Source organism: Magnolia sinica, chromosome 6, assembly GCF_029962835.1.
Source record: "Magnolia sinica isolate HGM2019 chromosome 6, MsV1, whole genome shotgun sequence".
Lineage (NCBI taxonomy): Eukaryota > Viridiplantae > Streptophyta > Magnoliopsida > Magnoliales > Magnoliaceae > Magnolia > Magnolia sinica.
The window spans coordinates 9,624,920-9,681,032 of record NC_080578.1 but is presented as its reverse complement, the minus strand read 5'-3'; the positions used below and the strand labels follow the sequence as shown (position 1 = coordinate 9,681,032).

General features: G+C 40.2%; 4 protein-coding genes, 1 long non-coding RNA gene and 1 pseudogene across 5 annotated transcripts; 2 read left to right on the top strand and 4 right to left on the bottom strand.

The window, feature by feature from the left end:
* Nucleotides 1-2,317: 2,317 nt before the first annotated feature.
* Nucleotides 2,318-3,393, bottom strand: LOC131248210 (3-isopropylmalate dehydratase small subunit 1-like). Its single transcript, XM_058248350.1, has one exon. The coding sequence runs from the start codon at nucleotides 3,282-3,284 to the stop codon at nucleotides 2,496-2,498; it is 789 nt and encodes a 262-aa protein (XP_058104333.1). The 5' UTR covers nucleotides 3,285-3,393; the 3' UTR covers nucleotides 2,318-2,495.
* Nucleotides 3,394-9,076: 5,683 nt separating this feature from the next.
* Nucleotides 9,077-11,940, top strand: LOC131249856 (uncharacterized). Its single transcript, XR_009172876.1, has 3 exons — nucleotides 9,077-9,672; nucleotides 9,914-10,032; nucleotides 11,658-11,940. It is a non-coding gene; the product is annotated as an uncharacterized LOC131249856 (long non-coding RNA).
* Nucleotides 11,941-18,804: 6,864 nt separating this feature from the next.
* LOC131248209 (uncharacterized) lies at nucleotides 18,805-26,750 on the bottom strand. Its single transcript, XM_058248349.1, has 10 exons — nucleotides 26,686-26,750; nucleotides 24,760-24,907; nucleotides 24,461-24,545; nucleotides 24,294-24,389; nucleotides 21,932-22,174; nucleotides 21,667-21,768; nucleotides 20,103-21,164; nucleotides 19,846-20,011; nucleotides 19,020-19,108; nucleotides 18,805-18,881 (listed from the first exon to the last, which is right to left on the bottom strand). The coding sequence occupies exons 2-7, from the start codon at nucleotides 24,900-24,902 to the stop codon at nucleotides 21,006-21,008; spliced, it is 828 nt and encodes a 275-aa protein (XP_058104332.1). The 5' UTR covers nucleotides 24,903-24,907; nucleotides 26,686-26,750; the 3' UTR covers nucleotides 18,805-18,881; nucleotides 19,020-19,108; nucleotides 19,846-20,011; nucleotides 20,103-21,005.
* Nucleotides 26,751-29,292: 2,542 nt separating this feature from the next.
* LOC131249485 (3-isopropylmalate dehydratase small subunit 1-like) lies at nucleotides 29,293-32,901 on the bottom strand (annotated as a pseudogene).
* On the top strand, nucleotides 32,865-33,890 carry LOC131248208 (3-isopropylmalate dehydratase small subunit 1-like). The gene has a single exon (XM_058248348.1). The coding sequence runs from the start codon at nucleotides 32,976-32,978 to the stop codon at nucleotides 33,729-33,731; it is 756 nt and encodes a 251-aa protein (XP_058104331.1). The 5' UTR covers nucleotides 32,865-32,975; the 3' UTR covers nucleotides 33,732-33,890.
* Nucleotides 33,891-39,264: 5,374 nt separating this feature from the next.
* Nucleotides 39,265-55,859, bottom strand: LOC131248207 (plasma membrane ATPase 1-like). Its single transcript, XM_058248347.1, has 23 exons — nucleotides 55,572-55,859; nucleotides 55,274-55,455; nucleotides 54,204-54,307; nucleotides 51,060-51,179; nucleotides 50,868-50,966; nucleotides 50,582-50,719; nucleotides 50,333-50,467; nucleotides 48,549-48,728; nucleotides 48,071-48,277; nucleotides 47,718-47,837; nucleotides 46,468-46,587; nucleotides 45,809-45,931; nucleotides 44,835-44,939; nucleotides 44,565-44,709; nucleotides 43,473-43,637; nucleotides 43,156-43,394; nucleotides 42,631-42,663; nucleotides 42,370-42,451; nucleotides 42,053-42,213; nucleotides 41,430-41,636; nucleotides 40,393-40,575; nucleotides 40,040-40,218; nucleotides 39,265-39,935 (listed from the first exon to the last, which is right to left on the bottom strand). Exons 3-23 carry the CDS (start codon nucleotides 54,255-54,257, stop codon nucleotides 39,839-39,841), a joined length of 2,892 nt encoding a protein of 963 aa, XP_058104330.1. The 5' UTR covers nucleotides 54,258-54,307; nucleotides 55,274-55,455; nucleotides 55,572-55,859; the 3' UTR covers nucleotides 39,265-39,838.
* Between the last annotated feature and the right edge of the window lie 254 nt (nucleotides 55,860-56,113).

Below are 56,113 nucleotides of genomic sequence, written 5' to 3'. Positions count from 1 at the left end.
AAGAGGGAAGACCAAGGTATGAGAACAAGAAAGACCCTAACCCCTGCCCTGCAACCAAAGGCTTTAGCTAGGGCAGAATCCTCAGCCACAGAGAGATGGATTACGAGGATTTCACTTTTGTAAATGTTTGTTTGTTTGTTTTTTTTTTTTTTTTTTTTTTTAAAAATTTTACCAAAGACCCCTCCAAGCTCTGAAGAAACCAAAGTGGGAGCCATTAATAAGAATGGAGAATTTAATCAATCGAATACAGGCCTGGACTCATTTTCTCCACCGAGACACAAAACCCAAACCAGAGAAGCATATAACTAAGGAATTTCCAATCCACATAATCGCAAGCTTTCTCCAAGTCGAGCTTATAGATAATGCCTTTGGCACGAGCACAATGACAAGAATCGATACATTTGTGTGCTAACAACACACAATCTAGGATTTCCCTCCCCAATATGAAAGCACTTTGGAACAATGAGATAACCCTCGGAAGCACACTATGAACCCTATAGGCCAAAAAATTATCAATAATCTTATAGAGCTGCTAATGAGACTAATGGGTCTCAAATCTTTCGGATACCCAACCCCTTCAGCCTTCTGGATTATTACCAAGAAGGAATGCCTATCTTCGACGGCAAATGGCCAAACAAGAAATTTCAAAACAAATTTTAACAAATCATTTTCAACTAGATCACAAAAAACTTGGAAAAAAAACTAAAGGATATCGTCCATAAGGTCTCAGAGCTTTATGCCTGGCGAGGGCCTCTACTACTGCCTTAACCTCTTCTTCTGGAACAGGCCTCTCCAAATCCGCAAGCTCCATCTCCAAAATGCAATTGAACAGCAAGTTGTCCAAGTTCGATCAGGACCACTTATCATCTGATAAAAGCTCATAAAATAAACAACATCGCAAATTTGGGCCTTAACATCGATCCTCTTGCAATCCGCCAAAGAGAAGAAATTTTATTAGCTCAAAAACAAACACAAGCCATCACATGAAATAATTTTTATTGTTCTAATCCCCCTCCTTGAGCAAGGTGGCTCTCAAATGCTGACAGCATTTTATTTCCTCCTCCGTGAGACGATTGCAGTAAACGGAGGAGAAACGATCCTTCTCGACTTTATTAGCGTCCGTGAGCAAACATGCCTCTTCCTTCGCATCTAGGGATTGGATATCCCGAAAGATGAGCCCCATATCATTTTCTCATTATTCAAACACCTCTTAAGGATGAACTATGTGAAATGGCATTGTTCTAGTGGTAACAGGCAGATGTGATGTGTGAAACCAACTCAATCCATCCATCAGATGAGTTAGCTTAAGAGACCTACAAGGCCCAGAATGAAGCTCGATCCAAAACTCAGGTGGGCCACAGAACAGGTAACAAGGTGGGAGGAGACACACACCGTTGATTTACATGGAGATTGGAGGGCCCATCGCGTTATTTATGTGGAATCTAGGGGGTCCAACCCTTCCTCTGCTCTAGATGAAAGGTTACTTAGGACAAAAATCAGGAGGTTTGGCATCTTTAAGTGCATCCCTAGAAAAATCAAGGGTAGGCATCCCAAATCAACTAGTTCCCTATGTTATGGCCCACCTGAGTCCAACTTTTTCTTGGGTTATGGGGGTTCTCTCAGGTGACACATCTGATGGACGAGGTGGATGAACATAACATCACGTGGGCTAACTTTCGCCCAATACCACCATAAGCTTAAGGTGGTACGAGAACTATGGGCCTGCACCTCCATGAAATGACTCCAAATATATGCCATATCCAAGTTAGATAAAGAATAACAATGGATGCATCCATTTTCTATGAGAAGAGGCAAGCGGATGGGCTCTCTATTCTTCACTTGACACCCCATTTTTTAAGTTGGCCTTAATATAGGCTGAGTGCAAACACTTATGAAAATTTCTCAAAAAAATCAATCAACCCTTTATGATTTTGTGGTAAGCTTCCCATGCCATATACGACTGAGTAACAAGCAAATGCCAAGGGAATTCAATATCCCGAGAATTCGAGAACATCAACAAGCATTTTGATACAAAAACAATGAAGAAATAGAATCTCCATGTCATTGCAATCAATTCCCCTAAAAATCAAAGATAAAAGTGTTTTCTATCGGAAAACATCAACCGCTCTCTAACTACATGAGATAGAAAATATCGGAAAACTACTCTTCCCAACCCAAAGCATTAAAACTACAGGCAGAATACCTTCATCAAACTGTTATTTATTTCCATCAAAACACCCATGGAATTAGAGAGAAAAAAAACAACAAAAAACTACATGCACATTGATCAAGATTGATGAATAGCAATAATCTAACATACTACAAATACAAATTCCAAACAAAACATTGAACAAGGTAATTCAAAACCCATATAAGGTGCTAATTCAGGAACACTGATAAGAAGGAGAAGAAGAAGAAGAAGGCGATCCTAAATCATAATAGATTGAGAAAAAGAACATAAAAATTACCTAACCAAATCCCCCTTTTCCGGGACACTACTTCGACGCAATCATTCCCGTCTTCCTCGCATAAGCGAAAATCCCACCTGCCTCAATTACAGGCCCTGCATCCCCAATGGGCTTCAACCGATGCTCCTTGCCAGTCGTATGATTGATCAACCTACACTCTTCAAGCTCGATGGTGACAACATCCCCAGTCGTGCACTCATCACACAGTCGGGATTCCAATTCGAGTGGGTAGACCTCGCCAGTTGCGACGCAGTTCCTGAAGAAGATACGGGCGTAGGACTCGGCAACGACAGCACGAACGCCGGAGGCACCGAGGGCAACGGGGGCGTGCTCGCGGGAGGAGCCGCAGCCAAAGTTGTAGCCGCCAATGAGGATCGAGTACCGGGTCTGGGACTGGCCGGGTTCGATGAAGGGGATGGGGTAATAAGCAGAAGGGAGGCCGACGAGGGCGAAGGAGCCGAGCTTGCTGTATTCGTCGGGTTTGGAAGGGACGAGGGTGAGATGCTCAGCTGGGATGATCTGATCGGTGTCGATGTTGTCGCGGACAACGTAGCAGAGGCCGTGGAAAGTGTTTGTGGTTGGGGTGGGCGATGTAGCGGCTAAGGGGATGAGACGAATGGAGGAAGAGGAGTGTTTAAGAGAAAGTGGGAAAGATGAGGTGGGGAGTTTTAGGGATTTGGGGAAGGTGGTGGGGTTTGGAGAGAGAGGAGAGAGTGGGTGCTTCTGAGATGAGAGGAAGGTGGATTTTTGAGCTCGCGTTGCAATTTTTGCAGTTGCTGCTGTTGCTGTTGCTGCCGCTGCCATTGCCATTGCCATTGTGCCTTTTCTTCAAACACTTTCTGGTGAGCAAGACGAAATGAGGGTTTGGTTCTGATTTTCTTTCGCCACGGGAAGTTCCTGTGGTCGGAAGCTAGATGCTTGTGACAAATCCACTCCGCCCATCAGTTTCTGAAGGCCACGATGGTATGTAAATCGAAATATCAGGCAGATCCAAAACTCATCTGGGTCACATCACATGAAACGGCGGAGAGTGTACGCACACCATTGGAAACTTTGTGGGGGCCCCAGATGTTTCGTATCTAGATGAAATTTGTGACTATAGTTTATCTTTAGTGGTAATAGGTAATAACCGTATGAACTGTTTGGATGGCAGGTAGACATCGTCGTCGGCTCCAGAAAAGTTTCAACGCTTGACCTTTCTGTTCTCAGCGTTTCATTTCGTGTGGCCCACCTTAGTTTTGAATCTGACTTATTTTTGGACTTCTAATATATGAAAACTACAAATATTTACTTGATCGAAAATTTTAAAAACTCTTATGAGTTTTTAATAGTGGGCTGTCTCTTCACTGTTTTCTATGGTGGGGTCCACTCAAGGTTTGGATCCCACTCATTCTTTTGCTCATGCTTTAAAATGATCTCTCAAATGGATGGTTGCCATATGGATGCAAAATATACATTATGGTGGGACCACTTAACTAGGTTACATCACTTCAGCAGCGAGTATAGCTACTTAACCTGTCAGTAGCTAATCCCACATGATGTGTACCCACGTGACACGTGCTTGGTTGGGCTTTTCCTGCTCATGTTGCCACCTAATCCAAGGGAAGCAGATTGCGTACTCAGTAAACCCTTTTGGGGCCAACCGTTTGTCTTTATCCACGCGGTCCACCTATTTTACCAGGTAACTTTATTATATGAGTAAAATTGAAACATAGTTCAAGTGGACTACACCACATGAAACAAATGCCTACTATTGAAATCTGATCCTCGCCACAATAGTTTTAGATTAAACCAATGTTTGTGTTTTCCTTTTATCCATGTATGTATGGTCTTATTAACAGATTGGATAATAAATAAACATCATCGTGGCCATAAAAAGTTTCAACCATGGACATCATTGATCCCACTCTTTCCTATGGTGTAGACCATTTGAGCTTTAGATATGTTTCAACTTTGGCTCATGTCAAATGATCTGAAAAACCAGATGGACAGCGTGGATAAGACAAATACATCCATGGTGGGTCCTGTAGAGTTTACACAGTACACTTTAAGTATTACTCAGTGCACAATCCATTTCCTAAGCCAAAAAAACAAGACTTAAACTGCAGTGGTCCACACCACAGAAACAGTAAAAAAAAAAAATGAAAACGCTCCCCCCATTGAAACCTCACTTACACCACAGTGTTCGTATCCCATCCAACGCATTTATTAATTACTTCCACTGAATAAAAGGAAAATACTAACATCAGCTCAATTAAAATCTTTTAAGGCCTTGGTAAGATTTCAACGCTTCTCATTCTGTTTCTGCTTTTTTCTCGTGGCGTGGCCATTTAGGTTTTAGATCTTCCTTATTTTAATTTATTCGACCTAATATAACATACAACAGATAAAACAATCTTAATATTAGTACATTTATTTATACAGGTTCCTGTAAAAAGGCTTGTAGAAAATTTGGTGGTCTACCCAACATATGGGTCAGATGTAGCTTTGATTCGGCGTGCTAGAGAAAAACTTTAATACTCTATAGAGTGTGATGGATGATACACAGGTACTTGAGAAGTCACTCAAAAATTGCATATGTGATGTAAAAATTAATTCAGATCAAACTGTCCAAGTTGAGATGTACCATGAAGGGTCCCTGCCCATGGCTTAGTGGCAGCTCACAAGAGTTTCAACACTAAGGTCATGGGTTCCCGTACCCATTGTGGTGTGTGTGGGTGTGAGAGTGTGTAAATAAATAATAAGAGAGATGTATCATGAACCTAAAATTATGAGTATTGATTTATCTGATTATCAGATTGGTAAACATTTATTGGACAATTAAATATAAAACAGCATCAGGTGTCCATAGATCTGATTTTGGAGTTGTACTCGACCACAGTTTAGTCGTTGGGCTTGTGCATGCCACGTGTACAAATTTATGAGCACCTGCATGTCAAGTGTCGTACTCTACCATAGTATCAAATAACATATTTATCATGCAGTGATAAGTGGGGTGGGGTGGCCTGATATTTGAGATGGGGCTGAACAGGTTGGGCCCATCTACCGACTGGCTGGATCGCCTCTTCAGTCTCTCCCAAAGTATTACCACATCAAGGTTGTACAGTTGTCAATTACAAGAGGGTTCATGGTCCAATAATCCAAACCCTTGATACCTGTGTTCAGGACTGGTGGGCGTGTCACTACAATGTCGAGTTTGTTTGTAGTTTTGTACAGGCAATAGAAGAATCTGCAACCAAATGTATACACCATGAAGGAAGCTTTACAGACCCTGAGAAGGACCTTCCCAGTGCTCATAACGGATAGTGCATCACTATTTCCAATTCCTGTAACAAACTAGCCAAATGAACCAGAAATTTCTAATAATAAATCTGCAATGTCTTTGGAAACCATCTTGTTTTTCTTTTTTATTTTTTACCCCCTTTGAGAAGGTGACAATTTCACTAAAACCAAGAGCAAGAAACAAGAAAATGCAGAAGATGGTCTTCTCGTTGTTCCACTGCAGGAAAAAAAATAAATAAATAAATAAATAAATAAATAAATAAATAAAGAAAAAAGACAGCAGAAAGAAGAGGAACAAAAAGGAAAAACAAAAACAAAAACAATGAATCTGGTCTTTTTATTTCACATGCATGTTTTCACTTAAGAAGATGAAAAAATATGGTGTTTCTTCGTTCTTCTCCATCCCATGGATGAATTTATTTAAAAGGTTTGGTTTTGCTTATTTTCCTTAGTTGTTTTACCTGCAACGGTAAATCTTTGGGTCTTTTGGCTGGCTGCCTTTATTTTCTACATTCCACATGAATTACTTTGGCATCTGAGTGCTGAGGTTTGTATAGCTTTTCAACATTTTTATACATTTTATATGCTTTCTTTCTCTTTTCTGATTTTTTGCTTGTATGCTGATGAGATCTGTAGTATGTTATACGGTGTTTGTTTGTCAGTACCAGTTCCTGTGACATTATTCCAAATATGGATTGGGCTATATGATCAATCGGTTTGGATTTTATAGTACCTCAAACAGTAATATTAGTACTAGTAGAAATACTTCTGAAAACATTTAGCAATGTCTACAGGGACATCAATGTCTGCAGTTACCTAATCGTGGCTACTACTGACCATTTGAGGAGATTCATCAATAAAGATCCAGAGGGATTTGGTGAGATATATGCTATTTTGCTTTCATATTCTCACAGTACAAAATTTGGTTGTCATGCTTGTATGTATATTTTGTACATATAGAAGCATTCTTTGTGATGGGATATTTAATTTTTAATAGTTACTGTCACTTGGTAGTAGGTTTCGAGCAGTGAAGCTTTACCCCTGTTCTCCGCTGCTCTGTAGATAAGACTGGTGAACTAGGTTTTCTATAGCTGTCCCATAGCAGTTACATCCATGTGTATTGTTGGTGAAATGTACAGTCAAGAGTCAAGCAAGCAAGTTTGTACTTCATATCTGAAAAAAACAGAAACAAGGGTTTTGTATCTTTAAAAAAGAAGTATGGAGTGGCAAACAGTTCATGATCTTACCAAATAATCTGGAAACTAGAAGCTACCTTGGTATTAACCTGCTTACAGAAGTCATAAAAATGTTGGCTATTTCTGAGATATTGCTGGTTACCTTTCAAAAGAATCAGGTATGTGGTTGACATTCCTAAATTATTCCAGTCATATTCGGGAGCTATAGTGAATAGAATTAGCAACTATCTGTGAAAGCCATAAATCACGGGATCGTTTGATTGCTCTCTTGACCGTAATTGTTTTTCTCTAATTTGTTAGAACTGAAATTGCATCCATTGCATACACTGGATGTTTTGTTTCTTCATCCAGTGGCATTATGTCATCGAATGTAACACTCTTCCATAGCATTTCATCCTTGTTTTTTCTTAATAAAGTTTGTCATTCAAGGAATGATTAGAAGGAAAAAAAGAAAAAGGAAAAAGAAACAAAAAACACATTGCAATTCAAAGTAGCATTTATCTATGCTTGGGTTTCACTCCTCTTAACAGCATTTATCTTTTCATGAGTTAGAATTCCCTTTTGAATCTATTTTGCAAATGGTATGATGCTTGTACCTGTGTAAGCATTTCTCTAAAAGCATTTCCCATTTTCCTTTTATCAGTTCTGGGCAGTTACACACTGTTTGATTCCTTTGTTCCACTGGTAGTGAGCTATTTACTCCGCGGATGGATCACAAGCCTAAAGTCCCAAGGTTCTGTTGCATTTCCTCTCCTGTACAATCCCGAATCTGTTCAATATGGCACTTCCAAGGACTCGGAATTTGTCAAAGATGGATCAAGAAAATCAATGCGGGTATGGTTCTTTGGAGACAATTTCTCAGTTTGGGTACCTGATTTCCATTAGAACTTTAGAATATGTTAAAACATTACCATGTTGGCTAAAAGAAATATAAGATTATTCTAAAGTCCAATTTTCATGATTGCAATTATTTGATTTTCCAATTGTCAGAATCAATTTCTCATCTTGTGTTTTTTTATTTTTTTTTATTTTATAATTATCTTTCTCTGTTTGTTTCTTTCCCCTTGTTTCAGAAGTGGTTCTCTCACAATTACTTCTCACAAACAGTGGGAAACTTGATAATTCAGAAAATTAGGTTGCTTTCATTGATGAATCTGAGAGATCTTGTTCCTTCAAGTCAGAGTTTAGTCTGAGAGCTTGCACTTTTCATCTTCCTATACCAGAACATTGCCACACAAGAAAAGAAAATATGGATGCAACCAAACGCTGCCAATCTCCCAGAACAGTAGTCCGGCACTTACATAGGTCTTATTGTTTAGTAATCCACTATAAATATTTTTAAACATTTTATTTTTAGCAACATTTTAGTAATCCACTAATCTCAAAATTTTCACCCTAAACATTTCCTTCCTATCTCTATTTTCTTCATTTCACCACAAAATTTTATTTTGTATTTTCTGTTGCCAAATGTTTTTTTTTTCCTGTCTGGATCATGTGGAAGTTTTCAAAATGCTGGAAGTGGGAACATGTGGTTCCATTATGTTTCGTGATAACCAAAAATCAGATCCAACTTTACTGTGCATGGCTCATTCGGTTAGTTGTTTTTCTTTCTTTCTTTCAGATATAAATTCATGTGGAACTTTTTTTTACAAGTTTGTAATCACCTCTTACCATAAGATTGACATTTGGAGCATATGTATCTATGGAATAACCTGGAACAGTGGCTAATGGCTAAGATTTGTTTTGTAGGTTAGAACTGACCGGTAACCATTCTTTTCTCTATTGGAAGCTCCATACTTCCATAGGTACGGCCCACAGTAATGTTTATAACTGGTCATTTTGTTGGTGTGCAAGTAGTCACAAAGTGTGAAGGTAAGCAGGAACTGATTTGAGCATGGGAATGGAGAAGCTTCAGCTTCAAAATGTTAGCAAGTATAAACAGCTAGGAGGCAGGAGCAGGAGCACAAATCCAAAACACAATTCAAAGTGACAGTGGCACCTGGGTAGAAAATTTTACAGCCAAGGTTGTGCAGTTCTTATGTTGTTTTTTTTTTTGTGGGTCCAGCATGAACATGCATATCTGACATCTTTCATTAGTGGTTTTTTTTTAAATTAAAAAAAAAAAACCATGACCCTCCAACAGTTTTGTCTTATTGAAACTTCCATTTGGAAATACTACATCCAACAGCAAAATATTAGGGGGAAAAATCAACTATGTTTCCTTTTACTTCTCAAGTTAGGTAGAGGTTCAACCATTGAGATCAACGTTGTCACCCTTCTTCATCACCATCATCATCTAAGCTTTATCCCAATTAATTGGGGTCAGTTACAAGAATCCTATTCCGCCATTCCACTCTATCAAGGGCCATACCTTCAGCAACATTTTATTTTCCTAACTTAATCCCAATTGAAATTTCATGTATTTGAACTGTGAAAAAATCTGTCTCCATGAACTCTCTACCCTTCTCTCTTTTGGCTATAACTATTTTGTTAATGGCTGGTTAACCTTTGAACTTGTTGCAGATGAAGATGAGCTTTATATGATTTCACTAGATGGGCAACTATTCTGAAATCTTTAATATGGCGTTCATACTTCATAGTTTCTCTTGTCAAACTTGTTCAAGCAAATTGGTTAGGCGGATCATTAGTGGTTCCCTGGAAGCATTTGATGAGGAGTTGGCTTTCCCTTTCACCAATGGAATGTCTTCGAACCTGAATTTTCAAAGGTTTTCTCCAATTAAAAGATGATTTTACCTCTATCATCTATCTATTAAAATGCAGAGACTCCAAAATCATCTGTTATATGTATTTCCTAATCATTTATCTGACTTAGTTGTATGCCACCAATGCAATTTCTAGGTGCATGTGCATCATCCATCATGTTCTTGCCAGAGTATCAAGCCTTGGATTGTGAGCAGCATGTCTGGATTGTGATCATGTTTCTGTTCTTGCTGATTTTGTGAGTAGATAATGGGTCTGAACTGTCCTTTCAGAGTCAAAGCAGGCCTTGCAAACAAGTTCATAGACAAAGCTCTCGAGTTCAAACCAAAGCTTCTCATTCTTATCATTCCAAAAGAAACAGAAAGGTAATGCCTTTGGTAAGGTTTTATTATTCTATATGCATGTAGACCCAAAAATCAGGCATTCATCAGGTGGGCCACACATGTATATTGGATGTGGCCATTAGCCAAAACTTTCTATTCGTCCATTCTTTTGTAGACTGGCCTACCTGGTGAGTGGACCTGCCTGATCTTTGGGTGATGTCATATATGTGATTGGGCACATGGTGAATGGCTTGGATTCCAGATGAATGGCCAGGTTGTTGTCTGTGGTTGGGCTGGGATCTTGAAACTGTGGGATCTCTCTCTCTCTCTCTCTCTCTCTCTCTCTCTCTCTCTCTCTCTCTCTCTCTCTCTATATATATATATATATATATATATATATATATCACCCACGTGCGATATTGATAGTGCAGGAAAGAGCACCATAGCCTTCTTTAAGCCATCTTTCAAGGCAGTGTTTGTCGGCATCGGCGGCATGTAACACTAACAAAATTCATATTTTCTGTCTGACTTTGTCTTTTGTACTATCTATCTTTATTTGACATTGAGGGATTATTTTCATCCATTTTTGTTTCAAAATTAAATTCAATGTTATATCATCTTGCATGTTCTTGGTGCTCTGTTGTGTTCTTGGAAGTCTCTCATCAACATAGCAGACCTCAGTATTGCACTGGTTATCCAGATTGCTGCTCTGTTGTGTCCCACCATTGATGAACCATGATAAAGAAAAATCTCTTCAATATCAAATTGTAATTTTTTTTTTTTTCTGTTGGTACAAATAGCCTGGTAAGAAGAGAAATATCCAATGGCCCATGTTCAACTGAAAAAAAAAAGTTTATTCTTGGTTTCTAATCTCTCCATCCACACCTTCACACACAAAAATGATTTGGATTACGTAAGCATGGGTCCCACTTGTCAGAATTAATAACCAGTGACCATTGTAGAAAGCCTCAGATCACATCTCCTACAAATCATCTTGTAGTAATATGAATAGGATTTGAATTTATTTTTTCTTCTGTTGATAATATTCATTAATCAGCAGTAAAGATGAAATCAGTGATTCTAAAATAAAATTTTTTTTTAAAAAAAAAAATCAAAAAGAAGAAAAGTTCACCTTGAAAATATGGAATTCCAAGCCGGTCATTATTTGATATATGCTTTTCACTGAACGAATGCTCGTTTTAATTAGATATGATTCAATCTTAGGATCTGTGGTTTCTGTATAATCTGTTATCCAGTACATATCAACAATTTTTTTCTTTTACATACCTTTTGGGCTTGAGTATCTGAAGCTAACATGCTTAGCAAGTATTAACGCGAATGAACGTGATATACGTTTCATGGAGGACAACTGGGAAAGTCCGGTAGGCCTTTTTTTAAAATTCGAATTGACTGATTTACTTTTTTTTTTTGTTGTTGTTGTTGATTTTGTCTCTTTTCTTAGTATGATTTGGGCTAGATCAATTAAGTATGATTGAGAAGCCTGAGATACAACTTGAATTGTAGCATGTACTAATGTTACATTAGATAATAACTATAAGCTTAAGAGCACCTAGTTGATCTGGAAATTCTGGCATAGTTAACGGTTCTTATTAGCAAACTCATTTTCCATCCTTCTCTTTTTTTCTTTTTTTATGAAATGTTGATAGGTTATTGGAGCTTGGGGATTGGGCTGGGAAATTTTGATGGATGGGATGGAGGTTACACAATTCACATGCTTCCAGCAGGTATCGTAAATCTTTTTATAAATTTTTTGTGTTTTGTGAGAGATCTAAGCTGTGAATCAGATAGAATCTATTTGCGAAGATCACCTGGCACAAAAGTCAGGTAGGTTCATTCATCTGGCAGCCACATTGAGGTTAAGTGGATGCATTTTATCTATGTTTAAGTGAATTTTATGTTCAAAACCAAGATTTGCTTGATACAGGATGGTGAAAATGATGGGGTTTTCTCCTAGGCTCGACCAGTCAAGAGCCTCACTCGACCGGTCGAGGGTGCTGGTCGACCAGTCGAGGACTGGCTCGACTCAAACTCCAGCGAGCTTGGTTGGAATTTTTCCGTGGTGCTCGACCAGTCGAGGGAGGTGCTCAACCGGTCAAGTGGGCCGCTCGACCAGTCTAACACTCTGCTCGACCAGTCGAAATTATGCAGATTCATTCCGGATTTTGTGCGGACTGCGTAAATTTGAGGCGATTTTCACATAGGTACGGAAAGGGGTTTCCAAATCTATAAATATGGGTACCTAGGGCTATTCAAGGTAATGCAAGAGGGTTTCCTAAAGCTTTGCAAGGGTTTGATAAAGGGTTTAGGGCTATCAAAGGTGTGTGAGAGAGAGAGAGAGGAAGCTTGTGGAAGGGAGGTTCTGCTCGTAGAGGTGATCTACTATGCACTCGACATCTCAGCGCTTTTACGTCCTCATGATCGGTGAGATCTCTCCGTTTTTCTTTATTCTCTTATTGTTCATCCACTCCTATATGAGTGAAGAAGGTTTGATCCAAGCGGTGTGTGCTTGTGATCGGTTGTAACGTTTTCATAGTGGATTGTTGATCTGGACGAGGTCCCATGGTTTTTACCACTTTGAGGGTTTTCCACGTAAAATCTCTTGTGTCGTGTGGTTTATGCTTTGATTTATTTCATTGCTTTATTATCTCATAATTCTGGTTTATTTTGGGGAGGCTAGATCCTAAAGTTTTTGTGCAAGGCCCCCAACAAAGTGGTATCAGAGCTAAGTTCATTGAACGGAGTGGGATCGGTTCTGAATTATGGAAGGTGGCTCATCAAGGATGATCAGTCTCAATGGTTCTAACTGGACCATATGGAAGGCTAAGATGGAGGACTTGCTTTATTGCAAGGACTTGTATTCTCCAATTCAAGGCATATCAGCAAAGTCAAAGGATATGACAGATGATGATTGGAAGAAATTGGACCGGAAGGCGGTGGGGTTTATTAGACAATGGTTGGACGATTCCGTATTCCACCATGTGTCTATGGAGACCTCAGCCGCTAGCCTATGGCTGAAATTGCAAGGGTTGTATGAGAGGAAGACAGCCGGCAATAAGATTTTTCTGATAAGACGACTTGTGAATCTCAAGTTCAAAGATGGTGGTTCTGTGGCTGAGCACATGAATGAAGTCAGCAATATATTGAACCAACTCTCCGCTATGAAGATGGTCCTGGATGATGAATTACAGGCTTTACTATTGCTTAGCTCATTGCCTGATAGTTGGGAGACATTGGTGGTGTCTCTAAGTAACTCCGCGCCAGACGGAAAGGTATCCATGGAACAGGTAACTAGTTGTCTCTTCAATGAGGAGACAAGGAGGAAGTCTCAGGGGTCTACTCAGCAAGAGGCCCTTGTGACACAAGAACGGGGGAGAGGAAAGAACAGAAAGGGCGGGAAGGCCCGAGATAAATCAAGAGGCAAGTCGAGCACCAGGAAGGATGTTGAATGCTGGAATTGTGGCAAGAAGGGTCACTATAAGCATGAATGTCGTAAGAATAAGAACGACAAGAAAGGAAAAGAAAAGGAAAAGGAAGATGAATCAGATTCCACTGCGGTCACTTCAGATGGCGACGTTGTAGTTATCCTTTCTGCAGATCACGATGTTTGTCTCACGATTACGAGTCAGGACACCGACTGGGTGATAGACTCGGGAGCCTCATTTCATGCAACTCCACATAGGGACTTCTTCACAAGCTACAAGTCAGGTGACTTTGGGACCGTGAAGATGGAAAATTTTGGCGTATCAAAGATCGTAGGGGTTGGTGATATTTGTGTGAAGACCGATGCGAGCTGCATATTGGTTCTCAGTGATGTGAGGCATATCCCAGACCTTTGCCTCAACTTGATGTCGATGGGAAGGTTAGATGATGATGGCTATAAAAGCTAATTTGTTGGTGGGCGCTGGAAGCTCATCAAGGGTTCATTGATCGCGGCCAGAGGAAAAAAGTGTTGCACCCTTTACAAGGCAAGTGTCAGTGTGTGCAAGGGTAGGTTGAACGCAGCGGAAGATTCAGCTATTGACATGTGGCACAGGCATCTAAGCCACATGAGTGAAAAAGGGCTTCAGGTACTAGCGAGGAAGCGGCTCCTTCCAGACGTGACAGGTATACCTCTCAAAACTTGTATTGATTGTTTATCAGGGAAACAGCATAGAGTTTCATTTGTTAAAACTGTTTTTCATGTTAATAAAGTGCATGCATTAGATTTGGTTTATTCTGATGTTTGTGGTCCTATGAGGACAAAAACCTTGGGTGGGGCATTGTATTTTGTCACTTTTATAGATGATGCATCTAGGAGGGTTTGGGTTTATACTTTGAAATCCAAGGACGAGGTCTTTGGTGTGTTTAAATTGTTTCATACTATGGTCGAGAGAGAGAGACAGGTAGATCATTGAAGTGCATCCGCACTACAATGGTGGTGAATACATCGTTGACTTTTATAAGTATTGTAAGTCCATGGGTATTCGGCATAAATAGACGGTTCCCAAGACCCCCCCGGCATAATGGTGTGGCTGAGCGAATGAATCGCACCATTGTTGAGAGAATCAGATGCAAATTATCCCATGCGAAGTTACCCAAGACGTTTTGGGGAGAAGCAATGCACATGGCAGTTTATTTGATAAACAGGTTTCCATCAGCCCTGTTGAATGGAGAAGTACTCAAGAAGGTGTGGACTGGATAAGATCTATTGTACAGTCATCTCAGGGTGTTTGGATGCAGGGCATCCGTTCACGTACCAAAGGACGAGAGGTCCAAGCTCGATATGAAGATCAGACAGTGTGTGTTCTTGGGGTACGGTGATGAAAAGTTCAGTTACAGATTGTGGGATCCAACCGAGAAAAAGCTCGTCAGGAGCAGAGATGTGGTTTTCTTTAAAGATCAATGTATAGAAGACATTGGTAAGCCAGAGAAGAATCAGCCTAGTTCAGGTGAGTTAGAGGACATGGATCTAGTTATTCCTCCCGTGGTGCCTGATGACAAGGGAGTACAGCAAGGTGCAGAGGACGAGGGAGTTCCTACAGAAGATGGACCGGGGGAGCAGCCCCCACTTGATCCACCTGTTGAGCCACAGGTGAGGAGGTCATCTAGGGACAGACAACCGTCCAAGAGGTACTCGCCGCATGAGTACATTATGCTCACTGATGGGGGAGAGCCAGAAGATTATTCTGAGGCCCTAGCCGACGAGCATAAGGGGGAGTGGTTGAAAGCTATGCAAGAAGAGATGGAATCCTTGCATAAGAACCACACCTATGATATGGTGAAACTACCTAAGGGCAAGAAAGCTCTGAGCAACAAGTGGGTATTCAGAAAGAAGGTTGAGCAGAAGAATTCACAGACAAGGTTCAAGGCCAGACTTGTAGTGAAAGGGTTTGGTCAGAGGAAAGGTATAGACTTCGAGGAGATATTCTCACCAGTGGTGAAGATGACATCCATACGGGTGTTGCTTGGGTTGGCGGCTAGCATGGATCTGGACAACTGCCTTTCTCCATGGTGACCTGGAAGAAGAGATCTACATGCATCAACCGGAGGAGTTTGAAGTCAAAGGCAAGGAGCATATGATGTGTAGGCTGAGGAAGAGCTTGTATGAGCTGAACAAGCTCCACGGCAATGGTATAAGAAGTTCGATTCGTTCATGTTACAGCATGGGGTATGACAGAACGGAGTCGGACCATTGTGTATTCACGCACAAGTTCTCAAATGGTGATTTCTTAGTTCTATTATTATACGTTGATGACATGCTCATCATGAGAAAAGACATCAAGAAGATTGACAGGCTGAAACAGGAGTTGGGCAAGTCGTTCGCGATGAAAGACTTGGGCCCAGCTAAGCAGATCCTAAGAATGGAGATAACCCATGACAGAAGCAGCAGGAAGCTTTGGTTGTTACAAGAGCGGTATATTGAGAAAGTCCTAGAGCAGTTCAATATGAATGCAGCGAAGCCGGTCAGTACTCCATTGGATGGTCACTTCAGATTGAGCGGCAGGCAATGTTCCAAGATGAAGGCAGAAGTGGATGAGATGCAGAAGATACGCTACGCGTCAGCAGTAGGAAGTTTGATGTATGCTATGGTGTGTACATGCCCAGACATAATATATGCGGTTGGTGTTGTCAACCGGTATCTTGCCAATCCTGGTAAAGAGCATTGCGCACTGGTAAAGTGGATACTATGTTATCTAAGAGACTCATCTAGGTTGAGCCTATGCTATGGTGACAGAAAACCTGTGTTAAAGAGCTATACAGATGCATATATGATAGGTGACATAGACTTCAGGAAGTCTACATCGGGGTTCATGTTCACATTTGCAGGGGGAGAGGTCTCTTGGCGGAGCAAGCTACAGAAGGTCGTAGCATTGTCGACGACAGAGGCCGAGTACATTGCAGTCACAGAGGTATATAAAGAGATGCTTTGGATGAAAAGATTCCTATAGGAACTAAGCCTAAGGCAGGAGCAGTACGTGATCTATTGCGATAGTCAAAGTGCTATACACTTGGGCAAGAATCCAAGTCAACATTCCAAGTCGAAGCACATAGAGATTCGGTATCACTGGATTAAGGATACTTTGGAACAGAAGGTGTTACAGCTTGAGAAGGTCCACACAGACGATAATGGGTCAAACATGATGACCAAGGCACTGCTCAAGGGCAAGTTTGAGGTTTGTAGAAACCTGACTGGCTTGAAGAAGGCGGATCTTAGCAAGAATTCATGTAAAGAGATGCTTTGGATGAAGAGGTTCCTACAGGAACTTAGCCTAAAGCAGGAGCAGCACGTGGTCTATTGCGATAGCCAAAGTGCTATACACTTGAGCAAGAATCCAAGTCAGCATTCCAAGTCGAAGCACATAGAGATTCGGTATCACTGGATCAAGGATACTTTGGAACAGAAGGTGTTACAGCTTGAGAAGGTCCACACGGACGATAATGGGTCAGACATGATGACCAAGGTACTGCTCAAGGGCAAGTTTGAGGTTTGTAGAAACATGGCTGGCTTGAAGAAGGCGGATCTTTCCTGAGTTGAAAATGGGGAGATTATTTGATGGGGTTTTCTCCCAGGCTTGACCCATCGAGAGCCTCACTCAACGGATCGAGGGTGCTGGTCGACCAGTCGAGGACTGGCTCAACTCAAACTCCAACGAGCTTGGTTGGAATTTTTCCGTGGTGCTCGGCCAGTCGAGGGAGGTGCTCGACCGGTCTAGCTTACACAGATTCGTTCCAGATTTTGTACGGACTGCGTAAATTTGAGGCGTGCGGAAAGGGTTTCCAAATCTATAAATATGGGTACTTAGGGCTGTTCTAGGTAATGCAAGAGGGTTTTCTAAAGCTTTGCAAGGGTTTGCTAAAAGATTTAGGGCTATCAAAGGTGTGAGAGAGAGAAAGGAAGCTTGTAGAAGGGAGGTTCTGCTCGTAGAGGTGATCTACTGTGCACTCGACATCTCAGCGCTTTTTACGTCCTCGTGATCGGTGAGATCTCTCTGTTTTTCTTTATTCTCTTATTGTTCATTCACTCCTGCATGAGTGAAGAAGGTTTGATCTAAGCAGTGTGTGCTTGTGATCAGTTGTAAAGTTCTACTTCATAGTGGATTGTTGATCTAGACGGGTCCCGTGGTTTTTACCTCTTTGAGGGTTTTCTACATAAAATCTCTTGTGTCGTGTGGTTTATACTTTGATTTATTTCATTGCTTTATTATCCCATAATTCTGGTATTTTTGGGAGGCTAGATCCTAAGGTTTTTGTGCAAGGCCCCCAACAGAAAAGACACCCAAGTTTCCATCTCCAAATCCTTTACTCCTTTCTAACCCTTGGAATTTGTATTTTCCAAGATTCCTATACGCATTAGAAATACCTCAATTTCTCTATTAAAAGAAACAAATGAAATCTATTTATATTAGCAGTTGCTAACTTATGGATGGATATCTCACTACAACAAATAGGCCTTTACCGGCGGCCAAAACCGCCCCTAAAAGTCCCAAAAACCGCGGTCGAGCATGTGCCGCTAAAGGGGGTGTCGCTGTATCTTTTATCGGCGGTCGTAACTTTTTACCAGCGTTTTTAATTGCCGCCGCTAAACGTCGAACTTTTAGCGGCGCTTATTATCCTTTACCGACACTTCTGGTAACTGCCGGTAAAAACTATAAAAGCGCCGCTAAAAAATGCGAAAAGCTGGTAAAAGTTATGAGAAAAGCCGGTTAAAAGCGATGAGAAACACCGGGTATAAGAAACGCAGGTAAAAGTTATAATAAATGCCAGTAAAAGTTGCAACAAACGCCGCTAAAGGTGCCGATAATAGAAATTCCTACTAATTCTTTACTAATCCTTTCACACAAATTCCTATTGATTCTAACTAATCCTTTCCTATAACTGCTGTCCTGCAATCAAATCTCTATCTGCATAACTATCAAAACCCTATGACTAAATGACAAGAATTTGGATTACCCAACAGTCCGATTTCATAAAAACTAAAATGAGAATAGAGATGAAAAGACAGTCAACCAAACAAGAGTAACCCAACCCACAATTCAACAGACTCCTATTTGGATCATTAAAGCAAGTCTTCAAACTACAAGGTAGATAGCTTCAAATGTTTTCAATTAAAAATATTTATTGATATACAAAACTTGTGTGACAAGCCCCTGTTTGGTAACAAGACTAACAAATATCAAGTAATGCAGATATGAAACACCTATTACTCAAGGCAAAGAAATACCATTGGCAGATATCAAAAAATTCTACCAAAGAAATAGTTATAATTCAGATAAACTTCATCAGAAATTACCTTAGTATGTTCCTTAAAGTTTTTGAAGCAATTCAACATGACATGATGACCATTCACATCATTCGTCAAAATACTTGCATCATTCGTCACACTGTAAGCACTGATGAGAAACATGCAATTCTGTCAACTCATTCAACACATTATCTTGCCAATACTAGTGGAAAATCAAGCTAATGCATAAGTATTTAGTATCATCTTCAAGAACATCGAATCTCCAAGCTAGGGTGTTATTACTCACAGTAGTATTCCACCAACAAATAGATATAAAGTTCCAGAGCCTAGAAGATTAAAGCTTGCTGCCATGACTTGGAAGCCCATTGCTACTGTCTTAATCAGTCAAAAAACATAATAGCAAAGGTCAAATTTCAGAAGTATTTGACGTTGTTCCAGATGGCGACAACTAATCCCTGAAAATTTGAGAATTTTTTCTCCAACAAACAATTTTTGGAAACATTTTACCATGCCCAGGAAACATTTCTCCAATGAACTCATTTTTCAAGTGGCACCCAAATAGGCCCTAAGTGAGCCATATTTACATACCATGTATGGGTGGATGCCAATTACTAACAAAATGCATGCAATAGTTACATGTTTAGAAAAAAGAAGAAGCCAAATTCATAGAAAGAACAAGATAAAACACATAATTGATAGCATGAACTAAAATCCTCATGTGAGAGTTAAACAATCATCACATACATATTCAAAAGTAAAATAGATTTTAATGAAAAGAAAGTAGAATGTAGCACCACTTGTTGGCCTTGCTAGAGACGGATGAGAACAATGCCCAGTACACCTTCAGCGGTGATCAGTTCGTCACCAACTGACTAAGTGAACTTTGGAATTGCCCCACAAAATTCATGAATTTTTTTTTCAATAACACTAATGCAGGTCTTAGGCAAGATAAAAGCATTTGACCAATAAATGTGAAGTGAAGAGAGCATAGATTTGATTAGCTCCAGCCTTCTCACAAAAGATAGAAGGGCTGAAGCCAACCACCTAGCATTTGGTTTATTTTGCCAATCAAGGAGGCTCACAAAAAGAAAGATGGTCAATGGACATTCCACCTTTAGAAAATGGAGTGCAGTAAATAGTTCCATCACAATAGCAAACAGAAAGTGTGAGAAAGGATCTCATTGTCTGATGCCCCAAGTGCTTTTAAAGAAACACGGGCCTTTTTGGTGTAGTGAGGATGAATCCGGCCCAGTACAGCTACCAAACATGCATGTAGACCTGAAATAACAACATGAGATTGTTAGCAGATCCAAAATAATGAAGCATTAAGGGATGGAGTGCAATAAATAGTTCCATCACCTCAACATACCTTGAGAATTAAAACCACAAGCTTTGAATACATATCAATGGCAATAAACAAGAGATTATGGGCTTGTTGAGGTGAATGTAGTGACAACGAATAGGGATTAGTCACCTCAGAGAATAGACAACGTGTCACAGAAAGTTCCTGAGATTACAGAGGGAAAACACAAAACTCAAATTTCCAATGATTTGGAGATCTCCTGCAAACATAACTATAAAGGGAGTTGATCTGACGTGGCGCTCGGTTAGTTGTAGGCACGTCTGTCAGGTGGGTCCCACCACTGCTTGGAATGGCACCAGTACCGCTGACTAAAACCCTTTCATAATTGCAACAGAAAGCTGCTGAAATTGAAAAACTACTTTTACCAGCAGTGCATGCATAGATAGTTCCCTTCATCGCTGTGGTTGCTCAACAACTGCCGTTCTAGTCAAGGAACCCTGTTACTACCAGGCACCTCAGGTCCTCAGTGCAATTTGGAATTTCCTTTCCGTTGCCTAGGGATCTAGCTACAGGCCAGACTAACAATGCATCAACGAAAATGGATTGATTGGCTCGTTGCTATCCTAGACAGCCATCCACCTGAGCATTTACACTAGCATGACCCTTCATGTGCTTGAGTGACTTGTGCTCAGTGGTATTGCCTAGCAACTGCCCCTCCATGACCATAGCAGTGTTGAGGTTAGTACTGGGTGGGACAATGTTGGCATATGTCAATGTGAGCCTCTGTCGTGACTGGTTTGCAAAACCCCAATGTTGATGAATGGTGGGAAGTCAATCACAAACTTTTGCCACTTTACTTTTTAAAAGCTGATCATAAATTGCTGGAGAAGGCTAAGATGATGGTGACAAGAACAATGACAATGACAACAACAAAAATGATGAATAGAAATACCATGCAGATGATCTTAATCACAAACCTGCACCGACAACAGTGTGGATCTCACCAACAAACAAAATAATCTGTCCATTGGAAGCAGTGACTTCCTTCAGAACAGCTTTCAGCCTTTCTTCAAAATCTCCACGAAATTTATCACCAGCAATTATGGTACCCATATCCAGTGAGATCAACTGCACAAGAACAAGACCCCCTGATGAAGACAAATACAGCCAAAATATGCACATGCTTGCACCAAAAACTAAAAACTAGAGAGATGACGAAATGTGGAAGTTAAATTTTGGAACAGCAGCGAAGCAATGAGTTGATCAGTGGGACCTCAAAAGAGACCATGAAATGAAAACAGCCAGCCTTCCACACAGTCTCCATCCACAGTGGGTCAATGATTTTCGGTTTTGTTTGGTGTGTATGCACGATGGATTGTGGCCAGGTAGTCTAACCCTTCCACAGACTAACATCTCCCCAACTAAACAAATCTAACCATTTAATGAGTTTGGTATTACAAATGTATACCGGACTGTCCATGTTTAATGGGCTTCGTTAGGATCATGCAATGGGGGCATTGCTTGGGTCACCGGCCTGTGGAGCTCCACAGGTTTAGTTCATTGGTTGAGCCAATGCTTCAAGTGGGACACCGTGTATTTACTCATGAAATAATAGGCAGGGGGATCTCACCTGAGAGCAGGAATTCCAGGCCGTGAACAGCTCTCCCGTTAAAAGCATGAGTGGAATCAAGAAAGGAAGCCCAACCACAGTGGAGCAAAAGAGCATCCCCATCTGTTAGGAAAGAAATAACAGTTCTGTCATGGGGGAAAAAAATAAAGCACACTACAGTCCAAGAGATTTAATAAATACCCTCAGAGAGAAGTAACAGATACATGGCACATGCCAATAAGCACCATTGAAACAGGGGAAAATGAATGGAGGAAATGCAGAATACCTGTGTGGTTTCAGGATTCATTGTAAATATGGCTTCCTGAAAATTACCCAGAAAAGAATCCATGACCAAAGCACCCGACACCATCACAACTCCAAGAAGACTGAAATTCGGAGATGTATGGGCGTCTGCTAAGGTGAAAAGGATCAAACCCACCACTAAAAGAATGGCGGAAATGTATTCATGGAGCGGATATTTACGTCTGAGACCGGGAATGAAGGCTCCCATTATCATAACCGGCAGCACCTGAATTGTCAGAAAAACAAAAACTCCAAGTTAGAGAGAACCATGGAGTTCTGCCAGTGCCATTCTACTGGTACAAACAAACACCAACTCAAATAACAACATCCTCAAGAAGCAGTTAGGAATGCCTTTGTACATAAAAACTCAATGGACAAAATCACTCCAACAACAAATCAATTAGTCTATTCTAAAATCACAGATAACACCTGTGTCATCTAACACCTCCAACTACCATCAGAATCCTGAAGTTCTCACATCCAAAAAAGAATGCTTTAACAGAACTACACCTGTTTATACAATTAAAACCCACCACTTACCATCCGGAAAACATCGCAACAACAGCAAGCTTTAAAGCTTAATTGGGTCTGAATTAACACTCCTTGAAAGAAGTCAAGCTCAACAATATCAGATATAACCAGTTTAATCGTAGTGAGAGAAGAAACAAACAATTCATGACCACATAACAAAGAAAACCTTTAAGTAGCCCACTTTGCTGCAATTGTGAAATATAATGGGCATAAGATGCATCATTCATACCAGGAAGTTCACAAATCCGACACCATTCAGCGAACAGATGAGAAACCTGCAGCATTTTAATGGACATCATTGAGAAAAGCAACAAATATAACTATCTACCAGCTGCTTAGTGATTGTGCCCATAACAGATCATTTTGCAAATAAATGGACTGATTATATCTTTTCCCTATATCAAGCACCAAAATTTTCATGTGTGGCATGATGAACTTCTTTAACAGTTTAGGATGTGTTGTTGTCTTCTATTCTAGTTGAAAATCTCTGTTTTCTCATGGAAAATTGTTAATGCAACAGTCCCTTTGGCCACTATTTAAATATATGGGACTATTTAGCACCACAGCCGTACATTTGGCCATTGAGTTAAAAATCCACTCATCAGGCAAGTCACTGCATAAAAGATTCCTTGCAAACATAGTTTTATCCTTTCAGCATAAAGACATCTGTTAATGGCACGTGATTTTATCCTTCAAGGACAAAGGCATCTATTAATAGTGTGATCAAAAGGTCGTCTGCTCATTAGAAACTGATGCTTCTCAAGAAATATGGATCTCCCCTAATCATGAAAATCTCCAGAAAGAATTGCATATTTATTACCCTTCAAAAAAAAATTGCATATTTCTGCAGATGAGATGTATCTATTTTCCCTGTTCCCAGCCCAGATAACAGAGGTCTAATTTCAGACAGACAGCCAGTAGTCATGCCCTTGCCAAGCAACCAGAAAGAATGAGCTCGCTTATTTATAGACATGTATCTAATTTTCTGGACGCCAGCCCGGATAAAAGAAAGCTAAAGTCAGATGGATGCCAGTTTTCATACAGTTTCCAAGCAACCATGGGAATTCCGATTTCAAATGATTTGCATAACAGGTTTCATAAAGCCAGACCAAATAGTTGGGAACAGGCTATTATGATGATGATGAATACTCTTTGAAGATTGGCAGTTCAAGGAATGGGGGATCTTTTTAATTCAATAGTTGACTAGTTCTTCTCCCCACTTAATTAACTGCTTGGATGCAAGTCGAATAAATATTTTTGGTGGTCAGTTGGACCACTCAAAAATACACACACACACACACACACACACACACACACACACACACACACATACTGTACTACACAATATAGGCAACATCATAACTATCCTAATTTTTGGCCAAGACACATACAAGCTGGGGCAATGGGCCACCTGCTAAATGACTTCGACCTTGCATGAACTTCCTTGCTGACTTTAGCATGTACATGCAATCCTGCATATATTAATGACAATAAATAACAATATTTACTGTGTTGGACATACAATCAATCTATTTAACTAGTCAAGTTGGATATGGATATCCATGTACTGTTTTATATATCCACATTAGAAAAAGGAAAAAAATTAAAGGAGAAGATTTCTCAACTTCACAAACTCAGTGAGGAAAAAAAAAAACCCAGATATCTCATCACATGATGGTTAAATGAATGAAATTCAAGTTTCCGCACCAAATACAAGAAAAAGAGTACTACGAGACATGAAAACTATAGTCAAATTTTCAAAATTGAAGTGCAATTTAATTATTTGGGAACCATTGGAAGATTTTATATCACACCTGTGACCAAATCATAACACCTCCTAAGACTGCAAGGGTGTGAAGTATTTCATTCTCTGAATTAAGGCCCATGTGCACCAGAAAGTCTCCACATCTCTGCAGCCCAAAAAGCACAGCAAATGAATTTCTGCCAAAAGAATAACAGTGACACAATTCTCTTGACTCACCTTCCAAAACCATGGCAGCACTCCAAAGAACAAAATTGTGGTATCCATTAGTATGGTTACAGCCCCATGAATAAAGTGGAAGTTGCTGAAATATATAAACCTCAAAGAAGTTAGTCTCAGCCAGCCAGAGATTCCAATCTATATAACCAATTTAATTTCAAGTATGTAATAAGAAGACCGATGAAGCTGTAAATTAATTCAACCACTGAAATGGATCGACAGAATGTTTAAAGCAGATTGTTGAATCACAAGCACATACACATGGGATGCAGAATGATCCTCAATGGATAAAAACAAACCTTTTATCAAGACTATATGCTCGAGACTTCTCAAATTTTTCTTGACTGACCACTCCAACCAAAGGTTTAGGAAGAATTGGCAGCTTTAGAGATGCATGTTGCCGTATATCCAGATATGTCTCAAAGATGTACATCAAGACCATAAAACCTGCAAGATGGGATTCTCATCACGAAGAAATTCAAGCAGAAAATAAACTTGACAATGCAGAAAATGATCAAACATTTATTAAGCATTTTCTAACAATAGTCAAAACAGAAATACAAATACATGACACCAACCACATTTATTAGAGTTAAAAAGGAGTAGGAATACAAAGAGGTTTATATACATGGACCTGAAAGTCAAGCAGCTCTTGCTAGAAATTAAATGGTAAAAAAAAAAAACTTCCATGCAGACAACAAACCAAGTAACTAAAGTATGGATGACAGTGTGAAAGTTCCTTGTTTATGGATACCCCACAATTTATTAAAAAGGAAAAGAAGCACAAAAATGAAAGATGGCAATGCAACATGAACAGTAGTAAATACATCAATCAGCCAAGAACTGCAGTGCGCAGCAGATATCGAGAATTTCCTCCAATAATATCGGCCAAATGCTGAGGAAAGTACATGAGTTCTCATACTATCATATCCTAAACTTAAGAAATTAAGGGCACATTTGGTCGTCTTCCAAACTGACTATCTGAGGCAGAACAGATGCTCATCTGTCATACAAGCATTTGCCAAATTCTGAATCTAAATAAGCAGCATTTCCAATAGTTCTTCGCTCCAAACTGATAGAAGTGGGGAAACAAATCTTCCGGCATTGCTTTTTTAGATATCCTTCAATCCCACAATGGTTACATGGGACATCCATCAGGCCCTAAACCTGTCAAACGAGCTAGAAACTATAGCTGCAGCCAAAGTTTTTGTTTTGTGCCCACAGTTAATTTGATTCAAACACTTCGCAAATTTCATGGAACTCCCAGGACCCATTTCTCATTTCCATCTCACATAAAAACACCATATACAGGGACTGTAAACTTGAGAGCCAAAATTCTGTATTTATTTACAGTTTGTGAGGCCTAAATCCAATGGCTGCCAAAATAAAATAAAAATGCCTCACATTACAATCCAGGCACCTGAAATATTCCGAATCATAAGCTGATAATAAAGCCACATATATCACAATGCAATATTGTTCTCAAGGAATGGTCTTGAGAACTTCATGAAAATTTACGACATGCATCATATCTTGTGCTGTGAACAAGAAGACCGATTCAAGAAATAGCAACACGTGGTCATATCATCATTCAAGACCATCATCTCCCGATCAACAAATCCAAAATGATTTCTTTTCCCTTTCCAAATTATTAGTTTTTATGTTATAGAAATTTGAGCAATAAAGAGGTCCCTTGCTCATCTGCTTATGCTAATTACTACCTTGTTAACAATACCAACATTGGAAATTTTTAAAATAATAATAATAATCCATTTATACTTCAGCAAAGCATAGACTACTCAACACCCAAAAGGAAAAATAAATAAATAAACAAAACAAAAACAAAAAACAATTAAAAGGTTCTAGATCAACACATCCAAAACTCATCAGACATCCCAAAAAGGAAGGACAAAAAGAAAGAAAGGAGGTTCTATGATCAACCCATCTCTCAATAAAGCACCAAATTATAGCAAAAGCAGCAACCCATCAAACACATGCCATATATGCAGTAAAATGAAAGGAAAATACTGGATCTTCTTAAAAAATCAAGCAAAAAACAGACCCAAAAATCAAAATGCCAAGAACCCATTTCTCAAGACAGAAAATTCAAAGGACCCATCAAATAAATAAATAAATAAAAGAAGAAGAAGAAGAAATCCTATCCATATATTCCAAAGCATAGATACGGATCAAATGGTGGAAAAAAAAAAAAAAGAGCAACGTACTGGTACTCTATTGACTACTCCAATGGTTGAGATAGCAGCAGTTATGGCTTCTCAAGCTATGGCTTCTGTGGATTAGGCGATACAGAGAGAGGCGTATTATGAGGAGGGCATAGCCAAGAGATCAGCGTACTTCCTCTTGCGGGCCTTCTCAGACTCTGCCGTGTTTCGGCGAGAAGGACAACAACGGCCGAGAGATCAGTGTCTTCAACCAGCAACGGAAATGGAAGGCAGATCAAGAGAGGCCGAGTGGAAAATGGAGATCGAGAGAGAGAGAGAGAGAGAGAGAGAGAGAGAGAGAAACTTTCGGTAGGTTATTGTAGGGGAGGAGAGAAGAGGGGAGAAGGGTTTTGGTAGAAAAGAGGTGGGAGAAGAAGGCGCGATAGATTTGGGGATTAGGCGCACCGGCATTTTGGAGATTTGGGGATAGGGCACACGGGCATTTTGGATTCGGGGACAGGGCTTTTAGGTTTTTTTTTTTAATTTGAAACCAGCGGCGGTGGCCCGTTTTGTACACGGGCGGCCACTAAAAAATGCCCGACATTTCATCTACTGTGGCGGTTTGCTGTGGCCGCCTGTGATGAAAACGCCCCCAAGTACTATATTTTTTGTAGTGTCTGTTTGCTTGTTTTCATTTGCACATCAATATCAAGCAAAAAGACAATAGTATCTTGTCATTAATCTCACATCCTACTAGCCTTTTTCTGGCAATATGCCTGCAATTATGTGAATTTTATAATTTTGATTAAATGTCTGGATGTTGTATGTCTTACTACGTGTATTGATTTTAGATTTGTATGATACTTAGGTTGCATATGATGCTTGATATACAGCCACTTGTAAATTGTACACGTGGCATATATTAACTTCAATAAAACCAATTAGATTGTGCAGGCCACTGTTGCCAAGTCAAAAACCAAAGATTAGATTGGTTAAACAATCCTAACCGCTGATTTGTGGACACTCGTTTGGGGAAATAGGACCATTGGATTTTCTTCATTTTTAACTGTCAACTATCCACCAATCTGATAGTCAGATAATCAAAAAAGATTAATGGTTGGTTCATGATACATCTTCAGCAGGTACCATAATTTGGACAATTTCTTAAGGTTTTTTAGAGGTGCAGATTTCTTCAAGGATGGTTCCTTATTTTTTCAGTTGGTTTATTGTTAAATTCCCTACTGAAAGATAACCATGAAATGAGAATTAGGTCTTTGTTAAACATTTTCAATTGCACATTTCTATTGCCACTCATTTGGTTGTATTTGGTTTGTGTGCTCATTTGCATTGGTTGGGTTTGTGCATGCCAATGTTGGAATTGCAATCCCATGAAGCCATTCTTGTTGGTTTGCTTATTTAAGTGATCTATTAGGAAGTGGCTCCTCCAGTAAGCAGCTAACAAGTAAGGCATAACACTAGATATAATGGCATTGATAAAATCATGCCGAAACAGCCCATAAATGTGCATATCTTTATGCTTTCATGGTAATTTGCCTTAGTTTTAATAGAGAATGAATTTGCACGGTCTGGTTAGATGCCATGAAAGCATGGATTGAGGAAGATAGGTTAACTTCAATTAGATGCATCCGCTTGATGTGGGAATGCATGTGTGTTGATGCTTGGATGCATTCTTGACATGCATGGGGTTTAACTAGCATAGTTCTTGATCTCCATTGCACATATCTCTAGATAGTTCTTTTTTCTTTCTTTTTTTTTTGTTATTTGGGATTTGGGATGTAATTAATTTCTTTTTACTATTTTGTTTTGCAAGATTTAAGCAAGGATGAATGGGAGCTGGATCGATGGATTTCTTCTTTTTAATATATTTGGAACCATTGAACTTATTATTGTAAATATTATTTTAATATTCATTTTTAAGGCTGGCTAATGAATGAGATATGGCCGAGCTCAAGTTTAATAGATCTTTCCTTCCAGGAACCAACAAATCCTCGATACGAGCCCATTTAGGACCATTATGGGTCATGATCAAGCCTGTATTACAGGCATTGCTACGTTTGACTTCTGCAATTAATGAATAGACAAAAGTCCGAATTGCTGGCAAATGCCTTCCATCAATATTAGTTTTTACATATGACTCAACACAATAGACAGGCAAATAATGATTCAAGTTATCCTTTAAGTTTTAAATATGTTTTTAAAAAAAAAAGAAGGTTTCAATCAAACATAAACAATAGGCCGTTATTGGCTCTTCAATAGGCCTTTAGCAGCGCTTCAATAGGCTTTTAGCAGCGCTTATAAAAGTGCCGGTAAAGGTGTAAACCGCCAGTAAATCTTACATGAAGCGACGCCCAGCATAACCGCCGGTAAATCTTTTACCGACACAGCTGTTACCGGCACTTTCTTGACCGCCGGTAAATCTTTTACCGCGGGTCTTTTCTAGATCTGTAACTAACTTGTAAATTACTTAAAATATAAAGCTAACAAATGACTTAGAGCTTACATCTAAATAGGATTACTTGCTTGAAAAAGTTACCATCATCCAAACAGTCCCTAAAATACAGGGAAGAGAAGAAGTTGGCCATCCTAAATTATAGTATACATAGAAAAAGAACATGAAAATTACCTAACTAAATCCCCTTTTCTGGGACACTACTTTGGCACAATCATTCCTGCCTTCCTTGCATAAGCAAAAATCCCGCCCGACTAAATGACGACCCTGCATCCCCAATGGCCGATATTCCTTGCTAGTCATATGATTCTTCTAGCTTGACGGTGACAACATCCCCAGTCGTGCATTCATCACAGCCACCCCTCCAACTCGACAAACCTCACCCATCATGACGCAATCCCTGAAGAAGATTCGAGCGTAGGACTCAGTGACGACGGCACAGACGCCGGAGGCGCCAAGGGCAATGGGTGCGTGCTCACAGGAGGAGCCGCAGCCGAAGTTGGAGCCGACGATGAGGATCAAGTACCGGTTCTGGGACTGGCTGGGGTCGATGAAGGAAATGGGGTAAGAAGAGGAAGGGAGGCCGACGAGGGCAAAGGAACCGAGCTTGCTGTATTAGTCCGGTTTGGAGGGGATGAGGGTGAGATGCTCAGTTGGGATGATCTGATCGGTGTCGATGTTGTCGTGGACGACATGGACAATGTAAGGCTATGGAAAGTGTTTGTGGTTGAGGTGAACGATGCGGTAGCTAAGAGGATGAGAGGAGTGGAGGGAGAGAAGTGGTGGGATTTGGAAGGGAGCGTGGGTGTTGCTGAGATGAAAGGATGTTGGATTTTTGAGCTGCTATTTTTGCTGTTGCTGACATTGCCATTGCAAATGGATCTTTTCTTCAAACACTTGAAGTTCGGTTCAGTTTTTGTTTCGATATTTTTCCCTTTTTGACGCAGGAATTACCGAACTGAGTTTATACACGTGGCAACAATAAACTCAGCTACTAAACTGCGGAGCGAGACTTCTGCCCACTTTCACAAATCCGCGTCCCTCAAGTGTCGTACTCCGACGGAGTATCGAATTACTTTTTTTTTTTTGTTTTAATCATGCAAGGCGCAAGTGGGGGACGCCGATTAGCTACTGATAGGTTTGAGTAGCGAGAGAAGTGACGTCGCCAGGTTCCGTGAGCCCACTACGATATATGTGTTGTATCCGCACCATACATCTATTTGTAGAGATAATTTTAAGGTATTAGACAAAGAATGATGAAGATCCAAAGCTTGATCAAACCCCACCACAGAAAACAGTGGGTACGTAGAGTGACGCCCACCGTTGAAACCTTCCTAAGGTCCACAGTGATGTTTATTTAAGATCTAACCTGTTTATAAGTTAACACAGACATTAAAGAAGGAAAACACAAATATCAGCTTCATCGAAAACTTTTCTGGCCCTTACAAGTTTTTAACGGTGAGTGTCACTCTCTCTACTATTTTCTGTGGTGGAGTCCACTAGAGCTTTGAATCTGGTTAATTCTTCGGCTCATGCCTAAAATAATCTCTCCAAATGAATGAACGGTGCGGATACAAAACATACATCATAGTGGGCCCCACAAAACTTGGTGACGTCACTTCAGTAGCAAGTGTCCCTAGATAACGTGTCCGTAGCTAATCCGCGTCCGCAAGCGGGAAGAAGCGGATTGCGTCCTGCCCCTGCCGGGACGGAAATCAGTCCAAGCATGGGCTTTGTGGGGCCACCGTAATTTATGGGTTTTGTAAACACCGTTCATCTATTTTCTCAGATTCATTTTAATGCACGAGCCAAACATTGAGACATATCCAAGGCTCAAGTGGACCACATCATAAGTTTGACCCGGTTATAAGTGGGTTAAGGCGGCCTGATGTTTTAGGATTGCGGGGCTGGTAACGTTTGGCCCAATCCACCGACTGGCTACGTGTCAACCGCCAATCTGACGACTAAACATAAACAGTATCACGTGTCCGTAGATCAGAGGTTAGGATTGTTCAACCAATCTGACATTTGATTCCACAGTTTAGTAGCTGAGTTTATGCACTTATGTCAAGTGTCGGACGCGGAGTTCCTGCAAAGGCTTTTGCAGTAAGCTCCTTTGCTGGAAACCTATGTGGGGCCTTCGTGGTGTTTGCGAGAAATCCACCCATTCATCCGTTTATTAAGCTTTATTTTAGTAAGTGAAACCAAAAGTGAGCAGGATGCAAGATTTTAGGCTTCATATTACAATTTGGGTCACTCTCAAATTACTGCAATTTAAGGGCCTCTCCTCATTTTTGGATGCAAAGAAACATTGTTTATGTTTGTTGTTATGGGAAGATCCCAGCCTCTAATAAATCTAAGGGTAAACACCAAAGTAATTCAACTAAGTGCGTAAACAACGTAGGCGATGCATGTCCGACCCGGTGTGAGCGTCCCTGAAGAGGTCGTACACCATAAATGTGCTCTTATTTTGAGATTGCAGATCGGAGCAACTTCCACACTCTAATCGGAAGTGATAAGCTATTTTCCTAACATCTGATGGAAGACGAACGATCCGATCACTGACGTCGATTGTAAGAAGTCCGACTCGATAAGATAAATTCAACACCTTGCCTCGAACTTCAAGTAGAAGGTTTTCATAAAAAGATTCCAAAGCGCTTGACAACTAAGAAGCTGGGTCTACTAGCTCAATTCAAAATTGGACTCGGACCAAGAAAGTTTTCTTCAGCAAATTAAATGACCAAGGCTAAGTGACGTCTTGTCAAGATGAGCCGAGCCGAGGCAATATGTTGAGGCAAGTACTCCATCTACTAAATTTGGAAACTACCATAAGCGAACGTGGTCGAATACTTCGCTCCTAGATACACATTATCCGCACGATGTGCTACACGATCCACGGATTGCATATGATATCCCCACGATCTCAGTATCCCGCTGATTAGGTAAATCGTGTCAGAAATCCACCCATTCATCCGTTTATTAAGCTTTATTTTAGTAAGTGAAACCAAAAGTGAGCAGGATGCAAGACTCAATCGGGCTGAAAGCATGAGAATTGAAAATTCAATGTTGAAATATCCATGGCCACGGAAGATTTGAATCATGCTAATATTTGTATTTTAAGTTCATTACTGCGGGGATGATATTATGAACGGTATGAATGGTACGTAAACATCACTGTCAGCCCATAAAAGGTTTACTTTTTCCTTTATACGGCCCACTTGATACTGTTTATGTTTAATCGTCTCATAAATGTCCACCAATCCGACAATTAGATACAATCAATAATCATAATTTATTAGCGAGGTTTGATACTCTACAGGTACGGTCAGTCACACGCAGTGGTGGTGTGTCGATGTATTGGGCTAGGTGGGGCTCAATATGACATATGTATTTTATATCCACGCTGTTCATTCCTTTTGCCCCATCGTTTTAGGGTGTGATTCCAAAAACTAAGCATATCTGTAGCTCAAGTGGATCACACCACAGGAAACAGTGGAGATAATGACATCCACCAATCACTATTATTTACTACGGTATGGTCCACTTGAGATTCTTATCTGCTTCATTTTTTGGTAGATTCACTACAGTGAGCTAAAAAAACGAATTGAGAGTGGATACAACACCTCGACACATCATCCCTGGCGTGTCCGCATCCCTGAACCTCAACACATCATCCCTGGCGTGTCCGCATCCCTGAAACAGGAGTTGTGGAAATTTGCGTTCGTACGTGCGAGGCGGCGGATTACCTTGTCACGTCTCTCGACATGCAGCCTGTCGATCTTCCTGTTCCAAGAAGCGAAGAATATCATAATCAAAACCCACAGCCCTTATTTCATATTCCTCACCAAACTGAAAGTGTTCGAAGAAAAGACCAATTTTAAAAATGGCAATGGCAGCAGCAGCAACAGCAAAAATAGCAGCTCAAAAATCCACCTTCCTTTCATCTCAGAAACACCCACGCTCCCCTCCAAATCCCACCACCTTCCCCAAATCCCTAAAACTCCCCACCTCATCTTTCCCACTCTCTCTAAAACACTTCTCTCCCTCCACTCCTCTCATCCCCTTAGCTACCGCATCGCCCACCCCAACCACAAACACTTTCCACGGCCTCTGCTACGTCGTCCACGACAACATCGACACCGATCAGATCATCCCAACTGAGCATCTCACCCTCGTCCCCTCCAAACCGGACGAATACAGCAAGCTCGGTTCCTTCGCCCTCGTCGGCCTCCCTTCCTCTTCTTACCCCATCCCCTTCATCGACCCCGGCCAGTCCCAGACCCGGTACTCGATCCTCATCGCCGGCTCCAACTTCGGCTGCGGCTCCTCCCGTGAGCACGCACCCGTTGCGCTTGCCGCCTCCGGCGTCCGTGCCGTCGTCGCTGAGTCCTACGCCCGAATCTTCTTCAGGAATTCCGTGGGGACGGGTGAGGTTTACCCGGTCGAGTCGGAGGGCCGACTGTGCGATGAATGCACGACTGGGGATGTTGTCACCATCGAGCTAGAAGAATGTAGGTTGATCAATCATACGACTGGCAAGGAGTATCGATTGAAGGCCATTGGGGATGCAGGGCCCGTCATCGAGGCCGGCGGGATTTTCGCTTATGCAAGGAAGGCAGGAATGATTGCGCCAAAGTAGTTTTCCAAGAAAAGGGGATTTGGTTAGGTAATTTTCATTTTCTTTTTCTAGGCCGCCTTCTTCTCGTCCTTTGTATTTTAGGGACTGTTTGGATGATGGTAGCATTTTTAAGCATGTAATCCTATTTAGAGGTAAGCTGTAAGTCACTTGTTAACTTTATTTTGAGTAATCTATCGATTAGTTACATATAAGAAATTATATTTTCACACCAAGTAAATCTTGGAGTAGAATTAGTTTCAAAATCTGGGTAAAAAATACTCGATGAGAGTACGTTATTTTGTTAAGCTTAAGTTAATTTTTAAGCTAAATCAATTGCCAATTGGACTATAAAAGTAAGCCTGCAAATTAAAAATATATAATGGCATGATCCAATCACTGTTGATTACAAAGCATTGAAGATAATATACAGACAACAACTAAATGTAATAAGTAATAAAACAATATTGATGAAGAATTAGTTACATATTAACTAAAAAAAACAATGCTTCTACTATAAGGTAAAGAAGACTCAAGAGGCCATATACAACACACATGTAATAGTGCATTAGACATGTAAAATCCGGACCATACATCGATCGAGAAGGCCGGCCACGAATGCTAGGGTGATATCAGGTTGTCCAATTTGTATGTACGAAGAATATGGACTAATGATAAAGTTCTCTTAACTATTCATTTATATCATATGTATGTAAAATGTTTCTCATTCTTTGTCTATGTTCTAAAATTCTCTCCAAATAGATGGACAGTGCAGATACAACACATACATCATGGTGGGGCCTGCAGAACTTCGCAACGTAACTTCAGTAGCTAGTCTTGCTACTTAACCTGTCAGCAGCTAAACCGCATCCAAATGGATGGTTCTTATCATCCAACCATGCCGCTACTTGGGTCCAGTCAAGTCGAGTTGATAATAATAACACATGTTTGGGTCCCATGGATCAGGTTGAACCTCCGGCGATAACTTTACGTTAAGTTGGGTTAGACTTGGTTGTAACCCAACCAATCCAACCCGCCTCAGTATCACCCCCCAGCTACTCACACGACCTTTAGCAAGGGGGAGATTCCTTAATGGGTGTTGCCTACCTTGATGATTTTTCATATATCCATACCGCCCATCCATTTTTCCAGCTCATTTTAGAACTTGCTCCCAAAAACAAGTCTTAGGCAGACCACACCATAAGAAAGGTTTTGATTGAACATCCACCATTAAAAACTTCATAGGGCCCACTGTAATGTATTTTTGCCATCCGACCCGTTGACAAGGGTCAACCAGACCTGGATGGAGGGAAAATACAAAGATAAGCTTGATCCAAAACTTCTACTGTCCAAGAAAAGTTTTTAATGGGCATTCATCATTGTTTCCAATGGGGTAGTCCACCCGAGAGTTGGATCTGCATAAATTTTGGAATAGCATTCTAAAACGAGCTGCAAAAACAGATGGACAACATGGATATACAACACGTTAATCAAGGTCAGCCCCACACAATAAAGGTAGGATAACACCTAATCCGCGCCCTTAGCGGGGGGAGGTAAGTGACTCAGGGAGAGGTAAGCAATGAGGTAAGCCACACTCTAATAGAAAATAGTAAAAAGGTTGACCAACCATCCATATTCTAGGATTGAAAATTTCGGATTATTCAATTAGACTGCAAGTGGAATTGAAAATTTGATTGAATCTTATGCAATTTAGGACAAGACCATTGTTATGATGATCTCATCAGGTGGCATCTTGATCATCAACAAAAACAAATCCAATGGCTCAAATCACACGGCTCCACTGTAGTATTAGAAAGCCATTGACTTGTATTGGTCAATCTCAGGCCCTAGCACGTACTGGCTACTTGTTAAACGTGTTATGGTAACTCGACAAGTATTGCAGTTGACAGGTGCCAGACCAATTTGTGTGAGATTGAAGAGGCAATTCACGGCAAATGTGACACCTTGGCACACCTGTAACGGACATGCCTTCGGGAGATCTCAGGATCCTAACTGTGGAGCCCACTGCGATGTATGTGTCTTATATCCACGCCGTCCATCAGTTTATGCAGCTTATTTTAAGGGATCAGGGAAAAAACGAAGCAGATCCAAATCTCAGGTGGATCATACCAGTGATTAACCTTTAAAAACTTCCGGTGAGCCACAAAAGTTTTGAATCAAGTTGATTTGTGTGTTTTCCAGGTCTGTGTGACCTTATCAACAGGTTGGATGGAAAATAAACATTACGGTGGGTCCTTGGGAAGTTTTTAATGGTAGGCGTTCCATTACCACTGTTTCATGTGATATGGTCCACCCAGGTTTGGATCTGCTGCATTTTTTAGATCATGCCCTAAAATGAGCCGGCAAAATGTTTAACTCATGGCTGGTAACGGTTGGGCACATCCACCGACTGGGCACGTTTCACGCGCCAATAAGGTCAGGTGGGAATAGCTCGCTGGATGAGGCCCTGATAGTGAACCCACCTTCATGTATGTGTTGTATATCCGTGCCATCCATCCATTGTTCCAGCTAATCTTAGGACATAAATCAAAAAATGAAGCAGATCCAAATATCAGGTGGATATCACATAAACAATAGTGATTTGATTGCCACCATTAAAATTTTCATATCAGGCCCACTGTAATGTTTACTTGCAATCTAATCTGTTTATAAGGTCTGGATGAAGTGAAAACACATATATAAGCTTGATATAAAACTTTTGTGGCTCATAGAAGGTTGTTAATAGTCAATCACCACTACTTCCTGTGGTGTGGCCCACTTAATATTTGAATCCGCTTCCTGTTTTGGGTGCCCTAAAATTAACTAGAATAATAAATGGACGGCATGAATATACAACACATACATACAGGGTGGCCCCACTGTCTGGATCCTCATGGGCACTGATTGATCCCATTGTCTCATGTTGAAACAGAATTTGTATACCACCTAACCATGGAGGCAGACCTGACATGATTTACGAGGTCCACTGCAGGAATTCAGATCATCCAAATGGATGGTTCTTATCATCCAACCATGCGGGCGCTACGTCCAGTCAAGTCGGGTTGAGAATAATAACATTTGTTTGGGTCCCATGGGTCAGGTTGAAGTCCGGGTTGAGCACTTTAGGTTAAGTTGGGTTAGACTTGGTTGTAACCCAACCCAATCCAACCCGCCTGAGTTTCACCCCAAGCTACTCACACTCACTGACTCACACGCCTTTATCTAGGGGGAGATTCCTAATGGGTGTGGTCCTTACTGTGTGGCCTACCTTGATGATTTTTCATATATCCATTCCGCCCATCCGTTTTTCCAGCTCATTTTAGAACTTGGTCTCAAAAATTAAGTAGATCCAACTCTCATGCGGACCATACCACAGGAAATTTTTTGATTGAACATCCACCATTAAAAACTTCTTAGGGCCACGGTAATATTTTTATGCCATCTGGCCCATTGATAAGGGTCAACCAGACCTGGATGGAGGGAAAAATACAAAGATAGGCTTGATCCAAAACTTCTGCGGTCCAAGAAAAGTTTTTAATGGACATTCATCACTGTTTCCAATGGTGTAGTCCATCTGAGACTTGGATCTGCATAAATTTTAGAATTGCATTCTAAGATGAGCTGTAAAAACAGATGGACGGCGTGGATATACAACACATTCATCAAGGTGGTCCCCACACAGTAAGAGTAGGGTAACACCTAATCCGCGCCATTAGCAGGGTGAGGTAAGCGATGAGGTAAGGCACTCACAATGAGGCATTGATCACAATTACACTATATTGGAATTCTTGGACAACGTTAAAAATTTCGCATTAGTGGAATTGGAAATTTGATTGAATCGTATGCAATTTGGGCAACCACCATTGTTAAGATGATCTCATCAGGTGGGGCATCTTGATCATCAACAAAAACAAATCCAATGGCTCAAATCACACGGCTCCACTGTAGTATTAGAAAGCGATTGGCTTGTATTGGCAAATCTCAGGCCCTAGCACGTACTGGCTACTTGTTACACGTGCTATGGTAACTCGACAAGCATTGCAGTTGACAGGTTCCGGACCAATTTGTGTGAGATTGAAGACGCAATTCATCGGCAAAAGGGACACATTGGCACACCTGTAACGGACGTGGCTTCGGGGGATCTCGGGATCCTAACTGTGGAGCCCACTGTTATGTATGTGTCTTATATCCACGCCGTTCATCTGTTTCTCCAGCTTATTTTAAGGAATGAGGCAAAAAATGAAGCAGATCCAATTCTCAGGTGGACCATACCAGTAACTATTAAAAATTTCTTGTGGGCCACAAAAGTTTTGAATCAAGTTGATTTTTGTGTTTTCCCTTCATCAAGGTCTGTGTGACTTTATCAACAAGTTGGATAGAAAATAAGCGTTACGGTGGGTGCTGGTAATGTTTGGGCACATCCACCGACTGGCTTCAGGCGGCAATAAGGTGTGGCTGGCAATAGCTTGCTGGATGAGGCCCTGACCGTGAACGCACCTTCATGTATGAGTTGTATATCCATGCCATCCATCCATTGTTCCAGCTAATTTTAAGGCATAAGCCAAAAAACGAAGCAGATCCCAATATCAGGTGGATAACATCACAGAAACAGTAATGATTTGATTGCCCACCATTAAAATTTTCCTATAGGGCCTACTGTAATGTTTATTTGCCATCTAATCTGTTTATAAGGTCTGGATGAAAGGAAAACACGTATGTATGCTTGGTATAAAACTTTTGCCATCCATCTGTTTCTCCGTCTTATTTTAAGGTACGAGGCAAAAAATGAAGCGGATCCAAATCTCAGGTGAATCATTCCAGTGATTAACCATTAAAAACTTCTTGTTTTTTGAATCAAGCTGATTAATTTTATTTTATTTTTTTTTCCCAGCATCCAGGTCTGTGTGACCTTATCAACGGGTTAGATGAAAAAATAAACATTATGGTGGGTCCCTGGGAAGTTTTTAATGGTGGGCGTTCAATCACCACTGTTTCCTGTGATGGGGTCCACCTGTGGTTTGGATCTGCTGCATTTTTTGGATCATGCCCTAAAATGAGCTGGCAAAATGGGATGGACATTAGGGTGGGCTCCACCAAAGCCGCATCCACCTGCAAGGTCTGATTGACACCTCCGGCCATATCCCGGGGATAATCCATGGCCCAAAAATCGGGTGGCCCGAATGCCAAAAATGGAAAAATCAGACAAGATGACCTATGGTATACACATGGTCCACCTCCTGAGTGAAACTTGATTTTCAGACTGGCGCATGCTGACAGTAACCCGCACCTGATGATTGGCCTGGATCTCATGCTAATGTGCCATGTTGGCACGTGTGCGATGATTTGCAGGGTCCTTACTCTTGCTCTGGTGGTAGACTCTCAAGAGTTTCAACACCTGGTCAGGGTTCGAGTACCCATAGGTGGTGAAAGCCCACTATGGTGTGAGTGTGTGGGGGTGTACGTCTCAATGGAGTTGGATTCTTCTGCAAATCACAATAACAATAAAACTGCTGCAGAGGACAGATTTTATAACTTTTTTATCGAACAACATCCATTGAATTATTATTATTATTAAATTTTATTTTCCTTTTCTGAAAGGCAGAGAATTATATTATGAAAAGGTCCAAAGGCAAAGAATACAAGACAAAACAAAAGATAAAAACAGGACAACCATCTTAACCAGACTGCTACTGAGGGGTGAAACATAGGTATGATCCAGTATGAAATTCTTGTACCTTACTATGGTGCCGACTCCAATGTGGACCCTATGTCAACCCAAACAAATGCACTTGGAATGGAGGAATCCATGGTAGATTGCAAATGTAACTAGATAATCACAGCCACAAGATCAAGAGCATTCCAAGCGGATAAAAAGAGATGGTCTTGTCGTCCATTTTGCAGACCTTCAATTGAATGGTTGTGGTCAACTGATTGGGGTGCCATTTGGAATCGAGGACTCAATCCTATCCAATGCTTCTCCACAATCAAAGGTGGGCTACTTCAGCCTCACATGAATTCACACTGTAATAAGGTAAGAAGAACTTACATGGGATCATACTACATATGAAACATGTGAAAAAAAAAAAAGTAGTAAGAATGAAGGAGTAGATTCAGAGAAAAAGGAGCCACTTCTAGAGGGTGTAGTGCTGGTTGATGGCATCGATGTCTAAACCCCTGAGCTTGGCAGAGGACTCTACTCGGCCTTTCAGAGTGTGAAGTTCCCTCAGCCTGCAAAAAATGCAATGACTGAGATTATTAAAAAATAATAATTCAAATTAGGAAGTAGGTTCAATGAGAAAAAAGAATGATGATGGCGAGTTCATGTTATTGACCTTGTAATCTCTGCACGCTTCTTAGCTTCTTCAGCCATTACATTAATGTCCCTGAAAGTGTGGCGTTCAGAGAACCTTGTCATCTCTAGTGATTGGAGGCCATGGAGCGTCCGCTGCTCATGTGCCCAGGCAGCCTCCCGAGCTTCCCTACCAAAGTCTTTCTGGTTTGTGAATGCCATCTGTTAAACATTAAATAGGCCAACAGGCTTTAGGGGAAAGAATGCTTATAAAAACCAGAAACAGAAGCTTAGGGATGAATATGGCAGAACAAAAGCTCGGATGAAAAAGAAGAAGAAATTAGTAGTCAACAACAAAACCCTAGATTATGGATAGGGACAGTTAAATTTACTGACCCTTTGATTCAGAACCAGGTCCCAGGCTCTTCCGCTTAGAGCATACCGGACGCAGAATTTTAGAGGATCAAGTGGCAAATAAGTAACAAGATTGTAGAGCCAAATAACCCCAGTCCAACCCCAACCGATTTTCCTTATCCCAGCAAAGCCCCATGTTGCAGTGGCAGACATTACAGTGGCAATCTGCATGAAGAAGAGAAGAAAAGAAAAGAATAAGAAAAAGAAAATCTAGTTTGAGAGAGAAAAAAGTTGCATTATTAACTGCATTTGGTAAAGAATGCCTCGTGGCAATGAGAAGAAATTTTTAATGAGATAGTGTTGAGAAGTCGAAATGAATGAATGCCATCCCATGCACATGCATGTGGAGATGCCAACAAATACACTACATATAGAACATCAATGGAAATGTTCTTGATGTGAACATCAAAGCCACAAGGAAACTTTCAGCTAGCTGGTATAATTAATAAGTAATTATTGGATCCTGCTCGTCTGCAAATGTGTAGTCTGCTAACATGCAAGGTCCTGCACTTCTGGGACCGTCCATGGTTCTGTGACTCCAAATTCCAAACCTTTAATCCAATGGACCACTGTGGATAGGAGATGCCAAGGAGATTTTCCAGGTTGCAATATCCCAGTTCCCAATTCTCGTATTGGTGGCCAATAAAATAGATGGTTAAGAGGAAAATGAAAACAGTAACAATATACAGAACAAAGGCAAAACAATGTAGTATTAGGATAATATCAGTGTGGAAGATTTTTGGGGCATCACCATGTCCACAGTGAATAGAATCATATAATCACTACTTGGATCATCAAACCATGGGCCCCACATGTACGGAATCTGCATGTCAGAAAACTATATGTTCACTGATGAGCACCTTTCCTCTTACTTCATATCTGAGAATCATCCATTTCAGTCATTGATGGTTGCTGATTCACTAAAATAATCAGCAACAATTCAAAGCATTTCCAGCTATTATGGTTATTTTAACTTAAACAGTTGAAACTGAATAAAACTACAGTCTCGAAGTCAATACCATTTGGGCGATTATGAAGGCGACAACAAGAAGAAGACCCGGCCGTTCCAAGAAAGACCAGCCCCTAGAGCGTGTAACAAATATTAATGCCTGGCTAATGGTGCTCACTTGAAGATACACAGCAGATGCCAACATTTCCTTGTTCCTTTTAGCTTCCTCGTCTGTTTGAATCTTGTCCTTGTTGAAGTTTCTTACTTTGAAATTGTCCTTAAAAGAAAGTAGCAAACAGAAGTAAGAGATTCTGTACATGCACAGGCTTGCCAACAAAAGGGAGAATATGTGCCCCTCTCTGTCTATATGATAGCATCTTAGGTGGCCCCTAAGAGCAAGGTTTAAAAGTCAGTTTTGGCCAATCGTATTGTTCACCAATGATATGGGGTTGTATCGCCCTGTGTCGGGTTGTTTCAGGCCAATACAACCGTATGGTTCATGGAAGATACCGGTATGTACAGGTTTTGGATGATTTGTTGAACCTTGCTTAAGAAGCAGTTACTTAGCCACCAAAAAGCACATAATGCCTGACAGGGAAAAGTATTCCTCGTTTTATGGAAAAACAGAAATGAAGCATCGAAACATGCCAGTGTAAGATGCTGGTTGCTGCAACAAGGAAAGTGAGAGGTTACCGCAAAAAAATTAGTCTCATAAGCTAGCCAAAAGAATATAACTGTCATGAGAGCCATATAAGTGCCCAGGACAACTCCAGTTGCAAAAATTTCAGAGAGTTTCCAACTGTCAGGAAGTGGAGAAGGTTTGACCCTATCCTTGGAGATCGTCATTATAGTACCTGGGGAAACAAGTTGACAAATTTTAAAATTAAGAAAATATAACATGAAGAAAGGCAGAAGGGTAAAAACAAATTCATGTGTCAGACACCAACAGCAAAATATAGATAAAACATTTCAGCTATTTATGACATTCAAGCTAAGGGATTAGTGCTAACCATCATTAAGAACAGCAATGACAAGAACCATAAAAGGAGGGAAGTCGAATTTCCAGAACAGAGCCAGCAACATAAATCCTAGCTGTCCATAGAAACCCAGGATGTCAAAAACAAGTGATTGTTGGTCTGGCAGAGCTAAAGCACATCAAAGGTCATTGCCTTCAGGAAAATAATTTACCAGATCCTATATCGACCTGCTTCAGTGAATTGAATAACGAAGAATAGAAAGATGAAAAAGAAAGGGTATAATCAACAGCTTACCACAATACGTATAGTAATAGACACAGCATAAATCTGCATGACAGAGCAGGAATGAAAATCATCAATGTCTATATTAAGGGGGAAAAAAAACCTCAGTTTCTCATGTACACATTTGGGTTTTTCACCATTGGTTTTCAAAAATAATTGTAGAGCACTATAGGTTTCCAAAATGAAGTGAAACAAAATCAATATGAAAATGAAGAGTCACAAACTAACATAAACTGTTTGACATGTGGATGGTTGCTAGCCATAGTCACATCCATTTATTGACTAATTCTGGTCACATCTTTGCAGTACTTTGGTCAGCTCTAAGGTACATCAATATCTTTTATTTTCCCAACAGTCAGGTTCACATAAATATTTTGAACTGAAGTAGACTGCCCATTTTGGTCAAGCTAGTCGAGCCATCTCAAACAGATCAACATTAAGATAAATGTTAATCATGGAGCAGGCAAGATGCACACGCATGGTCCTGATGTACCATAATAAATTAAAACATGCCCTGAAGTAGAAGTGTGATATTACCGTGTAGTTTTTCATTCTCTGGAAAATTGCACGGCTTGTTAAAACGGCACTAATGATTACACTCAGTCCAGGCTCTGTTAGAACTATGTCAGAAGCACTTCGAGCAGCATCGGTTGAATCTGCCACAGCAATTCCTATGTCTGCCTTCTTAAGCGCAGGCGCATCATTGACCCCATCACCAGTCATTCCACAGATGTGCTTTCTAGCTTGCAGCCTCTTCACAATCTCATACTTGTGCTCTGTAGACAAAAATTAAACTTGGAGATTAGTATATGATAAAACTCACAGGACTGGAATATCATAAAAACCAGATTTACCAGGAAAGACCCCAGCAAAACCATCGGCTTTCTCAATAAGTTCATCAATTGGTAGAGCTGAACTTGACTCATCCTTGCTTTCACCCAACAAAGATGAAGAAGGATACATATTTGTACCCATTCCCAGACGCCGCCCGGTTTCCTTCGCAATTGCCAATTGATCACCTGTAACGATTTCCATAAGTGAACTTTAACACAAACATTTCTGTTGGTATCAGCACCAAACAACAGCACATGTGCGCGCGCACCAAAAAAAATCTTTAAGTAATCAGTTCAAACTTCAAAAGTAGGATTCTGACAAACAGAAAAATCCATGGATGGGAAGATAATGTAAAAATAATTAGGCATTAGAAAAGGTGTATTTTTATTAGCTTCAGAAGATAATTTAGTACTGGAAACAAGGTGCTAAGTAGAGGGTTGTGAGATTCAACCAAAGCAGAGGGGAAGGTCAGGCAGGATTCATGGTGAGATTATCCTCTCAGTCATGTGGTTAGCAGGAGTTGTCTGACCACTCCAGCTCAGCAAGTATGCGACACCAATTTAGACTCCACTATTCATAAGAGATGCTCAAATGTTCAATAGGAATGTTTTCAACTGCTATTCATCATATTCAATTGGCAAATTCAACACACACACACACACACACATGTAATACTATGCACACCATTAAATATATCAGACAACAAAATCAAGAGACAATCCTGTTGGGAAAAAAAAAAGCATCATGCCATTTCGGAGATCCATTATGATGCACTGATTGCTTTCAACTGCTATTCATCATATTCAATTGGCAAATTCAACACACACAGACATGTAATACTATGCGCACTATTAAATATATCAGCCAACAAAATCAAGAGACGATCCTGTTGGAAAAAAAAAAAAAAAAAAGCATCATGCCATTTCGGAGATCCATTATGATGCAATGATTGCTTTCGCCCCTAAATGCCTGGTACAAATCAAGCCAGTGTGTACTAGCTGATATTTAATGTTTCAAAATCTCCTCCATAACCACAGCATGCAGGCAAGGCATAAAAAATATATGTAACAAAGACAATAAATAAATAACTTATTTTCAGTTGTGACACACACCTGTGATCATCTTAACACTCACTCCAAGATCTAAAGCTCTTCTAATTGTCTCAGCACTATCATGGCGAGGGGGATCAAACAGAGGGAGAAGACCAACAAATTCCCAAGGCCCTCCTGGACTTTCTTTAGTACCAGCAGGAACTTCCTAAAGAGAAAAAGTGAAATCGAGAAAAAAAAAAAAGAAAGTGAAATTGATTAACAAATGTGACAATGAAAGAATATAAGATCCTCAGGGGACACAACAAGGAGGCAAAGTCAAAGTTGAATCACCTGGCGAGCAACTGCAAGAGATCGGAGACCACGATCTGCAAATTTGTCAATTATTCCATGTACACGCCGTTCGATATCTGACTTGTTCCACGCCAGATTAAGAATCTATAAAGGACCAGAAAAAGAATTTTGGACAACATTTTTTAGTGCAATACCTTTCATTTTCTTTTAGAGAAATGACGAATTTATAGGGAAAGAAACGAGAAAAACAGAAGAAAACATGAAACTAGTGACCCTCTCATCAGAGTCATCACTTAACAGGCCCAGACCAACAGCCAGCCAAAAAAAAACAAAAAACAAAAATGGGACACACAGAAAAAACCACAGGACAGCTAGACATTTTTCCAACTTACCAAAAATCCCCCTACATAGACTTTTTTGAGTGCAGTACTCTATGGTGTTAAAATTCCATTTCATGCATGGTTAGTGATGTCGAATGCCTTTTTAGTTTATCAGTCCAAGTCATATCGACCATAATGATAAAGATATACATGATTCCGAATGCAACAACGAAAATAAGGTAACAAGAAAACTATATGCAGCAAACAAAGACAGCATTCCTCAGTTGCCAGTACACAGCAAGCAGGCCTGCATAGATCCACTCAATCCACTTCATGGCTTGCCAAACTTCTTGTAGACGACTTGCTTCTCTGAAGCCACACTCAAGAAGTTAGGAAGGTCATCAAAATGGTACAAAAAGATACTACCAATCAGAATTATCCAAACAGAGACACACCACAGCTGACGTGGTCAGTATGAACATGAACTGGATTGCTTCATAGTGAAGCTAACAGAGTGCATGCCGCTAGCAAAAGCATTTTCATAAAAGAAATGGCTTTTTGTGTATTGTTATTGTGCACATCCACTTTGCTATTTTTGCCAACAGCATGGAACAGAAACTATACAATCATACTAGGCAACTGGTGCAAAAAGTTAATATATAAAAAAATCCAGGATATGCATGTAATGTTTACCTGCTCTGGCGCTCCCTTGCTCACTCTGTGCATTTTACCAGAACTATCTAAGTATGTGAGTGCCGTTCTCTTGTCAGTTGGGTTGAAGGGAAGGAAGTGAACCTCTCGAATTCCAGCTCGTGCCTTTTAATAAATCATGAAAACATCTCATAAGATTTGAAAGCAGCACTCCTTGAGAAAAAATGAACAGAACTACTTCAATATATATCAACAAATAAAGTCACTATGATGGCAGTCAAGTGGATGATGAGTTTTGACCATTATGACTAAGATACAATCAGGTTTTAAAGATGGGTCCCAACTCTTACCCCAGTGGTAGACACAAGAGTTTGAACACCAGGTCAAGGGTACATGTACCCATAGGTGATGAAATCCCACTACAGCGTGAGTGTGTATGGGGGGTGTGTGCGTGCGAAAAAAAAGGTTTTAAAGATTCTCTACAAGAAAGTAGAATAATCCACTTATATGTATTGAAACGATCATATAATGTTTCCGAAATTTTGTGCATGCAAATGTGCATATCAAACATCATGCCGATATTCGTCTTTCAGTATTTATAATAATAAAAAATTTAAAAAAAATAAAAAAGAAAGAAAGAAAGAAATCTCTAAGATAATTCTGCAGGAGCTTTTCTCAGATTTTGAAAATCAATTGATTACCTCCTTAGGGTCAGACAATACTGAAACGATCGCAGCATCAATAGCATCCTGATTCTCCAACCTTGAAGCTCTTGCAGCCATCAATGCAACTGCATCCTTGTCAACACCTTTAGCAAAAACCTGCAGTGAAATGGATGAGATCAACAAATGTTGTAAAAGATCTTTAACCAATTGCATACAACAAAACTATCTTCTGCAACAAACTCATGGCTCTTCTAATGCCAATGCTTTGGAGATCTTCGGGAACGAGATCAGAGTGGTTTTTTGTTTATTTAGTTTAATAGATCATAGAAATATTTGCAGAATGTTTTAAAACCCAGAACAGACCCTAACCCATTTCTGTCAGCAGTTCAGTCCCAAATGTTCCAGTTGCTGGTCCAACCCATGACAGCAAGAAATATAAAATGGTACTCATCATGCAACAAAAGCACCTGTAGTGGTGTGGTTAGGATCTTCACCTCTTACATAAGAGGTCAACAGTAAGACTCCTGCCCAGCTCAAATGACCTTTTCTCGCTAGGTTAAGAAAAGAAAGCAGCTCACAAGTTGACCCGCCCAATACAATTCCCAACCCATAATCTTGGACCAGTTGAACCAAGCAGTCTGGAGGATTTATTTCCCAAAGCAGTTCTCTAAGTCTCTCAACCTGTTATTCTGCTCAGTTTCGGTTGACGCCAGTCGGAAGGTGTTCCATAACCGTAACGGCCACCATCGTTACCTTTACAATACAGGGCATAACGGCCGTTACGGCCCCATAACAGCCATTACAGTCTCTCTTTTTTATTTTTTTAATTTATTGAAAAAACCTCCGAAAAACGTGTATCTACCCCGTAATGTTGATTAAAAAGTATGAAAAACCTGTAGATGTCCCATAACAGACCTTTATGGGGCTATTATGGCCTTTATAGTATATGTAATGTGCCGTTAACAGCAATTACGGGTCATTTTTTTCCCATAACGGTTGTTACGGCCATTACGACCCTGTAACATGTAACGGTTGCCACCGTTACCTTTACGTAACGGCCTTTATAGCACACCATGAGTCGGACTGCCTGGTCCAGTCTAGGTTTTTTAAGTCACTAGTACTTCCACTTAATGTTTGCCATTGTTCATGCACATGTAAAACCAATAAAAAAAAATATATATCTTTAAAAAGATGCGGCTTACTCTATGCAAAAAGTTACAATAACAGGATGATGCAACCCAATGCCATGCAAATTCAGAACAATAGAGAGGGAACATGATTCTAACCTCAATCATATTCCTATCCACAGTAAGCTTATTCAGAGTTAGTGTTCCAGTTTTATCACTACAAAGCACATCCATGCCAGCCATTTCCTCAATAGCCGTCATTCTCTTTGTTATAGCGCCCTGCATGGTGGGAAAACATAAATTAATTTAGCACCTTCCATGAATAAAGATGAACTGGTATACATTTACATGGAGTTCAGGTCCAGTATCTATTAACATTGATTAGGAACTCCAAAATCAGTACCATCAATCTGTAATAACACACCTGCTGGTATAAGCAACCCCAATTAGTTGGGATAAGACTTAGATGATAATGATGATGAAATCAGTACTATGAATATCTAATAACAAACCTGCTGGGATAAGCGATGTGATCCAATGGCCATCGTAACAGAAAGAACAGTTGGCATTGCAATTGGGATCCCACCAATAAGAAGCACTAGAAGGTTATCTATACCAACACGGTATTTCCTCTTTTGAATCCCGTATATGACAATAATTTCAAATACCATCCCAACAGCAATGGAGCAAATACAGAAGTTCCCAATTGCAGTTAAAACCTGAAAAGCCAACAAATTAATCGTTGCTCAATATTCCTTCAGTAAAACATACCATATGTTGCACGTCCTATGTAAAGGGAAACAATTTCTTCAGCAATACCTAGTATAAATCCATATTTCACCATAAATACTCACTAGTGTCAAGGAAATACTGCTGTGCTCAAATGATTAATCTGTAGTGCTTCAGAGTGTTTTCAGATACAGCTGCATCTAGTTTACATCTTCCTTAACTTCAAAAGTGACAGAAATCCAAAAATTCATGAAGACTAACCTGCTGAAAATGCCCAACATGCGTGGTACTGTCCACAAGATGAGCTGCTTTCCCAAAGAAAGTGTGAACTCCTGTCGCAATGACAACGGCTTCAATTTCACCTTGCTTACATGTCGACCCAGAGTACACCCCATCACCAGGGTTCTTGGTCACAGGCAGTGATTCCCCCGTAAGAGCAGACTGGTAAGTCAAAGTTGAATCACTTAAACTGGAGAGCCATTAAATGTCCATATCATCTAATAAACGAAATTATTTTCCACAAGCCACCTTGCAAACTCAATCTTTTATTTTGAAGGATCAACTCCAGGCATTGGTGTGATAGAGGGAAGTTCCATATCATCCATGATCAAATTGAGCAACATATTTTACATTCATGCTAGGTATTTGCATAATTTTTTACGAAAAATCTTCTTCTACTTCTTCTTCTTCTTTGGGTAGGTAAGCTATGGTCAAACCCAAGACCTAAAATTTTGAAAAATCCCCATAGCAAGAGAGAAGTCACCCTCCTATATCCAATCAAGCATTTGACCAATATTCTGAATAGAAATCAAATGGATCAGCTTATACCAAAATGGTTAGACAACTGCTTGCCAATACAAGAAGACATGCCAGCCACCACAGTAGGGTTTGATTTTCTAGAATGGTGAATGAAGCATCATAGAATTCACATTTAAATTGAATTTGAATCACATATTTAAATACCAGTATAGGAGCATATTGGCAAGGATGTGAACAATGTGTATCCTATATCATTTTGAATAATCCCAGAGAGTTGCTTGTATCAACCAGCTCATGAGAACATCATCCATTGCTTCAAGACATCTTGCATATCAATGCATGTCTGTCTTGGATGGGACAGGCAAGCTTGTCTGCATATTTGACATGCCCCAAATATTGTATACATTGGGCCTTAAAGATTATACATATCCGATCATTACATATATACCTGTGAACACAGAAACATATAAATATATAGAGAAAGACGTTTTAAACTACGACTCGAATTTTAAAAAAAAAAAGTGACAAGATTGGTGGCTTTAGAGTTTAGAACACTCTTATAACATTCTTGCCACTTTCTAACATGTGGCCAACAAATAATTGGATATTGATTAGCAATATGATTTCAGAATTGAGTTAATAACCAACAAAAAAAAAAAAAAAAAAAAAAGGTTTAAAATAAGATTCTAAACTAACTGCACTTAAATTTTTTTATAACACTTACAAGTTTTTAACCTTTGCTTCCAATATTTCTGGCCATTGATTTTATTTAGTTTAACTCCTTTCTAGCCATAAAGTCAAACTGTTTGGTCGCATAATAACAACACAGACTAACCCCTCAAACCCTATCAGATGGTAAGGATGCTTCCAGAACTTCATTATACTTGCCACTTTCTACCATTTGACCAACAAATAGTTGGATATTAATTGGCACGATGATCTAAGAATAAGGTAACAACCAACCAAAAAAGGTTAATAATTAGATTTACTGGACTTGATTGACTGCTTTCAAAATTGTACTACCTTTCACATTTCTCATACAAGTTTTTACCCTTTATTATATTTATGCCTTTTGATTTCGGTTAGTCCTACTGCTCAGAGTCGAACTAGTCAGGCACATAATGACACCCAATCTAACTCCTTTCTGCTTATAAAGTCAAACTCTTCACACACAATGGCGCTGACCGACCCTCAGTCCAACCACACCCCAATCAAACATTTGCTATTTATCTGTTGAACATTATCTAATTTCCAGTGAGGTTTCACAATTTGAAGTGACTGGATACCTGATCGATTTTTAAAGGATCTCCTTCAAGAAGACGTGCATCAGCAGGAACAATGTCGCCAAGTTTAATACTAATAATATCGCCTGGAACCAACACAGAAGCATCTTCCTCGTTCCATTTCCCATCTCGTAGGACCTGGAGAGAAGAACTATGAGGACAAAAACTGAATTCATGGAATCTTAAGGATTCGAGTTAAACAAACTGGAACTAAATTGTTTTCACAACAGATGAAGCTGCAAGGAACATTACCTTGGCTTTTGGAGCCAGCCGAGCCATAAGTGCAGCAGCTGCATTTCCAGCGTTATTTTCTTCTATAAAGCTAATGGTAGAGTTGATCACAAGTAATGTCAAAATGCCAATAAAATCATGGTAATCTGGATCCTTTCCCTGCAAGGTAAAAAAATTTCAAAAACCAGAAAAGGGTAGCAAGTTTCACTAACAATTTCATCACTCTATCATAGATTATATCTTAGACAAATTTAAATTAAAAAAATAAAATAAAATAAAAAACACTAATGGAACACTTCAAGTTTACCCCTCCATTTGCAAGAGCAATTGCCATGATGGCTGCAGCTTCCATCACCCATGATAGAGGATTCCACATAAATCCCAAAAACTTCAAAAATTTACTTTCCTGCGAAAGCATTGATAGAAAGAAAAATCAAGGAGTGCTAAATGTAACTAGAACCAAGAGTACAATAGGATGAGTTACAATTTTATGACTGACCTTTTTCTCTTCAAGTTTGTTGTATCCAAACAATTCCAACCGTTCTTGAACCGCACTAGTGCTCAGACCTTCTCGTGTGCATTTAAGATTTTCGAAAACTTCTTCAAGGGGGATGTTTTCCTATGAGGATTAAATTACACTTTTACTAAATAAAAATGCTAAGACTTTGTGGAAATGCCAGCATAAGTAGAAACCAAAATATGGTAGTTACGTGGTAAACAATAACACTTTCTCAATAACAGAAATGAATGAGAGCACTGTGGTATCATCCTTGAAAATATAATGTTCGCCAAAAAAATAAAATAAAAAAAAAATCGATCTCTTTTCTATTTCAGTTCCCAAACTGTTTATATATCAAAGAATTCCCAAGTAATTGAATTTTAGTGTTAAATAATTTCGGATTAAGAAAAAAGAAAAAACATAACAAAACAAGGTCTCACCGAAGAAGCTCTACCCAACTAAAAAGAGCTCAATTACACTACCATGATTCACATCCCAAAACCTCAAAATAATAACCAACTGTTACATTGCTACTGAGATAGGTCATCAACATAAAATGTCTGAAACCAGAGGAACTGCAAACTTAAACTGTGCCAACACATGAACAGAGAATGGATATGAGAGTTTCTCTGACCCAAAAAATAAATGGTGAGCAAACCAAATTTCCAGTCCACCTCAACACTTATGAGTTCTATCTTCTATGGTATTGATCCAGATAGTTCAAATAGGCAATATATCCATATCATATCATTTTCAATGCTTCAGTTTTATATGTGAAATCTGTTGAGGGTCAAATATTACATATCAGACCCAGTTATTGCCTGGATTTATGAACATGGTACCATTGAATAGCCCATTTTAATCATGTTTGTGTTGCAAGGTGGAATTGCGAGCTGAGACTGGATCGGGATGCTAAAAGCATGGATTTAACGGTCTGAAGTCACCAAGGCAAGCGACGGACCCTAGGAGACCAAGATCGACAGATTTGCATGCCAAGGATCCAAAAAAATCAAGAAATTGAAGCTCAAGTGGCCTGAAAAGTGTTCAGAATGCAAGATCATAGGGTTCCCACCATTTGATCAGTTCAAAAATCCATACGTGGCTTGAGGACCATAAATGAACCGTACACGTAAAATTTTAGCTCCTGGATCACTGTGAAAGTGGCCCAACGGATAGATCAGCCCACAAATTACTGATCTGGGGCCCACCTGATCTCTGGATACACCTCATCTTCGGTCTCAATGCCTTAAATCATGTGAAGAACCAGATGGACGGAGTAGATTTCTCACAAACATCTCTGTGGGACCCATACAGGTAGTGCATGTACACATTACGCAGGTGCACCGGGCGCACACCAAAAATCCAAACGTCGGTCAGCAAGCGCTGACCGAGCTCTCCCTCTCCAACTCAATTTCTTTCCTGCTAAAGAAACAGAGATTGCGGCTCTTTCTTGTGGGCCACCACCGTGATGCAATGGACTGATCCGGACCGTCCATCAAAAGCCCTTGCCCCCTATCATCCTCGCCTAGATGGTGGAATTTCAAGAAACATCGAAGGCCAGTTGTTGATCGTCAAAACTGAAGGCAGACAGTGGAGAGATGTGATTTGATGGACTGCACTAAACCCAAGTAAAAGCAACCCTTCCTGACTGAAATTTCGAGAGGAATTCAATGGACGGCGTGGATCTCTCATTTGAAATAGACAGTGGACCCCACCATCGTCACAGCGTAATAGCTACGCTCCCTGTTTTGCGTCCGGAAAAATTAAAAATTCCGGACTGTTTTGTGAATTTGGAGAGGATCGGTCCGACGATCTGAGCCGTTCAAAACCTCTCAAAGGAAGTGCTGAACCATGGCAAGAAGACTGAATGTCTTAAGATTGGTTTTGTTGGCCGAAAAGATGAGCCGACGCAAGTCAGTTTCCAAGCTGGCTGACTGCATGCTGCGGAAGGAGATAACGCACTCCGCGTCTGACTCCAACTCGGTCGGTTCCTTGCAACTGACCCATCCAGCGACGCCTCTGCTAATATAAGGAAGAAAATAGAGGGAGCTTGGAGAAAAAAAACGTGAAGGAACGGAGGGGAGCTTGGCTTTTTGCTGGACGTCAGGGAGAGAGAAAGAGAAACAGAGAAGGAGGAGAGCAGTGGTCGGCGTGGCTTGGCTTGGTTTGGAGGAGCTTTTGAGGAAAAAAGGTGGTGGAGCTTGGCTTGGCTGGTTTGGCTGCTGGAACGTGAGGCTGGAAGAAGATTGAGAGCTGGTTCTTTCTTCTTTCCTTCTTGTTCTTTTCTGTCTCCTTTTATTTTTATTTTTATTTGCTTTGTTTAGCCCATTCATGTGTGGCTAAACCTCTTAGCTAGGGCTAAGAGGTGAAGCCTGTAGCGAGATGGGAGATTCTACTTTGTGCCTTTAAAATTCATAAACTGAATTTGATTTAGTTGATTATTAAAGGAATATTTTTCTTAGTCTTTAATGGTCTGTTGTGACTGAAATTACAATGGGTTTGCAATGGCTTTGAATATTTCTTTTCCCTTTTTATGTTTATGAAGTCAGGAAGCCCTGTTGTTCATCATTGTTCCATGGGCATGGTAGGATGACAGTACCCTTCCTGATCTTCATACATTGTTGATTGGTTGGTAATTAGTTTAATCCTGTTGTTTGCTTTGTCTCCTGGGCATGGTTAGATGATGGAATCCATTCTAATTCATATACCTTTCATCTCTTGAAAACCAGATCAAATAGGTTCAGTTTGATTTCCATAAATCTTAATGCAGGCATAAGATCTCCCTGATCCCTACAAGTGGATCCTCTGAATCCCTAGTTTCTTTCCTCTGAATTCCTTAAGTTTTACATTAATCTCTCACCATTATTCATCAATTTATATTTGATTTAGATTGCATCTTAGGCTAGTTCTATTTCTACCTAGTTTCAGGAAACGTACAAGTTTCAGTCCCTGTGGATTCGACCTCGGTCTTACCGAGTTTATTACTACATCACAACCCTATACTTGGGGAGTGAACAAAATCAATGCAGCACATCTATGCTGAGTCCATGGCATATCACCATGTCATATCATGGAATCAAATTTAAGATGTTTGGATCCGTCAGAGGGGTGTTAAAACAGAAACTCTGGTTCTAAAATACATACCAGATCAACAGCTTCCTTGCTAACAGCTTCGAGGGCAACAGTTTTCTCAACCATATTGCCTCCTCTTTAGTTTCAACTAACCCAGAAATTTGTTAAGAAAGAGTCTGCACAAACAGATACAAGTGATAAATATTACAATCATGTTTGTGTCATGTGGAACTGAATAAATGACACAATCCACAACATTGTAGCTAACTTGAAAGGGGTTTAAAAAAAAAACACTTAGGCCCTGTTTTCTAGACATCTAAAAATGAGTTCATGTCATTTTAGTTAACAGTAATGATATATTAGAGATGTTGATCTCTAATACATGCTGTCACAGACTCACAGTAATACACAATTACTGTTAGATGAAAGGAGATTAATTCATTTTTTAGGTGTCTACCAAACAGGGCCTTAAGCTTTCCCCTCTTTGGCTGTTACGACTACTTTCAGTTAATTTCAGACCAATTAGTGTTACTTCCAGCATCAAAAGGCCTCACTTCATTTTTAAAGATTTTTCATTGGGCTTCTAGAGAAGCTCAGCACAAATAACCAGAAAATCACAGATGTAGGTATGCAGGCATCTATGTATGCATGTACGTGTGTGGCATCTTACGGAGCAAGAACAACTTAGACAAATAAGATCAGAAGAAATAGGATTGCGTAACCCAGAAATAACATTTGTTAAAGTTTGAAATACAAGGTCATTCTCAACAGCTAAAATTTGAAGTAAGAGGAAAAGTGTCAGTCACCAACTTAAGAACACATGAATGCATGTTGAGATAAGTATGTGAACAGAATGCATAATGTGATGTACGCACAGAGTAACGAAAACACCCGAACAGACAAATCCGCGCACTGAGACCCCAACGGAATGAATAAACGCATAAATCAAATGATAGAAAGAGACTCTCATCTAAGTCAACATTCATTAGAATTTCAATTGCAAGATCTTCAACATTTCTGAAATTGAAGAAAAACAGAAAATCCAATAATCCAGCAACCGAAGTTAACTAGTCAATGTAATTTCGCAGGAATTTAAAAAATAAAAATAAAATTTGACAACCCGACACGACCGACATTCATACCGGAAGAAACTTGAATTTCGCTTTAATCACTTCAAAACCACTTTAGAAACATCAGAGGGGGGCCAAAATCCTGTAAAGCTTCCACCAAACCCTAGAAATGGAGGTGTGAGAAGCCAGATGAGCTCCTGCGCTCTTCTAAGAAGGAGATCGTAGAAGAGTCGCGAGAATGGGATATATATAAGCTGCAAGACAAGACAAACACCATCTATTCAAGTAGAAAAAAGATACAACCGAGGAAAACGAAATCTTCATTTGAAAGAGAACACTGTAGTCAATGCAAGAGAGAGAGAGAGATTACAAATGGCGTGTTCGATAAATCCATGGCGGAAAGCTCCATTTGGAAGAGTACGAAACCGTAGCTTCTGCAACTCCGCCCGGCCAGCAGCGGCTTCTGTGCAGGAGACGTTCAAATGCTTGTCGCTGCCGCCAAGTGGAAAATGCATGGTTTACAAAATTGCCAGGACGATTCGCGCGAATCTTTTCCAGCAGACGTAATTACGTAGAACCCGTGTGAACATCTAGGCCATTCATCAGTTGGGTCCCACTGTTTACATTCCCTGTCATGAAACTGAAGCTGGATCGTCAGGCCTAACATGGGACGTGGATTGAATACTACCCCCGCCCGTCCCTATCTACGAACAGACAGGGACTTAAGTACATGCCCAAAAATGAGGCAGATGACTACACGTAAAGCAACGGTGATAATGACATGCACCATTGAAAGATGGTTAATTGCCGTCCAACTGTTCATCAGGTCGCAATTACTGGATGAAGGTAAAACACAAATATTAGTTTTATCCAAAAAAAAATTGTGAGCCCAAACGGTTTTCCACTGTGGGT

Coding starts and splice junctions, on each gene's coding strand:
- LOC131248210 (XM_058248350.1), bottom strand. CDS start 3,284: ATGGCAATGGCAATGGCAGCGGCAGCAACAGCAACAGCAGCAACTGCA.
- LOC131248209 (XM_058248349.1), bottom strand. CDS start 24,902: ATGGTCTTGATGTACATCTTTGAGACATATCTGGATATACGGCAACAT. Junction 24,390..24,460: donor TGCTGCCATGGTTTTGGAAG/GTGAGTCAAGAG, acceptor TTTGGGCTGCAG/AGATGTGGAGACTTTCTGGT. Junction 21,769..21,931: donor TGAATCCTGAAACCACACAG/GTATTCTGCATT, acceptor CTTTCCTAACAG/ATGGGGATGCTCTTTTGCTC.
- LOC131248208 (XM_058248348.1), top strand. CDS start 32,976: ATGGCAATGGCAGCAGCAGCAACAGCAAAAATAGCAGCTCAAAAATCC.
- LOC131248207 (XM_058248347.1), bottom strand. CDS start 54,257: ATGGTTGAGAAAACTGTTGCCCTCGAAGCTGTTAGCAAGGAAGCTGTT. Junction 50,720..50,867: donor TTGCTCTTGCAAATGGAGGG/GTAAACTTGAAG, acceptor TTTACCTTGCAG/GGAAAGGATCCAGATTACCA. Junction 44,940..45,808: donor GCAAGGGAGCGCCAGAGCAG/GTAAACATTACA, acceptor GGTCCTTTATAG/ATTCTTAATCTGGCGTGGAA.